We start from the raw sequence: 72,089 nt of genomic DNA, 5'->3' as shown, positions 1-72,089 counted from the left end.
TTGATGGTACACACTGTAGTAAAATTAAATTTATTTATGTATGTATGTATGTAAATATGTAGAATTTTTTAACATTTATTTTAACATTTAATGTTCTGTGAGAATCTAATAATTTACACTCGGGACCACTACATCTGAATCAGAAGTCACAGGACACAATTTTCAGAACCAAAAGGGAAAATCACAAACAAGCAGCATGTCAGTGAAGACCAGAAGTGTCTCAGAAATCGATTGCCACAAACAGATATGCAATATCTCCTGTAGTTCAAAATTTCAAAATTTTGTTGTTTGTTACAGGCTCGAGCAAACAGTAAAAGCTCAGTGTCATCTTCGATCAGGATGGATGGGAACACTGTTTCCTGTAGCAACGTCAGGTCACATGACCATCTTTCCATTGGAAAAACTTCTTGATTCAATTTGGCTGCTTTCAAGATGGCGGCCATGTTCTGGATGCAGCCTAAAAGATAGGCTCCCTCACCCATTACTTTTTGGGTTATTTAGCAATAATTATGTAATTTTCCCTTTCGTTTCTGAAATAGAATGGTGTCCTGTTATATATTCCGACACATTCTTTATTAACAGCAATAATAATTCCTTGAAGTGTCACAGTGTGGTTTAATATCTCTCTCTCTTTCTCTCGCTTTTTAGCCTGTGGGTTTTTAAAGTGTACTACAGATGAGATGTGTGTGGCGAGATCTGGAGTTTACGGTTGTGCCTGTGCAGCCAATTACCTAAAGCCCAATCCTGACACTTTTGGTATATGTTTCATTTAAAAAAATATATTTTTTAATGGTTTTCAGTGTTTTATCACAGCATCTAGAATATTCAGAGTATTTAGGATTATAGTTAAAAGTGCTTAAGGAATGTTAGTAAACTCACCCCCTCATTCCGAATCCCAGCTTAGCAGTGAGTAATGGTGAATGTCTGCCTGGTTTATGTCATGCTCTGCAGAGACCATTTGACTGACTGAACTGTTCAGGATGATCTTTGTTTTGAAACACTGTGTTTTAGTGTTGGATCCTAGTTGTTTGAACAGAACCCTGGGTCTGACTCCGCTGACTGTGTTTTCTCTCAGATGCTGTCGAGACATGTGGAGGAACTAATCTGTCGGTGTCTCTGTCCCGCTGCCAGCTGTTTGAGGCTGGGTTTTCTTCAGGGCGTCTCCACCTGAATGACCCCAGCTGCACGGGGCAGATACAGAATGGCCGACTGGTGTTCAGTTTTAAAGACAATGAATGTGGCACAATCTTGCAGGTAAAACAGAGACTCTGTAATTAGAGAGATATGGTAGTAGAAAAAAAGACTTGTCTGATTGTCCGAAACTATATCTGTATTTTTTAGACTAATGCCACTAACTTCATCTACAAGAACGCTGTTCAGATGTTCAATGGCCCATATCAACAGAGTATGATCAGTCGTGACAGATGGCTGAATGTTAGCTTCTCCTGTGTGTATTCGCTCATTCAGACGATTGACGCACCCACTCTCTTCCAGGCCACGAGCAGGTAAGTTAATCTTCATATTTTATTTCAAATATATTTGGTGAGACTTCAAAATAAGGGTACATTAATTAAAAGTAATTAAGAAAGTATTAAGTAATAAGACAGAAAAAAAATCACTAAACAAATAATTAAACTAAATAATAATTTAATGCTAGTTCTTGTTTCTTATTGTTACATAGAAATTAATTGTGACATTACCTAACCATTTAATGAGGCTTATTACTGTTTGAAGTATGGTGAATTAATGTATTTTTATGAATGAATGAAACTCACTCACTCATGACTAAGTAAAACGGTCTGTTCTCACATATTCACAGTTACGGACCACTGCACAAGGGTACTATTGTACTTTGCATCAGTGACACCATGTCCTTGTTAAACATTACTAATTCTATGTACTTTTTCTACAGTGTTGTCAGCAAGAACCTGCCTAGTGGACAGGGCACATACCAGATCAGTTTGACACCCTACGCTGATGCTTCATTCACCAATCCTTTAGTGGGCACTGTCACTCTTGGAGTAAACCAGCAGATCTATATATCTTTGAGCATAAGTGGAGTTGACGCTCAGCAATTCACCGCGGTCCTGGACAGTTGCTGGGCCACACCGAACGTACACTACTACTACTACTACTACAACACTCGCTGGGATCTGGTCACTAATGAGTAAGAGGAAAATCTTTACACAGTGTAAACACTAACCACATACTGTATCTGAGTTGGTTTCACAGGACTTATGAAACACAATAGTCAGATGATCCCATGTTGAATCTGATTAGATGATCCCATCTAATCTACTGTTTGAAGATTCATTACAAAGATGAAAAATGTGAGAGGGAAGTCTTTTCAAATGTATCCTCGTGAATTCCCAGGTCTGAGGTGTAAAAAATGTTGCAGTGTTCACATTTCTGACCACATTACCCTCACCACCCTCATCTTCCCTGATCTTTCACCAGGTGTCCTAACCCTCAGGACGGCACAGTGCAGGTTCTGCAGAATGGAGTCTCCTTATCTGACCACTTCTCTTTCAGGATGTTCACCTTCACTGGTCTTTCCAACTCATTCAGTCTGCACTGCCAGGTTCACCTGTGTCTGAGAAATGGAGGACAGTGTGCTCTGGTAAGTTCAGCTCAAAGTTATCTGAAAGAAAGACAACATTGACAAATGACATAGATTTTTTTTTTTAAATAATCAAAAGATTGTTACTGAGAACACACATTCCTGCACTGTTTAGCACACAAGTTCACTATATTAGAAAATAGCAGCTGAATTCTCTTGTAGTTCAGATGCTGTGTTATTATTGTGTTCACTTACTTTCTCTTAGAATATCAACAAAAACTGGTCATTTGACCAAAACTGTCAGACTTTCAGGAGAATGAGATCCGTGTTTCTGTGGTGTTTGACAGCAGAGTAGCTGATATATGAGAACCAATATTGAAATGTTACTGTTTTTACTTTCTCAGCCATGCACTGATAATGATGATGATGATGATGATGATAAAGGCTCAAGAAGACGACGCAGGTCTATGGACTTCCAAGACACCGCTGCCATCAGCATGAGCTTCTAAACTTCCTCTTCTGAAACTCGCATTTGTCAACATATGGCATTTTATGAGAATCTTTTATTCCTTTCTATACAAATAGTCCGTGATTACTTAATAATCTTCTGAAGAAAAATATACTTAATAATATCAGACATATTTTCTAAAATGGGGATATGATCATGGTACTGGTTCTGTTGAAAGAAATTTAATAAACATTTCTGAGTGTCACGCCTACATCTCAGGACTCAAATTCCCAGAATGCACCTGCCAGTCACATGACTACCTACCGGTCTCCCTCACCAGAGTTCTAATTACTCACACCTGTCTGTCTCCCTATATATACCTCACTCTGAGAACTGTTCCCTGCCGAGTATTGTTTTGGTTCTCCCATGCATACAACGCGTTCCCTTGTACTTTGTCTGACGGTCTCCTGTTGCCTACTTCCTGCCTGTGTTCCCGATTTACGTCTCCTGTCTTGTCCCTATTGGTATTGTCTGCATTCTCTGGTTTTCGAACTCTGCCTGTTTTTGACTACGGTTTTTGTCCATCCTCCGAGGTACTGTTTGCTCCTGTTTTTGAACTTTGCCTGCCTTGTGATTACCCTTTTGGATAACGACATTAAACAGACTGTTAACTGTGTTCCGCGACTGTCAGCTTTCTGTTATGTCCTGACAGAATACTCGGCCAACATGCAGACAGCGGACACAGATGCCGTCAGAACGGCTATCACTAGTCAGGGCCAGATGCTAGGTCAACACCAGCAAATGTTGGCTAGCGTGACTCAATCTGTTAATTCTCTCGCTCAACAACAACAGAGTCAGCAGCTCCAGCTGAAACAAGTGTTGGAGAGTGTTAACGCCCTTGTAGCGCGTATTCCTGCTCCTAGCCCTAATCCCAGTCCTCCTGTAGCGTCTGTCAGTTTGAACTCTCGTTATCCTGTCAGTAAACCGGAGATGTTTGAAGGCGATCCGGCCAAATGTAGCGGGTTTTTATTGCAATGTTCTATATTTTTTGAGAATTCTCCTCCCAGTAATGACCAGGCAAAAATCGCCTTTTTGGTCTCCCGTCTGTCTGGTAAAGCACTTGAGTGGGCCACCGCTATTTGGAACAGTATAGTCAGTAACACGTATCCCGAATTTGTCAATACTTTCCGGGAAGTGTTTGACCATGCTAATGAGGGACGTTCTTGTGGTGAGATCCTTCTCACTCTTAAGCAAGGAGCCCGAACAGCTGCCGATTATGCGTTAGAGTTTCGGACTATTGCTGCTGGTAGTGGCTGGAATGAACCTGCGCTCATTAATGTATTTCGTAATGGTCTAAATCCAGAAATACTCACGGAACTGGCTTGTCGAGATGACGGATTGACTTTAGATCAGTTAATTTCTTTATCCATCCGCCTGGACCAACTCCTACAAAAACGTCCTCGGCCACCGTGTAAGAGACAAGAAGTTGTAAAGCGTCAATCCGCTCCTGGTTTTCTTTTTCGCCCGGTACAAGGTCAAGCTCCCTGTCCTAATCCTCCTTCGGATCCTATGCAATGTGATACTATGCGACTTTCTCATGAAGAGCGCCTTCGTCGTCTCCACGGTGGACTATGCTTATACTGTGGAGGATCCGATCATATTCGTCGTGATTGTACACGCTTACCTCCACGAGTCCGGACTCAAAACCTGGAGAGGAATTTTCGTGCTAACTTGGTGAGTGTACCCACAAAAGGGTTAATATCAAAATCCTTTCTCATACCTGTCAAAGTGTACTGCCAAGGAACTTCTTTTGTCGTTTCAGCGCTAATAGATTCTGGAGCTGAAGGAAACTTCATTCAACAATCCCTCGTTACCCGGCTGGGAATTAAGACAAAACAGTTGTGCAAACAGATCCAAGTCCGAGCTTTTGATGGCCTTCCCGTTGGAGGAGATTTCATCTCACAAGAGACAGTTCCTGTTTGGTTCCAGACAAGTTTCCTGCATCACGAGTGGCTTTCGTTCTTGGTATTACCCAAGGCGGATTTTCAGATTATCTTAGGACTACCATGGTTAGAAATTCATAACCCAGCTATCTCATGGAGCCAACGCGAAATCACATCCTGGTCATCCTTATGCCACACAAACTGTTTAGCCCTTAAAAACATTTCTATCCATTCCACTTCAGTGGAGAGTCCAGATTCAACCATGTCAGTAGAAATTCCTCCCGTTTATTCCCAATACTTAGAAGTTTTCAGTAAAACAAAAGCTACTAAACTACCCCCGCATAGGCCATATGACTGTGCGATAGAACTTGTTGAGGGTGCTACCTTACCTAAATCACGTATTTATCCTTTGAATTTAGAAGAAGAAAGAGTCATGGAAGAGTACGTCAAAGAAGCTTTAACACAGGGGTTTATCATCCATCAAAGTCTCCAATATCTTCGGGTTTCTTCTTTGTCAAAAAGAAGGACGGTGGATTAAGACCATGTATAGACTATCGTGCTCTGAACGATATCACCAAGAAATTTGTATATCCTCTACCCCTTATTCCAGTTGCATTAGAGCAACTTAGAGGTGCTACCATCTTCTCCAAGTTGGACCTTCGTAGTGCATACAATCTAGTGCGAATTAAGGAGGGTGACGAGTGGAAAACTGCTTTTAGTACTACCAAGGGACATTATGAGTATTTGGTAATGAGCTATGGGTTGGCAAACGCTCCATCTGTGTTCCAGGAGTTTATCAATGACATTTTTAGGGACATGTTGGGAAAATTTGTAATTGCATACATTGATGACATTTTGATTTACTCTCCAGATGTTAAAACTCATGTAAAACAGGTCAGTCAAGTGCTTCAGCGGTTAAAGGAGAATAACCTTTTTGTCAAAGGAGAAAAATGTGAATTCCATCAACAAACCATTTCATTCTTGGGATATGTTATCAGTGTGTCGGGTATAGTCATGGACGACCAGAAGGTAGAGGCGGTCGTAAGCTGGCCAGTCCCAACTAACGTGAAGGAGCTTCAACGCTTTTTAGGGTTTGCGAATTTTTACAGACGGTTTATTAGAAATTTTAGTTCTATTGCAGCCCCACTTACTGCTTTACTAAAGGGTAGTCCTCATCGTTTGTGTTGGTCTGCTCAAGCCCAAGGTGCTTTTGAACGTCTCAAGACAGCCTTCACTACCGCTCCCATATTAAAACATCCTAACCCTGAACTCCCCTTTGTGGTGGAGGTAGACGCATCAGAGACGGGTGTAGGGGCGGTACTATCTCAACGTAGTGGGGAACTTCCTAAGTTACACCCCATTGCCTTTTTTTCGCATAAATTATCACCTGCTGAACGAAATTATGGTATCGGGGATAGAGAACTTTTAGCGGTAAAGTTGGCTTTAGAGGAATGGAGACACTGGCTAGAAGGTTCTCTACATCCTTTCACAGTCTTAACTGACCACAAGAATCTGGAATATATTCGTTCTGCAAAACGTATGAACTCTCGACAAGCTAGGTGGTCGCTGTTTTTCTCCCGGTTCCGGTTTACCATCACGTTTCAGCCAGGTAATCGTAACCTTAAAGCAGATGCGCTCTCTCGTTTTAATCAGAATGAATCAGAAGAGAAAGGTGAAGAATCAAATAAGTTTATACTACCTTCCTCCGTTTCGGTGGCAGCTATCAGATGGGAGTTAGATGAACTGATTGCACAGGAAAATCGGTCAAAAGGAGTATCTGAATCTTGTCCGGAAGGCAAAACTTATGTACCGCCAGAATTCCGTAATAGGCTGATTACATGGGCCCATTCGTCACTGTCATCTGGTCATCCCGGAGAGAGACGCACTACACAGCTCATTCTAGCACGTTATTGGTGGGGGTCAGTAAGAGCGGATGTACATGAATTTGTAGCATCTTGTTCAGTTTGTGCTCAGGCAAAAACACCTAAAACCCTTCCGGCAGGTAAATTAATGCCTCTACCCGTTCCAGAACGTCCCTGGTCGCATTTGGCGCTGGATTTTGTCACTGACCTACCTCTGTCGGAGGGATTTACTACAGTTCTCACAGTCATTGATCGGTTCTCTAGAGGAGTTAAGCTCATCCCATTTCCTTCATTACCCACGGCCCTGGATACTGCTAAAGCTTTATATACATATATATTCCGTCATTATGGAATCCCTGAAGACATTTTATCTGATAGAGGTCCTCAGTTTACGTCACATGTATGGAAAGCTTTCTTTGAACATTTAGGGGTAAATGTTAGCCTCACCTCTGGATATCATCCCCAGAGTAATGGCCAGTGTGAACGGGTTAATCAGGAGCTGGGAAAGTTTTTACGAATTTATTGTCATGAGAATCCACAAGACTGGTCCCAGTACTTGGTATGGGCAGAGATAGCCCAAAACTCCTTGGTTAACTCGACTACTGGTCTCACCCCATTTCAGTGTATATTAGGTTATCAACCTCCGTTGGCACCCTGGACTGCAGCTACATCTGGAATTCCATCAGTCGACGAGTGGATGAAACGCAGTGAGGAGGTGTGGGAGAAAACTAATCTTCACATCACGGAAGTCCTTTCCCGGTATAAGGAACAAGCTGATAGAAACAGATCAAATTCCCCGTTATTCCAGATTGGAGAAAGAGTATGGTTGGCTACAAAGGATATCAGGTTTGAGGGGAGGTGCAGGAAGCTCCTTCCTAAGTATATTGGTCCTTTTCGTATTTCTGATAAAATTAATGAGGTTACTTACAAGTTAGAATTACCTGCACAATACCGTATTGCTAACTCCTTTCATGTGTCTCTCCTCAAGCCTGTGATCTCTGGCCCTTTGAATGAGTTGCAGCCTGACGACGTTCCGCCCCCGGCATTGGACGTTGGGGACTCTTCCACATATGCTGTGCGAGAGGTACTAGATTCTCGTAGACGTGGAGGAACTCTCCAATATCTTATTGATTGGGAGGGGTACGGTCCTGAGGAGCGTTCATGGGTACCAGCAAAGGACATCTATGATCCGGGTCTCGTGTTGGCGTTTCACTCTCGTCATCCTGAGAAGCCGGCTCCCCGTCCCAGAGGTCGCCCGAGAGGATCGGTATCTAATCCCGCTCCGTCCCTTCCCAGGTCTCGATCCAGAGACCCACGTCAATCTCAGTCCTCCGCATGTGCAGAAGTCCATAGTTCTGGTGACTCTGTTCCGCTGGGTGGTCGTCGTCGTGGTCGTCCTCGTTCCAGGCCTCCTCCGGTGTCTTCGGGGGGGGGTACTGTCACGCCTACATCTCAGGACTCAAATTCCCAGAATGCACCTGCCAGTCACATGACTACCTACCGGTCTCCCTCACCAGAGTTCTAATTACTCACACCTGTCTGTCTCCCTATATATACCTCACTCTGAGAACTGTTCCCTGCCGAGTATTGTTTTGGTTCTCCCATGCATACAACGCGTTCCCTTGTACTTTGTCTGACGGTCTCCTGTTGCCTACTTCCTGCCTGTGTTCCCGATTTACGTCTCCTGTCTTGTCCCTATTGGTATTGTCTGCATTCTCTGGTTTTCGAACTCTGCCTGTTTTTGACTACGGTTTTTGTCCATCCTCCGAGGTACTGTTTGCTCCTGTTTTTGAACTTTGCCTGCCTTGTGATTACCCTTTTGGATAACGACATTAAACAGACTGTTAACTGTGTTCCGCGACTGTCAGCTTTCTGTTATGTCCTGACACTGAGCATTCAAAAATTTGTCAGTGTTATTACATTTAAAGAAATTATATTTGTAGTAGTATTCTGTTTATTTGACAGACACATTATATATTCAACACAAAAAACTGGTGGCACTGAACATGCTTTAGTCACCAGGGAGGCAAGTGTGAATTTAGTGTTTTTGATGCTTAAGGGTATGGTAGGAGTGTAAAGTTGGCTTGGAGGGGAGTGGGCCTCGAAGGCCCGACTTCTGTTGAGCCTTCTGGAGAAGTCATGGGCTTCAGCGAAACACTGACAAGGGGAGGTGCTTACCTGAAGACACCTGTGAAGAGCTAGAGATGCAGTCAGTGGTTTGAGTTCCACTGTGATGGGCCCAATGTGCTGCAGTGCTGAGCACAGAGTAGCAAAGACAGAGGCTCTATTCTCTCTATTATAGGTCAGTGAAGCATCACAATAATTTGGAAGCTGAAATTTTAAGGTACAAATATTTCAGTGTTCCTTTAAGCTCTACATGTCTACATATTTGCAGAACATAGTTTGAGCAATTTCTGCAATTCTGAAACACCGGTTTACAAACAGGGTTAGTTTTGTTTTCCTAACCTCGTCTGCTAGTCTCTTTTGTACTTGTTTCTGATTTTGGGATTTTGGAATATTGCTTCTGGTACTGAACTCGCTTCACGTATTGTGTTTAATAAACCTCCAACTGACTCTCACCTTCGGTGAGTGATTTGTGACATCTAAAGATCCGTAAAAAGCGTATATGAATGAAAAGTTGTTACTCATGGCTCAAATACTGCCAAATACTAAAATCATTATGTTAATTCATAACATTTCTAAAAAATGAAAGTGATTTACAGTCTCAAATTTGATTAACACTTGATAAAAACAAAGTCTGCCTTCGGTATTATTGGGTTTAGGCTGAGAAAGTTTTTCACTTGTTTTAGTGCGGTGACTGTGTTTGTCTCCTAGCAACAAGAGCTGTGTGTAGTGGGCAGATTTGTTCAGAGACGTTATGGTTTTATTCACATAAACCAAAAAGTAACAGCAGATTTGTTTTCATAATGTAGTGGAGTAAAAGGTAAGATATTTGACTTTGAAATGTAGTGGAGTTAAAGTAAAAAGTTGCCCAAAATGGGAATACTTCAGTAAAGTACTTAAGTACAGTAAAGGATTACATTTACTTCATTACTGTGCACCACTGATTTTGAGTAGTATTTGTAATGAATTTGGAATCGCAGTGAACCATAGGAAATGTCCTTATGATACCCAGGAAAAACAGCATACATTAACATACCCTTTATTCATTCTGTGCTTATTTTTTTTCTTATGTCTTACTTAACAGGTGTTTACTTAATAATTATTGGGCTGTGGTTTCAAGTGTTACTCAGGAAATTAATCTATTCCTCTTTTGGAATGTCCACACAACTCCTTACATTACCCAGGCTACATAAACTAAATTCTGTGTGATAGGGTTGTGTGTTTGAGTTCATATCATGTGACTCTCTGTGAAGTTTTTGGTGTGTTCTTTCTGTGTCTGTGTGGGTTTCCTCCTGATGCTCAAGAAGTCAGATTGACCGGGTAAATGTACCCTAAAGTAAATCCAAGTTCCTGCCACCACAGTGACAGCAACTTGGATTTACTTTAGGGTACATTTACTTAAGGGCTGTACTTAAGGGTACATTTATGTACCTTTAAACATACATTTACACTGTTTGTACCTTTAGTGATCAATAATGCACTTCTATCATACCTTTTTGGTCTGGCAGGGTATTTCCAGGATGTGTTCTTGCCTTGTGCCCAGTGATTCTGGGTAGATTCTGGACTCTTAACTGGACTGTTTGCAGACTTTGAATAACCGAATGAGTATTTTATAAATGTTTGGCTTATTGAATTTGAGTATTGAACAATATACAATTTTACTATTACATTTTAATATGGCATTAATCTGTCTCCACTGACTATTGTCCTGCAAAATTCTAATTGAAACAAAGGACAGTATATAAGCCAAGTTAAGACGTGAACATACACTCTCAGAAAAAAATGTACACTAGAGGTACAATATTGGTCACTAAAGGTACAAACTGAGTAAATGTATGACCTATGAACTATGAAATGTATGACCTATGAACTATGGTCAGGGGCTGGTCTTTAGATCTGCCAGGTTCTTCATACGTAAGTCGGATAATAGGCTTAACTTGTCTCTTCTCTGTAGCAGGACTCTCATCTTCACTTGAGTTGGCTTTCTCGCCTGAACTAGGCTGAGAGCATTCTTGGTCACTAGCATTGGCTGACTGAGTGGATGGACAAGAAAACGAGAACTTAAGGCAATGTCTTCATTTATAAGAAGTTCAATGCCTTCACCCTCTGAACCAGGATCTGTTTCCCGCTGCATTACAAGGCTATCATTGAGCTCTATGTCACTCACAACCACCTCATCTTGCACTGAAACATCATTCCTCCGCTCCTCACCATCCCGCACTACCTCAGAGCTGGGCGTAGCTTCTCTATCCTTGGCAGACAAGAGATCCATGTCAATGGTGTAATAGATCTCACAGCCCTCACTTTCGGAATCACTAGTGGAATAAAACGGTTCTTTGTCTTTTCCTGTCTTTTGAGACCCACATGGTTTTGGTCCACCTATCTCACTTTGCAAAGGCTCATCATCAGCAGTAGATGGTAACCTCACAAGCTGTCCTATAGGCAGGAGGTAATCTCGGTGAATGTTTTTTACACTTCCTAGGCTTTTCTCAGGTTTCACTTGGTAGACAGGAAGATTTGGCATCCTCCCAATCACAACGTATGGCACAGGATTCCATTGACTCTGCAGTTTGTGCTTCCCTTTCATTCCTAATTTTTTAAGTAAGACTCTGTCACCACAGTCAAGAGCCTGAAAACGAACCAGTTTGTCATATAGTTGTTGTTTTTTTTTGATGGCTTTTGTCAGCTGCTTCACCTGCCAGTTTGTAGGCATGTGAGGCCACTAGAATTTTAGCCACTGTGATTGACTTCTGATTTTTCGTGTGAAAAGCCTGTGAATAGCAGCTGAAAAGATCTGTTACTACCAAGATGCTAGTGAAACCCTTGGAATCAGCTTCTAATGAGAGGAAATCAATGCATACAAGGTCCATGGGACCACTGCTTGCGATCTGGTGGAGCGGTGCTGCTCGTGGACTACTGCTCTTACATACAATGCATTCTCCACAGTTTTTCATATACTGCTCAACTTCATGTGCCGTTTTTGGTCAATAAAACCTATTCCTTAGGAGGACCCCTAAGTGTCCTAAATCATCGTGAAGTGCTATCATCACTTTCGGCCTGTATATCTGTGGCAGCACAAGCTGGTGGGTCTCTACCCCAAAACGTCCCTTTTTTACCCAATACAGCAACCCATCTTTGGTGACCAATCTGTCTGCTTCACGTTTCATCAGTCCTAGCTCAAGAGTCTGTTCTAACAATTCGGAAGGCCAACTGCTATTGTTGAGGGCCTGTTTCACAGCTTTGATGACCTTGTCACTTTCCTGTGCGGCCTCAATGTCTTCTCTGCTCCACACTTCCATCTGATCTCCCTTCAAAGAAGTGGAGAAAACATAAGCATTTGGTATGGCTTCTGCAGGAGTGCACAACTGTTCAGCCAGCCTGAAAGGCATCTCTCGTGAGTCATGGGCACAAACTCCACTGCAGATGGCTTTTATTCCAGGAAGAGATATACTTTTCCATTCTATATTGCTACCATCTCCTAGGGTACATTGGGACAGCAGGTCAGCATCTGTGTGAACTTTTCCAGGATGAAATTCAATATCAAAATCATAGGTTGTCAAGGCCGCAAGCCACTTATGACACGCAGCGTTCAGCTTCGCTGTATTCAAAACATAAGTGAGAGGATTATTATCAGTCCTCACTGTGAACTGAGCACCATACAAATAATCGTGGAATTTATCCACTATCGCCCATTTCAAAGCTAAGAACTCTAATTGGTGAATGTGGTAATTCCTCTCAGCATTGCTTAAACCTCGGCTGGCAAAAGTACTGCCCAAAACCTCTAAGGCTGGCATCAACATGTAAAATGAAAGGCTTCTCTGGATAGGCAAAGTGCAAAACGAGGGCCTGGGTAAGACACTGTTTGATCCTCTGAAATGCCTTGGTGCAAGCTTCTGTCCATCTCTGCCCAAATGGCTCAGACTCCTTGAAATACTTGGTGTTCTCTTTGTTAGATTTTCTTTCTTTTTTAGAGCCTCAGGTCAGGTGAGTCAGAGGCTTAATAATGGAAGAATAACTGGAGATAAAACGGCGATAGTATCCGCAAAACCCCAAGAATTACCTTAAGGAAGGTGGTATGATGGGGCAGGGGCCAGTTGGTAACAGCCTCCACCTTTGAGGGATTTATGGCAATGCCCTCTGCCGACACGATATGACCCACATATTTGACACGGGGCTGACAGAACTGACAATTACCTATTGAGACCTTAAGTCCAGCCTCTTCCAGTCTATCCAGCACCCTGATCAGCCTTTCTTCGTGCTCTTCTAAAGTCCTTCCAAAGACAATAAGATCGTCAAGGTACACCAAGACCTGAAGCAGGTTCATGTCCCCAACCACCTTCTCCATAAGCCGCTGAAAAGTCGAGAAACCCCTGGGAAAAACCCCTTGAGCCATTCTCTCAAATTGATAAAACCCTAGCGAACAAATGAATGCGGTCTTTTCTTTGTCTCCTTCAGCTACGGCAATCTGGTAATAACCGCTCCGTAAATCAAGCACCGTAAACCACTTGCTACGTGTAAGGCAATCCAAAGCGTCGTCCACACATGGGGTGGTGTACTGGTCTGGCACCGTTCTGTTGTTCAAGGTACGGTAGTCTATGCACATACAGACACTTACATTCTTTTTCCGAGCAACAATTGGTGAGGCATATAGACTTCTGGATTCTTATGATTCCAGCTGCTAGGAGGTCCTGAATATGCCGTCGTACGTCTTCAATATCTACTGGTGCCAATTGTTGTGAACATTCCCTGAAAGGACGAGAGTCTTTTAATCTAATTTGATGCTCTACATGCACTCTGTTTCTGTCACGGGAAGAAAGGCCTCGCATGTGTACCACCTTGGTCAGTGATTTTTCTAATCGTCGCAAAACGTCTGACAATTTCTCACCTGATTTCTGTTGAAGACGTCGAAAAGAGAAATACAAAACTTCTGCTGATTCAGCAGACTCAAAAGCAATATTTAAGGTAAGTCTTGGGGCTGGCCTCCAGCTCACAGGACCTTACAGACTTTATTACTTCGAGTGCGGGCCCTTTAACGCTTTCCATAATTCTATGTTTTCTCTCATTCTCCGAGCAGTCACATTCCTCCACCATCACATATGCTTGCTCTAGCCAGGGTTCCAAAGGCTCTTCTCCTGCAGGAGTTGGGATTACCCCAGAAAATACCCTGAGATGGCGGTAATTGTGACCTTCGAGTGAGACTGACCTGTTCTGACTCAGGGGCTGAGAGGACTGTGAGCACAAACCTTGAAGATCATCTAAAGTCTTCCCTTCAGCCTTAAGCAGCCCATTCAGCTTCTTCAGAAACTCATCAGATTCAGTATGTGCTCCATCATTGATGATGACCATCCAGTGTTCAGATCCGTCGCCTGGTACCACCTCTGGGGGGACCAGCTTGGGATTTATCTCCTCCTTGCACTCACACAGAACCATCAAGCTTTGTGTTTTAGGATTGAACAATCTCCCTCTGACACGTACTTGGCCCCAACATCGGACGGTGTTCATTTGCTCCTCTATCTGTCCTATCGCACACTCCTGAGGGACCCCAACCATGAGAATGGCATGGTTCGCATCTAATCCTTCACCTATGCAGCAGTTCTTCAGGTGGTCTTGAAACTCAGAGTACATCAAGGGATCCATTCTTTTAAAGTGAGGCTTAAAATGTTAAGTAAGTACGTTTAATGTATTTACTGTTTAAAAAGATCAACTAATGAAATTTATATACAGATAATTTTTTTAATCCCAGCGGTGCCTCCATTTATGTAACGCTCTTACACCAGGTAATAATGAATTTCCTCGCATTGTTAAATTACCTGTTCGGTTACCTTGGGTTAACTTAGTTTATGTTAGATGGCTATTAATATGTTATCACTATTTATGAAACCATGCATAGTTTGGAACGTTTAAATATACTATGGCGGTGCCTCCAATTACTAAGCGGGCTGTATGTATACTAGTCCCCTTTCTCTGAATAACATACAAGACAAAACTCAACGATAATAGGATGCAAATGGTTTTGATTCAGTACACCCCAAACTAAGAGATACGGATCTGGAATGAAAACCAAATATGGATTTTACATAAAATATTTTGAATGCGTATATTTTATCAAATTTTAAATCACCTTTTATTTCTTAGAAAAAATCAAACAAATACATAAATTAAACTACCATGTCTCCATCTTCAACATAAACCCAATTCTCTGGTTATTATAGACACAAATAGTAAGAAATCCAAACTTTTAACATCAAACCAAGTGATGTGCCCACACACACACACACACCCTAAGCCAGCATTTAACTAGTTCTTGTTGCAGGCCCAAATCATTGCTAGTGTGCGTTGCGGCCCATAAAATATAACACACTGGCTTTTTCACTCTTACGAGCAACCAAATTTAACAGAAAGTTGTACCTCAACATGTACTGAACCTCACACTATCAGATGTTTTGTCTCTCTCGGTCTCTCCCTTCCTCTCCCTCTCAGCTGCAATGGCAGTTCGGTTCGGAGTAGTGGGGGTTGATAGCTTGGAGCGGCTAGGCTAACAGTTCAAGCTCCCATGAAGCCTGTGGAAGTTTGGTACGGGCTCCGTGAGCAAAACTACTAGATAGCTGGTTTTTGTGGAGTGTTGGGCAGGATACTGCTTGGTTTTACTGACCAAATGAGTCAGACGATCACTAGTCCCACTAGGCTATCCTGGGTTAGGTTAGCAATCACATAAATGAGAGTCGCTTATTCACACTCGCCAATAAAGTGCATGAGATAAAATATTACCGTCACTCCACTCCTTTTACAACAGCATATTTACAGTTTCGCGTGATATCAAGCTGACAACACAACTGCAAAAACTATAGTTGTTCAGTAGACCACCAAAAACAACAGATAGCTTTTTCCCGAACTCTCTCGTCTCCTCTCCCTCTTTTCTTGCCCCCGCCCCCACTTTCCTTGACCATCCACCAGAGAGTTCCAGACATGTGACTCAATAAAATGAAATAAAAACAGGAAAAATATACAACCAGAGACCAGACAGAACTTATCAAATATGTAAAACCACAGGAGACCTTCAAATAAACAAACTTATTAGTATTAACATTATTATTAATTCCAATTAGTTAGAAGGGTTACATGTACCTTTAAAGCAGGGGTGTCAAACTCAAATACACAATGGGCCAAAATTTAAAACTTGAATAAAATCGCGGGCTAACATTGAATAAATATTAAAAATTAGATTAAAAAAAGATTAAAAGATTAAAAACCTTTTAATATGGTCCATGCATGTTTTGCTTCAACATTAGATATCAAAATAAACTTTTTCAACAGGTTCATAAATGTATAAAATATATAACAATAATAAATCAATCAAGCATTCAACCATTCATGCCTTGAAGTAGCAAGAAAAATATGCATAAAGAAAAGGTAAAACGTATTGCTCAGTTTGATATACAGTGATCTAATCGCATGTGTCCAAGCAAGACATCTGGCATCTCTTCTTGGATGCAAGTTCATCAATGTCTGGGCTCAGGCTGTGAGCTGAGGAAATCCTCAGTATCGCGTGAAGGTGTTCATCAGTCAGACCTGTCCTGTCAGATGTTTTGGTCATCTCCATCAAGGAGAAAATCTGCTCACATAGATAAGTGCTACCGAACATGGAGAGCATCTGAGCAGCTTGGGTGCGGAGCTGAGGCATTGCATCAGGGATGAACTGCATCATTTTTTGACCTCAACGTGTCATTACACTGGAGGTCAATCAGCTCCATTTGGAGGTTCGTTGGTGCATTTTTCAAATCAACCGCGAAGGGATTACTGAGCAGTTCAAACCGACATTTCTGGACATCGAAGTCAGCAAATCGCCGGCTAAACTCAGCGCAGAGTACACTGAGTTTTTGAGCAAACTGTGCGCATGGAAACACGGCGGTAGAGATCTGCGTTTTTATGGTTTGGCAGCAGGGGAAATGGCCAAGGTTTCCTTGCAGCATTTGATTTTCCCACAGGCACAGTTTAGTTTTGAAAGCCCTGACTGCAGCGTACATATCTGTGATGATGCACCCCCGCCCCTGAAGCTGCAGGTTCAGTGCATTAAGATGGCTCGAGATGTCACACAGAAAGGCCAGCTCATAAAGAAACTTTTGGTCCCGGAGCGATGCTGTGTCCTTCCCTTTGCTTTCCAGAAACTGACATAGTTCCACAGGCAGCTCGAAACAACTGCTCGGTACTTTCAGCTCACATGTGTGATCAGCACTTTTTCACAAACTCTCCCTCATTAAAGGGCCAGGCTGATTTTGCAATCTCGGTTGCCACAATATAACTCGCCTTTACAGCAGCCTCACTTTGTGAAGTGGCTTTATTAAACGTATTTTGTTGTGTAACCAAACTTCTTTTCATCTCCTCTACTTCCTTGCTCCTTTCAGTTATGCTCATGTCTTTGTACTTGTCGTGGTGTTTCTTTTCAAAGTGTCCTCTAATGTTGTACTCCTTAGTTATAGCCACATTGGCTCCACATACAAGACACACCGGTCTGATATTTACATATGTAAATCTGTCCAAAAAGCTCCTATTTTCTGCCATTTTGGGAAGGGGTAGCTCAGAGATAGCTATAGCTTGAGATTGCTATGATGATTGTCACAGAGGAGAGCGTCTCTGGTCGTGGTTGCTACCTATGGTTGCTATGCATATATATATATATATATTTCCATCAATATGTTAAACTGTAAATCATCCATCAAAATTAAAAAATGCTGGAACGAAAAAATAAAAACAAAAGCTGTGGTTTTTAAATTTAATTAGATATTTAATTTGAGTTCATTGGAAATGCAGAAACATTATTACATGCCTTTATTACTTCAAGGCTTGACTAGTGTTGCACACTACTGTCAGGATGCACCTGAAGGAATGTAAGTAAACTTCAACTAGTTCAATATACTGCAGACAGGGTCTTCACTAAAACTAGAAAATTTGAGCATATCACTCCAGTTATATCATCACTTCCCAAAAACCTATGTTCGAATGTGCTGGTATTTAGTGAAAAACATATTGTGAACATTTATGAAGTTTCATTAGCACTCTGAACTGTGTAGACAGGGTGTTGCCTACACATTGGATTTTACAATTTTCTGATAATTGAATTAGGTTTTCTTCTGTTTTGCCATGAATCTGATGTGACACTATTTTTCTCAATTCTTGTGATTCACACATTGACTATTCATGAGGTGTGGAACATGAATGAAATAATGAAATTTCATCAAGGGTCGTGTTCTGACTCTCAGAGAGAGACTTGTCTTGTTGCTTATTGTTTTATACCATTCATTCATTCATTCATTCATTGTCCAGTTCAGGGTCATGGTGGATCTGGAGCCTACCCGTAGTCATTGGGTGCAAGGCAGGATCACACCCTATAGGGGGTGCCAGTCCTTCACAGGGCGACGCATTCACTCACAGATATAGATATTTTAAAGTCACTTATCCACCTAACAATGTGGGTTTTTGGAGCGTGGGAGGAAACAGGAGTACACGGAAGAACCCCACGCAGACACAGGGAGAACAGCCCAAACTCCTCACAGACAGTCACCCGGAGGAACCCCACGCAGACACAGAGAGAACACACCAAACTCCTCACAGATAGTCACCCGGAGAAACCCCACGCAGACACAGGGAGAACACACCAAACTCCTCACAGACAGTCACCTGGAGGAAACCCACGCAGACACAGGGAGAACACACCACACTCCTCACAGACAATCACCCGAAGGAACCCCACACAGACACAAGGAGAACACACCACACTCCTCACAGACAATCGCCCGGAGGAACCCCACACAGACACAGGGAGAACACACCACACTCCTCACACAGTCACCCGGAGGAAACCCACGCAGACACAGGGAGAACACACCAACTCCTTACAGACAGTCACCCGGAGTAAACCCATGCAGACACAGGGAGAACACACCAAACTCCTCACAGACAGTCACCTGGAGGAAACCCACGCAGACACAGGGAGAACACACCACACTCCTCACAGACAATCGCCCGAAGGAACCCCACACAGACACAGGGAGAACACACCACACTCCTCACAGACAATCGCCCGGAGGAACCCCACACAGACACAGGGAGAACACACCACACTCCTCACACAGTCACCCGGAGGAAACCCACGCAGACACAGGGAGAACACACCACACTCCTCACAGACAGTCACCCGGAGGAAACCCACAGAGACACAGGGAGAACACACCAACTCCTTACAGACAGTCACCCGGAGTAAACCCACGCAGACACAGGGAGAACACACCTCGCTCCTCACAGACATTCGCCCAAAGGAACCCCACACAGACACAGAGAGAACACACCACACTCCTCACACAGTCACCCGGAGGAAACCCACGCAGACACGGCGAGAACACACCACACTCCTCAGAGACAGTCACCTGGAGAAACCCACACAGACACAGGGAGAACACACCACACTCCTCACAGACAGTCACCCGGAGAAACCCCACACAGACACAGGGAGAACACAGCTAACTCCTCACCTGGAGTGGTCCTTGAACCCACAATCTGCACCACCATGCTGCCCTCACTTGAAGCAAGGCACTGAGTAAAATAAAGACTTGTGCCCCCTCCAGGGTGTGTTCCTGCTTTGCGCTCAGTGATTCCGGGTAGGCTCCAGACCCACTGTGACCCTGAACTAGATAAGGGTTACAAGCAATGAATGAATTAATAAATGTTTTCAGGAACACCCATGAATATTGCACCAGTGCAAACTATAATATTCTTACATTTTCAAAGGCATGGCTGTGGAAGATAAGGGTGTGGTGCTGAACTGGCATGTGTGCTGATCTCACCCCAACAGAGAATGTGAGGTGCAATTTGAAAAGAAAAATGCTGTTGTAGTACGTGCAGAATGTGGCCTGGCATTGTCTTTTTGTACAAGACGTTCAAGCAAACAACAGACTGTCTCATTTAAAGGAACACTAGGTAGTATTTTTACATTAAAATCACAGCTTCAGAAATCATTTTGTTGCTTGACCTAGCTGTAATATGGAGAATAGAGCTTATATCATTGCTACTCTGGGATCAGCACTGCAGAAATGGCACTGTGTCTGCCCTTGATTTCATTCTAGATCTATAATTGAATTACACTCTGCAACTGTAGGGGGATCCAGGGGCTAAAAGAAAATATTTAATTCGACCAGCCAAACGAAATGTGAAATGAAACTAAACTAGTGCCTGTGTTTCATGGTCTTGTGCCCATTCATGTGTCTCTCATTTTGAGTCATAGAGGTTTCTTTCTTTATTTGAAGCCAAGAAAAAATGCAGCTCAATATTTGAGGAAGTGATTTGTCTTTTAATGAAATAGAAATCATTTTTGCCCCTATGCAACAGGTTTGTCTTGATTAACCACTGTTATTCTCAAAGCAGATATAGACATATACATATGCCTGTAGGTAGCTGCTCTACACACAGCACAGTAATCTGTAATCTGGTAAGACTTTCAATTAACCTTCAAGTTCAGCTCATTGATGGGCATTTCAAAATCATCTAAATTTCCAGTTGTGGAAAAACATGAGAAGTCTATAGGAAATATTTGAATAAATCATGTCATACGTTTTATTTGTCATTAGTAGAACTTTATTTTTTTATTAAATATATATTTATATGTCATATATATTGAACATAAAATACAATAATAAAATAATGTTCAAATGCAAAACAAGAAAAGAAATACTACCAAAAATCTACTGTGAGATCTTTTCAATATTTTCAGTAAGTAATGCTGGTAGTGGAGTAAGACGATTAAAAAAATACATATTCCTAGATGGCATTGTCATTATTTCATTTGACAATAATTTATGAACAGTATTTCATGCAAAACATCATACAAAAACATATTCATGAATATTTAAAATCATCTGACATTTATAGATAAATTTGTGCAATGTGTCTTTGTTCTTAATATAAATGTTAGCACACCCTGGTGGCTGTATGAGGGATTAGACTTTTCACATAAAGTTTTTCATGAATGATGGTGGATGCATTTATGCTCAAAGGCATGACGGTAGCCTCTCTTCAGGTCTCCATTTTGCCGCCTGGTTAAAAAAAACTTCAGTGTGCACGACGGCCATGATCCACATTTGTTTGGGTGTGAGATGCAGTTTTAGCCACACAGATCTTCAAGATATCCGTGACATGTCCAATATAAACCAAGGGTGACTGATGACAGATGATTTGAACTTTTGATTTCCAGTGAACATTTCAGATATTTTGTACGTGCAGAAATATCTTTGACTGAAGCCATTCTGAAAACAAACAGCAGGTCCGTTTATTAGCATTAGCTCATGGTGGCTCCAGCGCTGGGCCATCTCTGACCACCAGAGGGAGACATTACTCCAGCCCCAGAGCTAATCAGGCTCAATGTCCCACACCTGGGTCCCAAACCCAAAAGACAAGAAACTCTGGATAGTTTCTTGCTGGATTTTTGTCTCTACAAAAGATACGGCCGGTAATATTGGTAAAAGGGTTAAGAGCTTTTCCTCTTTCTGTCCTCTTTTCGAGTTTCTAAACATTTCTTTCTGGGGTTTTTGTGCTCCTCTCTCTCTCTCATACACAGAAAAAAAGAGAAAAAAATCTTTTTTTTCCCACTGTGTTTTAACTACTGATGGCAAAATGAGGATTCAAGAACTGCACTGAAATTATGCATCTGAATTTTGCTGCTATTGAATTTAAGTCTCCAGATTTCCACTTTTGAATATTTTGCTTTGAAATTATGCATCTGAATATAATTGCTATTAAATAGAACTCGTGAATTTTCAAGAACACGTTTTTTCTTAATGTTTCTTTTTGTCAAAGTTGAATGAACATTTTTTCCTTAGAGTGAGAGATGGCACTTTTACTAAATAAACGATATTACTAAATTTAATTTTAGATGTTTATTACACATTTATACAGTATTTAATTCATACAGTCCCCTTGTGACCCTAAGACTCTGATAAAACCATTTCAATCACAAAAACAGTTAAACCACATGAGTAAAGGGATGTTTTCACTAAATCGTATTTAAGTTTTTCAGTGTTAGAGACAGATTAGCTCTTCATACAATGCTCTAGGTCACATGGGCATCTCTTAATGAGTGAGCTGAGATTGTTTGCAACCTTTTGATATAAAACATGTAGGCAATGTAATTATAATCCATGTGCTTTAAAGGTGAATTTGGTGAATTGTTCATGGGTGTAACTCACATACTCAGCTTTACTGCTCATCCCACAAATGCATGTTCCAATTGTGGCACCATTTAAGAGGAAAATGAACAAGCTTTCCAATGGTGTACGATTTATTGCCAGGAAGCATTGTTACAACAAAGAAATAATCTAACAAACACAACTTACTTTTTGTGCTATGTTGATTTATTATCCAGAAAATCTGTGCCTCCAGCTAAACTACTAGAGTGAAACAAAGAAAAGAAACGGGAGAAATTTCATACTTAAATTCAAGATTGATTCGGGTAAAAGCTTGGCTGTTTTAATCAAAACTGAAAGTATTTTTTACCCATATTTAACAGGTTCCTCTTGGTAAATACCTGCATACATTAGCTATTGTATCAGAGTGTATATAACCCAAAATTACGCTCTTCTCATCAGGTGGCCTGCAGACAGCTGCTCTACACACAGCACTGGTAACCTTTAATCTGGTAAGACATTCAATTAATCTGTTTTTCATTAAACTCAGTATATATATGTTTTTTTTACTTTTTGGATATATATCTTAGTGGAAAATAATGATCGGTTTTTGGAAAATATAAATTAATATATTTAAATTAAAAGAACTGCATTTTGAAACTTGTTTAAAGTTAATTAATCTAGAGAAAAACTTTATTTTCTTAAGATTGTTTAATACTTTTCATGAAATCATGAGCCTGATCCATAAAACCTTAAAATTTTAAAATGAGCAAACTGCACGTAATCTATGAGTAAAATGGATGTTTCTGTGTATAAACAGACTTTTTTTAAAAAAAGTGGGGGTTTTGGCAAATACCCTATTTTTACAAATTAGGAGGACATTTACATTTATTTTACAATTAACACACTATTAACCTCATTCACTCTTACTCTCTCTCACACACAAACACACATTCTTTTTGTTTTTGTAAAAATACTAAACAAAAATATTATATTTGTATATCTATATCTTTTGTATATTTACTTTTGAAAATTTGGATATTCTGATTCTATTTTGGAAAATGTTTGATCAAATTTAAAGTTTAATAAAATGTGTTATAATAAAGGATTTAATAAAATTTACAGTTGCCATTAAGTAAGAATTAAAAACAAATAAAAGTCGTTTATAATATGACAAGTGATTTAATCTTTAGAATATCTGTGTGTATTTCAAATATTTCATACATTTATCCATGTGCTGACCTTTACTAAATAGAGGGGTTAAAGGTCATGTGAAGTTATACATTCAGTTTTAGTATATTTCTATACTGCTTTTATTTTTTAATATCAGAGATGGTGCTGACAACCTTACAACACAATTGTTTTCTCTCTCTCTCTCTCTCTCTGCTACATAACTGCTGCCAAAATCACATCTCATTCTCAAGCAAATTATTCAGTAACATCCAAATGACCTGCTATTGTCATATTTTTTCAAGAATTAATATTTAAAAAATAAAGCCATAAAAAAATAAGCATGCTGTGTAGAGGATTACACCTATCAGTGCCACTGTAAAGCTGCTTATTTGTAATTATTTGATTATTTAATCTATTGCATAGGTGTACACCAGTGGTGGATACTGGTCTTTCAAGGAGGGGAGGCTCAATTTCGGCCTACATCATAAAATGTGTCAGTTTATTTATACGTAAATTCTACCCTCCGTTCCTTTTCAAGAAAATGATCTGTGACCCTGTCGTACCAACAAGGCGTCTTTTCCAGGGACTTGACTAGTGTCCTCTCAATGGCCAGCAGAGCTAGGCTGCTTAAACGGCCTTGGACCATGTGAAGTGTGTCTGCCTGTGAGTGCTTTGTTCAGCCTCAGACAGATCATCCAAATATCATGCAGAAGCTGAGCGTCCAGGCCAGCCCACTGCCCTATGGAACGCCGTTGGTCTCTAGACGTGTTGGATTCTCCGTGTTAACACGTAGCATATAATTTCGTGTTAACACGCTAAGATATTTACGTGTTAACGCGTTAAGTTTGTGTATTAAGTGAATCATGATTCTTTACTGCCACCTACTGGTGTATTGCGTTATTGCTGAAACAACATAAAGCCAAACTTGCCAAATAACGGAAACATGTGTGTGTGTATATATATATATATATATAAACCCCTCACTTCAACCACCACAGAATTTACTGCTGAAAAAAGCAGTTTTTTTCTCTCACATAGTGTAAGAGAATAGTGGCTTGTTTGATGTAAAACTATGAAAAGCTTTAGAGTATGTTATGAATTAAGTTATATAATAATATGCATGTTTATAAATTTTAAGGTATTAAACACCAGATTATTTTATTGTGAAAAATAAACTTCCAGTTGCTATGGGGATCAGCTTACTAGTATTGCTGTCTTCACACTGCTCACGTAGGGCTCAACGTAGCCATAGGTCAGCGCTTAGCTCACTATGTTATGAATAATTCAGATGAAACGTAGGGACTACGTTCACAAAGGATTTATGTTTCATGTCAGCTACAGTGTGTGATGTAAATCCTATCATGAATATGTAAATACTCCCGGATTTGAGGCCTCCCATTGGCGAAAACCTTAAAAAGCGTGTAAAGTGTACTTTTTGGTCACGTTATCGCAACAAAATTGTACGTGTTAACACGCATGTGTTCACACGTTTAGAGCCCAACGGCGTTCTATACTGCCCCATAGACCCCCAGAGACGCTGAGCGTCCGATGGGCAGGACAAAGCCCAGCATTTATCCAATGACTCGTCTCGTTTCGGTGCACTTCGCAATTGAACTCTGTGGACGCTTAGAGCACCGTGAAGGGAATGATTGAGAGGAAAGCCGCGTCTTTACCAGTGATAAGAAGCTGATTCTGAACAAAAGTTGAGCGTGTTGTAGTGCATATTTATTCAGTGACATGTACACACAACAGTATATATTTGATCACTTATTTTTTGACATTTTAGGGGAAGCTGAGCTTCCCTTGCAGTCTTAGAGCAATCGCAAACACCTATTTGCTGCAGACAATGTAGAATGAAGAAACATACGTGTGTTTCTTCATTCTACATTGTCTGCAGCAAAGCGTAGCCTACGAAATAAAAGTACAATACTTTTTATAAACAGATACAGGATGAAGATGACATATGAAAGCTGGAACTGTCGTTTTTCCGTTGTAGTAGTGTAATTTATGTGAATATTACTTACAAACATACATTACATGGATTGTGTTATGGACATGAGAAAATTGGGCAATATTAGGTTCTGACCAGCATCGGGGTCACAAATCCCTGAAGTGTCATATTATCACACCATGCCCCATTACATTAAATCTTGAGGTGCCCTCTTTTGGACAATATGATGTATTGCCTGATCTCAATTTCCTCGGTTGAGGCTCAATTCTGTCCACAAAAGCCCCGTTAGGTTTCGTTTAATTTATGTGGTAATTAATAAATAATGACAATAGCAGGTCAGCTGTATTTTACTGAATAATTTGCTTGAGAATGAGATGATTTTGGCCGCGGCTATGTGCCGAACAACAGGAGCCCACTGTCCCACCTCCAGCTGAATGTGCCTCGCTCTGATTTACTCCTTTCTCGACCTGACCAATTACTCCAGCTAGCATGGTAGATCTGGGCCGATTTTGGCTCAGGCTTGGCACTGTCGGCTGGCTGCAATCTCGGCGTGAATGCGGCACGTCGCGTCTGGCCACGTTCTGGCTGCACGTTGGCACTGTCGGCTGGCGAGGCGATTGCCATTGCAGTTTTCACACTACACTGATCAGAGCATTTTATTAAATACAGCGTATTAATCGTATGTGGCCCACATCTAAAAATAAAAGAAAATACTGGTAACTGTCTGGAAAACAATGTAATAAATTTTAAATAAATAGAATCATTATTTTAACTTGTTAAATGCCATACAGTTATAGGTAAGCTCTGTATTGTAATATTTTAGAATATTGATGTAATGACTGGGACACGAACGACAGAAATGATAATGATAAATAGGGTTAATACGGAGACAGTGCCGTGCTGAAGGGAGGAAATTGTTATTTAAGTTTTTGAAGACGACTGGACTGGAACTACAGCTTTAAAATGAATGAACTCTGAATGAGAAAACGGAAGGTGGCAGAAGCGAACCGCTGTAAAAACACAGAAGAAGAAGACGATGAAGATTCGCGCTCTTTTCTGTGACCGCGGCGCGCGAGCAGCTCTCACCGGCCTCTGGGAACAGCTTCATCCCGTAAGTATTTAAATTTAAGCATATATTTTTGGATACATAAATATTTTGGTATCACCCAAATGTAGTTAACATCGTTAATGTTATGTACGTTATTCTATAAACTGATATACGTTACATACGTAATATTGAACCTTTTTTTTTCAAATGACAAACTTTTTAGCTAACCTGTTTAACTCTAGCTAGCTTTTTTCCTCTGACATAGAAAACATTTAAATGACATGACAATCGCTCATACATGAGTTATTTTAATTTGAGTAATTATGTGGTTTGATGGCGTAATTTACAAGAAGATGTGAGCATTTTTTGTGGGTTTTATGTCACACAGAACCGCATACCTCAGTATAAGAAATAAAATGAGAAATAAAACTGCTTAAACACATTAAGGTACTAACTAAGTAGGTTAAAATACATTCTCAGTCTTTTGGTGTAATGTAATGTTTTAAATATATAATTCCACATACACTAATCCTTTGTTAGGGAGTAGCAGTGATTTTGGGCTAGTGATTAATGGGTTGAAGGAGGTTATATTGAAACGACAGAAGCCTATTTACTGAGAGAAAAAAATAAACAAAAGCATGTGAAGTGGTTTATTTTTGGAGCTGTGAAGTTAGTTACATTTTTCAAAATCAACTATGAACATGAACTAATTAATTTTTTATATAATTATGTAAAGATGGACTGCAGTAAGAAATCTAGTGGGGCAGTGAAAAATGCAGGTGGGCAGGGAGAAAAGCAGATAGGATGTTAATTTAAGTTATTTAGATGAGATCTTTAGCATCAGTTGTAACATAATCGTTTGTATAACCGTTTGTACTATAACCTGATAATCTTTTACATTTGAAGTTCTGTAGTTTATGAATTTGCATGCATAAGCAGTTTAAAGTTTTTCATTAAATATTTTTAAAGAAAATATATTGAAGAGAGTGGGTTCAATTCCCGCTCCAGGTGACTGTCTGTGAGGAGTTGGTGTGTTCTCCCCGTGTCCGCGTGGGTTTCCTCCGGGTGCTCCGGTTTCCTCTCACAGTCCAAAAACACATGTTGGTAGGTGGATTGGTGACTCAAACGTGTCCATGCGAGTGAATGTGTGTGTGTCTGTGTTGCCCCCTCCTGGGTGTATTCCCGCCTTGCGCCCAATGATTCCAGGTAGGCTCTGGACCCACCACGACCCTGAACTGGATAAGCGCTTACAGATAATGAATGAATGAATATTAAAGAGAACAGAACACGTACATAGTCTCTATATGTTTAATTATGGAACTGGAATTCAACAAGTAGTACAACTGAGGTGACTACACTTGAGCGTTCTTTCACTACACTGCACGTCCTGAAGATCCCTGTTGTCCAGGCTGCCAGAGATGAGGATACGGCTGATATTTCCATCATTGTTGAGGGCAGTGAGGTATTGACAAAGTTAGAGAACACAGCAGAGGCTTGTAAACTGTTGATCGAACTGATGTGTGCCATGAATAAGTGTCAAATGTGTACTTCCACACATTTGAGGAAACTCAAACTGTTTTAAAATACCTTTCTGCTATTTTTTTTATTTTCCAAACCTACTGGTGAATTATTTTTGTATTTTAAGCGATTTGGTATATGGCCTTAGCAAAGTATATTTTTAAAGAAAAGTCTGAATGTAAATGGCAGTTCTTAGGGTGTAAAACTAATTGTTTTTTTTGTTTTTTTTTAAAGAATATTTGAATGTTAACTGGATTTAGGAAATCATGACACTGCCGATTTCAAATTTCAATGCCACTTACAAATGTATTTTCTGTTTATCGATTTTTATATGCGGCACGTTGGCGCAGCAGGTAGTGGCCACAGCTCCAGGGGCCTGGAGGTTGTGGGTTCGATTCCCGCTTCGGGTGACTGTCTGTGAGGAGTTGTCTGCGTGGGTTTCCTCCAGGTGCTCCGGTTTCCTCCCACAGTCCAAAAACACATGGTAGGTGGATTGGCAACTCAAAAAGTGTCTGTAGGTGTGAGTGAATGTGTGTATCTGTGTTGCCCTGTGAAGGACTGGTGCCCCCTCCAGGGTGTATTCCTGCCTTGCGCCCAATGATTCCAGGTAGGATCTGGACCCACCGCGACCCTGAATTGGATAAGCAGTTACAGGTAATGAATGAATGATTTTTATGTACTATTTGTATACATTGCATTTGCTGTATGTTTACATTGTTTCAAGGTTGTTTGAAAAGCACACTTACTAATATTACATCAACCCTCAGTTATACATATTTATACATTTAATTAGGGAACATGATTATATTATATTTGTAGATTTTAAAATGTGTTTATTTCATAAAACCTGTTTCATCTCCAGGACCTTTATTATGTTTTTTGTTATATGACATTTCTATAATGAAATATTACAAACATGTATGTCTCCCTCTGGAGAGGAGAATGCAATGTACCTTTAAGGAACAAAACTGGACTTTAAACACTTGTACCTTTTTTCTTTTTTTCTGAGAGTGTAAGTTATTTAATAAAGCAGTAATTTCACCATGAACCTGATTGTACCCTTTTCTGAGGGAGGGGAGGGTGGTGTGTGTGTGTTGGGGGGAGGTGTATAGAAATAAACCATTACAACCGATAATGAGCCAGATCTGGGCCGAGTCTGGCACTAATGGCGTGCTTTTGGCTCAAAGTCGGCTGTGGTCCGGTTATTGCGATTTAGTTATGGCTTGCCAGATTGGGGCCGAGTCATTTGAGCCGCGGCTGAGCCACAACACTCGGCCCAGACTCGGGCCAAAACTATCGGCCCACTCTACGGCCGTACATCATGGCCGAAACAATGCCGACTCCGCGTGCCGGCATCGGGCCGAGTGTTTTTGTTCCGGCGTGCTTGATTCGGCCCGAGTGTGGGCCGATACAATTTTGCTAGCTGGGAATGTTTTAGTTATAAAAAAGTGGTTGTAATGTGTAAATAAGTAATGGACAGGAGAGATCAAAGAACTGCCCTAACGCATAGCCTGTGTCATGTCTGTTTGAAAAGGGTTGTTAAATTGAGGGAATGGATTATGGTGCAAATTTGTTCAGTCCATGTGCTCTTCTTGTGTGTTTCACTTTCCCTCGGTTGTGGACTGCCAATTTATCTCTTGTTAGTGTTGTATTTTAAGTGTGGATTTATTCCTGTACATGTTATATGTTTATATCTGTAATATTCTTAGATTATGTCGTGGACTTTGAAGTCGTGGGTCGAGGAGCTGTAGTTAATCAGCCATCTTCTACTCTGAATATAATTGATTCACTTACAGGGACTGGCCGCTAGGTGGTGTCTAGGTACTATTTATAACGATTAATGCTCTGATATTGTTGTAATGAATAATTAGCTTAGAAACACATCTGTCTCATTTTAGATTAACTGATACTGTATTATCTTTATTATTATATATATTGCCATATTCCCTGTATTGAAATTCAGTTTTCTCTGTTTTGTTTCCAACAGCAACACAGCAAGCATATATCGGTTCACTGGCATAAAAAGGCTGGCACCACTGACTATATACCACTGCTGGTCCACCATCAGACCACTCAGACTATTGTGCTGTACAGGATATAACAAATTTTTAACCTCCTAAAAAGAATTTAAATTCACAGAGACTTTTTTTCTGGTAAACAAACTAATACAAATATTACCAACAACTATGAGAGATATAATAATTATAATAAGCCTGATATAAAATGATTATGCTACAAATGTTGACACTGTGCTGGATTAAAATTATTTACTAATCTTATTTATAACAAAAGAATGTAATGAAGGGAAAAATGTAAATTGGACTGTGAATGGAAAAGTGCTAAAATGTGGCTAAAATTCAGTTTAATCACCAATGGTCCGCCCAGAAAACGTTGTGCAAAACACTAGTAGACCTCCAACTTTGCCCTCAGTGGGACAACAGTGGTCCGCCGTGTCCTTGTTATCAGGGCAGATACACTCATACCAGTAATATATACTCATACCTATATATTTGGAGAGAGATTAGTCTCAAAATACTTTACAAATGCGTAAATGTTAATTCACAAATTAAACACAAGTCACAAATTGGTTTCACTATTCACAAATGAATACATCCCAGTCTGTGTCTCACAGTCTGCAATTATTAACTGATATATAATTCTTTTATGCGAAAATAAATACATTTGTTTAAATTTACATTGCAAATATTTGTAAAGTCGAAGTCTCAAATTTAAAAATTAATTGTAAATTGTTGAATCTGTGAATCGAGTCACTCACGAGTTTTCCGTGATGTGCATTTGTTCATTTTCTCTCGCGGGTTTTTGGATTTTTAGACTTTCCTTTCGCATTTCGCCCGATCCAAATACAAATGCAGCCTGATCCACAAATGTGGCCAGCAGGCGAACAAGCCACCGCTAAGTGGCACTGTTGTTTTCCCCAGGGTTTCAGGACTGACATGTTGCTGTCAGGCCCGCAGCAAAACAACCCCCTGTAGGTGAGACTATGACTCCATTGACTGCCGCAGTAAATGATGGACCGATAACTCTGGCTGCGGTTTGGCTAAGTAAAAGTGATGACCAATGAGAAGCCAGTGGAGGATGCTGGTCTTTCAAGGAGGGGAAGCTCAATTTCGGCCTACATCATAAAATATGTCGGTTTATTTATATGTAAATTCTTCCCTCCGTTCCTTTTCAAGAAAATGATCTATGACCCTGAGGGATTCAGCCTCAGAGAGATCATGCAGAAGCTGAGCGTCCGGGCCAGCCGAGGCCAGCCCACTGCCCCATAGACCCCCAGAGACGATGATCGTCCGAGGGGCGGGACAAAGCCCAGCATTTATCCAATGACTCGTCTCGTTTCGCTGCTGTGTCTTTACCAGTGATAAGAAGCTGATTCTGAACAAAAGTTGAGCGTGTTGTAGTGCATATTTATTCAATGACATGTACACACAACAGTATATATTTCATCACTTATTTTTTACATTTTAGGGGAAGCTGAGCTTCCCTTGCAGTCTTAGAGCAATCACCACTGTGAGAAGCGCATATTCTGTTTAGGAGCCATGGGGTACGCCCTCCTGCTGAGGGTGTCTTTCGTTTTAACAGTCCAATCGCAAAAATATGAAACACATAGTGTCCCGTATCAGTCCAAGCTTTTAGTGTCCAAATACAGAATGTTTTTAATGTAATTAATTTGACAACGCCTTTAACGCCGTTAAATTTAGGGCACCTTCAAGTGTTCCACAGTGATGACCCGCTCCTAACTGTCTGTGAAGCTGAATTCAGAGGTTTGGGCGGCTTTTTTATTTTTTTCGAAATTCCACATTAAATATTGCGCAAATGCGTCTCCATTTAAGTTGTCCCCACACGTCCTAAAACAACAGTGACACCTAGGTGGCTTGTTCGCCTGCTGGCCACATTTGTGGATCAGGCTGCATTTGTATTTGGATCTTGTGAAATGCGAAAGGAAAGTCTCAAAATCCAAAAACCCGCGAGAGGAAATAAACAAATGCACATCACAGAAAACTCGTGAGTGACTCGATTCACAAACGCAGATTCTACAATTTACAAATATATTGTGACGAGCACCAGAAGAAGAAAGAGACTTCTTTAGCTTTTCTGCTGGTTTCCTGTGCCCACCTGGTGGTGTACCACAGAAACTGCACCTTTATTGACACAACCCAAAGCTTAACAACACAGGAAAATAGCCCAAGGTCATTAATTGCCATACTCATCTCGGTCATGGTGGCCACCCAAATTAACAATGCATAACTGACACCACAACCCATAAACAACAGTAAGAGCAGCACAACATCACTGATTAACTGAAACCATTAATAACTAGAACATCTAAGAATAAACAAAAACAAAAAAGTCCCATGAGTCTCTGCACCAGTGGCACCTCCCATTGGCTGCCACAATATTTTTAATTCAAGACTTCGACTTCACAAATATTTGCAATGTAAATCTAAACAAATGTATTTAATTTCACCTAAATGTATGATAACCGCGACCCTGAATTGGATAAGCAGTTACAGATAATGAATGAATGAATGAATGAATAAATGTATGGTATATCTATGAAACCCAAACACATGTATTTATTAATGTAACTGTATTTGTACCAATTGCAGACTGTGAGACACAGACTGGGATGTATTAATTTGTGAATAGTGAAACATATTTGTGACTTGTGTTTAATTTGTGGATTTACGCATTTGTAAATATTTTTTTTTCAGACTAATCTCTCTCCATATATATGTGAATATATCGCGAGTAGGTGTGAGACCAGGTTGATATTTTACAATGTCTTCGAACGTGGCTCAGCCGATCAGATTTTATGACAGGAAATATCCATTTTATAAGATGAATTTCCAGATTGTGGAAAATACATTTTATTCTGTTCTTATATACTGCCATTTTTATTTACATTGCCACATTAAATGTGCTGCTTCATTATAATAATATAAATAATATATTATAAATACATGGCCACTATAAATACACTGTCATGTTGTATATATGGCATATTAAGTAAGTATACTGCCATGTTAAATCAAGGACCACATTAAATACACTGCCACCGTAACACATCCAAATTTAATTGATTGCATATTGAATTTATTGCTGTTATAAATCGAAACTCAAATTTTCACATTATATTTTCAGCTTCCTTGGGTCCAGTGGTATCTTAAAATTAGTTAATAGCTATAGGTCCTTCCCGTAAACAAGGAACGTCCCTGGACGTTCAAAAAAGGTCTAAAAGTAGTCGGTTTGTCAAGGACATATTTAGACATCAGTGGACGTCCAAAATGAATGGAAAACAAGTCAGTTATTTCAGGACCTATTGATAACGTCGATGGACGTCTGAAATGCGTTGAAAACAAGTCCGTTATTTCGGAGAGAGAGAGAATGTGTGTGTGTTTGAGAGAGAGAGCCCCTCCCCTTCAGATAACGGTTACTCTGAGTTTGAATACGGCGCCAAAATAAGTTTCAGTGGATGACTTTTCAATGGTTTGTGGAAGCAGGCATTACTAAAACAGCGGAGGAGGCTCGTATATTCAGAGGTAAGTGATATTTAATCTTAATAAAACTTTAGTTTCACTCATTCTGGTAAAGTATAAGTATTTAAAGAGCTCTACAACAGCTATGCTAGTTTAGCATCTCAGTGAAGACAAGTGAAGGAGTAGAGGAGGATAATAGTTAACCCATTCTGTATAAAAATAATCAAAGTAATATTACATTATTAACAGTAATGTTTTTGATATTTATTTATGCATGCACACAAACAAACCTTAAAATCTGAACCTCCAGTCTCCAAACTTAAGATCATCTTGTTAGACTGCAATCTCCAGCATAGAAAGTCATTATGAATATTCGTGTGAATAATTCTGGTACACTTTAGTCACCACAGGGTACAACATGGTTTGTCACTGGGGTGGTATATATAAAGTTAATGTTAATGATACATTTTAGCCCCTTATGGTTCCAAGTGTATTAACTAGTACAAAAACATGACTACATAAAATAATACTGAAAGGTACTGCATTGTACCTAAAAGAGGTACAGCCCCAGTGGCAAGCTTTGTACACTCTGTACTTTGTACTTTGTTCAAATCTGTACTTCATTTTCTTAGAATGTAAATTTTTGTTTCATTTACATGTGTAATCGAATACAGAATATTACATTTTTTATATTTTCATTAAATACATATGTATATTTAAAATACATTTATACATGTAATTGTATGCCATATTTGAGTCACATATTTTGGGCTAATTACAAAAATTTGCCAATATGTTTATAAATATTTTGCTTTTACCTATGGGTGTAATGTTTTTTCCAACCGGGATTGTGAACTGACAATTAAATTGTAACTAATAGAAGTGTTACATAATGGAAACTGTTAAAGAAATAATGGTTAAACTATTAGGAATGATTTACATGATGGAAACTATTAGATGTAGACACCATTAAAATCCAGTCTGAACTATTAAATTCTTAATGGAACCTACTGTACTTTGAAAGTACATTTGTAATGTGACTCTGTTACTCGTCTTTTCAAAGTTTATGTTTGGGCGTCTTCCCCTCCAGGGTGTTTTCCCACCTTGCGCCCGATGATTCCAGGTAGGCTCTGGACCCTAAATTGGATAAGCGGTTATAGATAATGGATGGATGGATGTTTGGACATCTTTTCAACTTTAATTCAGTGTTTATTGAATGAGTTTTAGGTACGTGATTTCAACGTTGAAATAGCGGCTTTAAAAGGACGTCTTTAATGTGACTTTGTTAATCATCTTTTCAATGTCAGTGTTGAAACTTTCATTTTCAACCTTAAAAAAAAACACTGATTGAACGACATTTAGGTAGGTGATTTCAACGTTGAAATAACGGCTTTAAAAAGACATCTTTAATGTGACCTTTGGAGACTTAAGCACGGACACAACTTGATCATCAGTTTGTCACCAGTTCCTTCTATGGTCAGTTCACACTGTACCTAGGACAACCTAGTTCGTTCCCAGTCCAGTCTAGGAGGGCCTTATATACATCGGATAAGTGGAGAATGTGAGGAAAAAGATGAGTTTGAGGAGGGGTAAGGGGGATGATGAGGAGTTTCGTGTGTTCTCCCTGTGACAGTGTATAATAGTAAATGTAAAACAGAGGATATCATGTAAACCAACTCTTATACCAAGATGTAATGCATGTAAACCTCACCTCATTTTATGTGAATGCATATTTTGCATCATGCTAGTTTCAGCTTGAATGTTTTTTTTTTTTTTTTTTTTTTTTTTTTCCCCCACCCAATATCAGATGTTTATCTTCATGGGATCAGGCCACATTGGAAATGTTTTCATTTCAGAATCAGAATACCATGTCATACTTTGAGGCATTTATTTCATTGTAAAAGGCTTGGTATGTGCAAACATGTTGTTAAAGGGATTGTTTTTTAAAAAAATGAAACTATGAAAAAAAATTTCATTTGAAAAATAAAGAGGCAGTGAGTTCACACAGAGCCGTCAATTATGATATGTATGCACCTTGCCACATGAAACCATTTGCGCTGTTCTCTAAAGCAGTCACTGAGTTGTATAAAGTATTTTAGGGAACATCTTTACTCTTGCTGGCCTATATGTAAATTTATTTTATTTTTTTGCTTTAAAAAAAAAAAATACAATGAACTAAAATTGGCTTCTCAAATAATCAACTGTGAACATACATTTTCAGTAAATATGTATTTATTTTATCTTCTTATGAAATATAACAATATAAATAATAATAAAAATAATAATGTCACTGTCACACAGCTACAGGTTTCTGGGGTTGTGGGTTTGAACCCTGCCCTGGGTGACTGTCTGTGAAGAGTTTGGTTTGCTCTTCCCATGTCCGTGGGGGTTTCCTCCAAGTGATCTGGTTTCCTCCCACGGTCCAAAAACACATACAGGTGCTCTGTCTGTATCTGTAACCGCTTATCCAGTTCAGGGTCGCAGTGGGTCCAGAGCCTACCTGGAATCAAAGGATGACCATTGACACCTTACACAAGCAGGGCAAGACACAAAGGGTCATTGCTAAAGAGACTGGCTGTTAGTCTGCTAAAGAGACTCCAAACTCATTACTAGAGAGGCAAAGGGAAGGAAAAGATGTGGTATAAAAAAGTGTACAAGCAATAGGGATAACCACACCCTGGAGAGGACTGTGAAACAAAACCCATTCAAAAATGTGGGAGAGATTCACAAAGACTGTACTGTAGCTGGAGTCAGTGCTTCAAGAACCAACACCACACAGACGTATGCAAGACATGGGTTTCAGCTGTTGCATTCCTTGTCAAGCCACTCTTAATTAAGAGACCATCAGAAGTGTCTCACTTACAAAAAGGACTGGACTGCTGCTGAGTGGTCCAAAATTATGTTCTCTGATGAAAGTAAATTTTGCATTTCCTTTGGAAATCAAGGTCCCAGTGTCTGGAGGAAGAGAGGAGAGGCACATAATTCATGTTGCTTGAGGTCCAGTGTAAAGTTTCCACAGTCAGTGATGATTTGGGGTGCCATGTCATATAAATAATAAATCAACCTTTTCAGGATATTCTAATTTTATGACCAGCACCTTTATTGTTAGGTTTATCAAGTGTCTGTAGGTGTGAGTGAACCTTTAGCCCATGAGACAGCTTCATGCAGCCCATTAAGTCTTAAATATCATTAATACATTCATTATCTGTAAGTGCTTATCCAGTTCAGGGTCATGGAGGGCCCAGAGACGACCCAAAATCACTAGGCGATTGTGGCACTAGGCAAGGTGGCAACACACCCTGGACGTGGCACCAGTCCTTTACAGGGCGACACACACTTTTGTGCCGACAATATATCTACCAATGTGTGTTTTTGGACCGTGGGAAGAAACAGGAGCACCCGGAGGAAACCCATGCTGACACGGGGAGAATCTCCTCACAGACAGTCACCCAGATCTTGACTTGAACCCACAACATCCAAGTCCCTGGAGCTGTGTGACTGCTTCACTTCCTGCTGCACATTCTTAATTAGGGGTTCGAGCACGAAGTGCTTGAAACCCTATTGTGTTTGTTCTGAGTTTAATTTGTTATTATTATTATTAGGGGTCCAAGCACTGCAAGTGCTGGAGCCCTATTGTTTTTGTTCCGTTTTTTCCGCTTTTTTTTTTTTTTTTTTTCTTCTTCCTTTTCTCCGATGAAACGCGATGGGCAGCCCAAACCGTAGGTCCTACAGACTTGTCATTTGGTCAACTGGTAGTAAACCCTCCCGCTACTCAGGCGCAAAGAATCAACCCAATCAGCCTGATGGTGGCGCTATCTATATCTCCTACCCCGTGTGGCGTAGAGACAAAATTATTTTTTTCCCAGATTCCTCAGGTCAGACACTACAAAAAAGCCTCAAGAACCCATAAGCTCCGCCTACTTAGATTTTGAGCTAATTTGCATAATATGCAAAATCGCACAAATTTTTGAGCGCGAACTAGTCTCTGGAAATGTACCCAATATGGACATATGTGGTATCAGCAGAATCCTAAGAACCTGAACTTTAATAATTATCCAAAAAAAGTTGGAATTTCATCACTGCTTGGCTTCCAGACTCCGCCCAAATACAGGGGTAGAGCTCGCGTTCCAAAAATCAGACAAATACAGCTATAACTGGCAAACGCTTTCTCCAAATGCTACGATACTTCACATGCTTGATCCCTATAAGGGCTGGAAGACATGAGTACTTGGTTGTGCAACTGCAAGCCTAGGGGGCGCTATAACAACAAAAAATTTGTTACGCTTCACAGGATTGTCCCATTGACATGCCGCTTGGTATGCATGTAGTGTGTGATGAGCTGACTCAGATTATATGACGATGATGTCATATTCGAAAAAACGTGTCTGCCATCGGCCAATCAAATTTCAGCAGCTGTTTCATGACCTTAACAAGGTCCTATCATCATGACACTTGCATGGTATGTCCATGGCCCCACTTCCTGAGCACATAAAATGTTTCATAACGATAGCCACTAGGGGGCGCAATTAAATTTATCAACATGCAAATATGGAATATCTCAGCGAAATATAAACATATTAACAAGCAGTTTGCTTTATTTCATACTCTGCAAATTGCCTTACAACTTTGTAATTACAACTATTGTCAAAAAATGCATAGTTTATCCACAATAGTCAGGTATGTGAAAATGGAGCTTTTCGCACTCCTCCCTGGAAATTTGTCTTATCAATAAACAACTGGTATTTTTGAAGTCTGTATAGCCTGTAGGTAAATAATTATCAAAAAAATCTAGAACTTTTGACACGCTGTTGTGGCAGTTATTTAACAAATATGCATGGGCGGGCCTCGATGCACTCTTTGAGCTATAACTACAACAAACTTCACCCAAATCAAACACAACTTGGTACACATATGTACGTCATTACTCTGAAGTAGTATGCCAAATGTGACCACATTGCACAGAAAGGGGGCGCTACAATTAGACAGCAACTGGTTGCACAGGTTATTAATTGATTACACCGCCACCTAGAGATGCAGTACCAGCAAGATGAGATAGATATATTCTGAACATCATGGAAAAGGACCTTGTGCATTTTCATAACATATGCCTAAAGCATTTTTGAGTTACAGCTGTTTTTTATGTGATGTTTCAACGGCAAGCTGCACATCTCTATTTAAGCAGAGGCTGCAATCACACAGTAATAAAAGTTCCACATTTTTTTGATAATTACTAAAGTTCAGGTTCTTACGATTCTCATGATACCACATATGTCTATATTGGGTTTTGATCCAAGGACTAGTTCTTGATCAAATATATGTCCGTTATATCTCATTTATACCCACCCCTGCAGACTAGCTATGCAGATTCCCCCCTCAGCCCCTCCCTCTCCTTGTCACACACAGACTGTCACCTCTCCCCCTCCCCTCCCCCCTGCCAGTCAGAGAGGGCCAGAGGACAGAGACAATTGAAAACATATCTAAACAAATCAACAATAACATCATGATTGGTTTCTTATTTTTGTTTCAGTGTCCAAGTTTTCAGCTCCACTGTCCGAAGGAGCACTTTACAGAAAGGGGTGCACCTCTTGCTCTGCATACTTTCATTGCTCCCTTTCACATGTTCTTCAATGGTCAGGACACACACACAGCAGATATGCTGCAAATGTATGACCTACTGTCTCTGCCTTTTTTATCTATAATGTGGACCAACAGAGTATGTGTGTGTAACTGTGTAGGCAGTGAGTGGAAACAGGTTTTAAAATGATCCAGCAGCACTGTTCTGTCTGATCCACTCATGAGAGCACAATAAACACTGACATAGCATCACAATGTCAGTGTCACTACAATGCTGAGAATGTATGAGCAACTGTGTCTGAATTTATGTCTATAAGTTTGACCAATAACATATATGTATCTCAGTGTGGACAGTGAGTTGACACAGGTGTTAAAATGTCTAGCAGCACTGCTGTGTCTTATCCACTCATAAGAGCACTACACACACTGACCTATCACCACAATGTCAGTGTCACTGCAGTGCTGAGAATTATCCACCACCCATATTAAATATACTTTGTGGAGGTCCTGAACATTGGGTCAGAATCCAAGGTGAAATTCCAGAGTCAGTTCTGTGCTCTGTGCTGTCTCTGTAACCCAAGCCCCATGTTCACCTGCCTGCAGAACAGAAATTTACCCACTCATCTACTACCCCTTCTTCTTACAATCCAGAGCACCAAGGATCACATTTTAAAGCACTACAAAATCTATATTAAAGTGTGGCTCCTGTATCAGGAACTGTCATATGCTACGCTCCTGCTCTGCAAAGACTGCTCGCTTTCACCCTGCTCTTCAATGGTCTGGACACCCATACCTCCATACAGCAGGTATGACTCAGGTGTTGGCATTTTAAATCCCTCAGCATCACTGCTTGACAGAGAATAGTCCACAACCAAACACTGCCAGCAGAGAGTGTCTTCTGTCCACTGATAACAGACTCGAGTACAAGCCACTCCACATCATATCTGCTGTTTGGGGCTCCTGAACATTAGGGTGAGAAACCAGAGTGCAACTCCAGAGTGACTTCTGTGCTCTATACTGTGTCTGTCATCCGCTACTAATCCATCTCACGCTACACTTCCAAAGAGATGCCAGAACAGCATGGAACACCTTACAAACACTACACAAACTTCCCCAAAAGCCCCTACTATCTCAGGACAGCTCATATGAATAAAACACCTTACAAACACTACACAAACTTCCCCAAAAGCCCCTACTATCTCAGGATAGCTCATATGAATAAAACATCTTACAAACACTACACAAACTTCCCCAAAAGCCCCTACTATCTCAGGACAGCTCATATTAATAAAACACCTTACAAATACTACACAAACTTCCCCAAAAGCCCCTACTATCTCAGGACAGCTCATATGCTAGCACATTGTTCTCCTACCAGCGAATACCAGCTTGGACCCCGGGAATTGTCGCTTGCGGCTATATTTATTATTCTTTTTCTTTTTCTGCCATAAAACGAATCGCACAGCCCAAACCGTAAGGCCTAGAGACTTGAGACTTGGTCAATAGGTAGTAGTCGGTCTCGCTACTCAGGCGCAAAATATCAGCCCAATTGGCCTCAAGGTGGCGCTACAGCGAAGGAAAACGCTTTCATTAAAAGATTTTCCACCCCGTGTGGCCTAGAGACGAAATCTTTTTTTTCCCTGATTCCTTGGGTCCTGAAGATTCAAAAAGGTACATACAACCACTAAGCTTCGCCTACTTAGATTTTTTGCTATTTTGCATAATTTGCAAAACCTACTTTTGTGTACTCCTCCGTGGAGTTTTGTACAATTTTCTTGAGCTTGGTGTCAAAATGTTCGCAGGAGTCTGTAGCTTAATAATTATCAATAAAAATTTTAAATTTCTATTCAAGATGGCCGCCATATGCAAATGAACCTTATCGGCTTATTTTATGTTTTACTTAAAAATCTATAACAAATTCATGCTTTACTCAAATACGTTTACATTTCATATTCCACTTCCAGACATGATTCTGAGGTAGCTTGTCAAAGGAGAAGCCAATATTCATATAGGGGGCGCTGTAAATGCTTCAAGTTTATATCTCAGCATCCGTAAGGCGGATCGGACCGCCGCTTGGCATGCTGCTTTTATGGGCAAGGATCTAGAGGGAACATTAAGGAAAACTCGATTCGAGCAAAATTGTGATTGTCATCGACCAATCAGATGTCAGCAGCTGTTTGACAACCTTAACAAGGTCCAATCATCATGGGATTTGACTGGTATGTCCCTGGGAGGGCTCCCTAAGAGCAGAAAAATTGTCATAACGATAGCCACTAGGGAGCGCTATATCAAGAAAATATTATATATCTCTGTGAAAATTAAGAATATTGACACGCAGTTTGCTTCATTTTATACTCTGCAGAGGGCCTAACAACTTTGTCATTGCAAATGTTGTCAAAAAATGCTTCGTTTTTTCTCAATTTCAATTTGTTCAAAATTGAATCTTTTCAAACTAGTCCGTGGAATTTTGCGATATCCCCAAACAGTTGACCTTGTTGGAATCTGCAGAGTCTGTAGGTAAATAATTATGAAAAAAAGTTCAACATTTGGCCAAACTTTTGTTGTAATAAAACAAGTAATTGAAGCGTGTGGAGCTTTAAACATTCTTTTAGCTATAATTCAAACAAATTAAGTCTAATCAAGACCAACCATGACAGACGTATGTATGGTCCTACCTTGAAGACGTATATGCAATATGATCAAAATTTACCAAAAGGGGGAGCTACAATTGGACAAAAACTGATTAAATTGGCTTTTTTATGTTATAGCGCCATCTAGGAATGCAGTTTCACACCAACTTAATTATGACATCTGCTCCTCAGTCTGATCAAGCATGTGAAGTTTTAAAATTTTTGGGGAAAGCATTTTTGAGTTATAGGTGTATATTAGTGTACACATATAGCATATATTTGACTTGTAGAATACATGCTAGATCTCTCTTATTGTGGGGGGCCTGTAAGCTACATAGTAATAAAAGTGCAACCATTTTTTCATTCATTCATTCATTCATTATCTGTAACCGCTTATCCAGTTCAGGGTCGCGGTGGGTCCAGAGCCTACCTGAAATCATTGGGCGCAAGGCAACAATTTTTTGATCAGTATTAAAGTTTGGATCCTTAGGATTCAGCTAATACCACATATGTCCATGTTAGGTAAATATCCACATAGGAGTACGCGCGCAAATGTTTCTATATGGGCATTCATGGCAGGGCTAAATATATGTGAAAGTAGTTATTTCTCACCAGCAGATGGCAGTCTAAGACTATACATTGTGCTGTTGAACTACAGTGGCTCTGAGACATTATGCAATGTGGAGCAAAGACCATAAGGCTCAGAAACACCTCCCTTGGCAGCAACATCCAGCAGGTGTGAAATGACTCAGCCAAGGAAAATGACACTCTTTGGCCAGATGGTGGCGCTATAGCAAAGGGAAAAGCATTGCGGTCTATATCTCCTACACCATAAGGCCTATAGATGAAAAAAAATGTTCCCTTATTCCTTGGCTTTAGACAAACTAATTTGCTATTGGATCATTTAGCTCAGCCCACTTAGATTTTGAGCTAATTTGCATAATTTGCAAAATATACTTTTGTCAATAAGACTTTGAATTTTTGACCAATTCCCTTGAGCTTGGTGCCAAAACTTTCATGAGTCTGACCCTAGGTAATTATAGAACGAATGTTGACATTTTGATTCAAGATGGCCGCCATATGCAAATGAACCTCTTCAGCTTATCACAGGTTTTACTTGAACATCTCTAACTCCTTCATACTTTACTCAAATGGGTTCAATTTCAGATTCTACTTATAGAAATGCTTTTAAAGGTAGCATGTCTGCGATGTAGGCCTATTGCTTCCAAACAGGCCTGTTAAGCGAGAACCCCGTTAATTGCCGCTTGCGGCTATATTTTATTTTATTTCTGTTCTAGTCCTGTGTCAAGCACATTTCTCTCCAATAATCTAGTGATTTAAAAGTAAACAAATAAGTAACGTTTTCCAATGCAGAATGGTAAGAATGTGAACAGATGCAAGAGGTGGTAAGAGGTGTATCGGTGCATTCTGGGAAGTCTATGGTTATTTCTGCAAGGCAATTCCAGTCCTCATTCGATACATTCTGCTACAACAACCTGCCTGCGGTCCTGATCAGGCCTTAGATAATGATCAACAATGATCAAATTTCTGACAGGGAAGTCTTAGGAGCTCATGGTCAATGTTTCCGATAAAGTGGCCAGTGAGTACAGGCTTGAAGTAGATGTAAACTGGTAGCTCAGTAAATGCTGTGCTGTGATTTATAATTCTTTTGCTCACCTCAACACAAAATACTGCTTTTTACAGGAAAGAATATAAACCACACGCTGCATCTTTTACTTTGGCTTTCTTTGACTATTTATATACTTAAAGCAGACATTTGATGTTAAATGTTATCTGACATGACACAGATGTACAAGGAATATAATATTATAATTTATAAATGCATATTTTGGGTGGCTTGGTGGTTAGCATGTTCGCCTCCCAGCACTGGGATCTTGGGTTCAAGTCCCATCTGGGTGGAGTTTCCATGTTCTCCCCGTATCTGCGTGGGTTTCCTCCGGGGTCTCCGGTTTCCTTCCACAGTCCAAAAAAACATGGAGGGGTAGGTGAATTGGCTTCTGTCTAATAACTGTCCTGGTTTGTGAGTTAATGAGTGTGTGTGTGTGCCCAGATATGGATTGGCGCTCTGTCCTGGGTGAAATCCTAGTGCCCGATGCAGTCCTCCAGGTGGACGGTCGTTTCTGGTTGAGAGTACGCTGTGCGCGTTTGGCTGCCGCTTCTCACCAGTGTGTGTGTGAATTGAGTGTTCTGAGCAGTGTAGATTGTAAAGCGTCCTTGGGTATCTAGAAAGGCGCTATATAAGTGTAACAATATAAAAATATTTTAGGAGAGGAGAAATAATATTTTTTTTCTACAGCAACTTACATCAATACAACTCTACATGTTTTATGCAAATTCTTTAAAGGTCATGAAATAAGAATGGGTTAACAAGTGCAATTAAAACCATAATAAATGAAAAAACTTATAATTGTTTTATTTTTTCTATAATTATTAAGTACACAACCACATCAAGGAAAGATTTTTAAATGTGTGACTTTTGTTGACATTTTGCATATGTCTTCATATAATATATAATTAAAAATCTCTCGAGGAAGTATATATTTTCATTTAGCAATTCATTCAAGAAAATGTGTAATTTGACCAGTGAAACTGTATCTTTAATGAAACTAAACGAGAACCTGTGTGCCTCCAGCTAAACTTCTAGAGTGAAACAAAGAAGATAAACAGGAGAAATTTCATACTTAAATTCAAGCTTGATTCGGGTAGAAGCTTGGCTGTTTTAATCAAAACTGAAAGTATTTTTTATCCATGTTTAACAGGTTCCTCTTGGTAAATACCTGCATACATTTGCTATTGTATCAGAGTGTATATAACCCAAAATGATGCCCTTCTCATCAGGTGGCCTGTAGATAGCTGCTCTACACACAGCACTGGTAATCTTTAATCTGGTAAGACATTCAATTAATCTGTTTTTCATTAAACTCAATAAAAAATAAATGGACTTAATTTGTAGATATATCTTAGTGAAAAATAAAGATGGTCTGTGGAAAATATCAATAAATAAGTTTAAATTCAAACCCTCATTTAGAAAAGTACTATTTTGTTAGGATTTTTTAACATTTTTCATGAATTGACTTGCATCATCCATAAATTCTTCATAAACTCAAGCAAACTACACGTAATCTATGAGTAATATGGATGTTATCGAAAACAAATTCAAATTCATCAACACTGCGTATGAACAGACTTTTTTAGAAAGTGAGTTTTTTGGCAAGTACCAATAAGTGGGATATTCAGTTTTTGGGTGCATTGGTTTAATCCTTTCCACATCTCTCCTTGTGGCAGTCCCATATTATTTGAGGTTCCATCTAATACAGTTCAGCCATATTCAATATCTGGAAACAAACTTTGTTTTTCACACTAGCTCACAACACATATAATTTTTAGAAACGTTTTATACTTTAACCATAATTCTGTTTGTGAATTTATTGTAATTATCATTATGCTTATTTAATAAACACACGTTGGTAGGTGGATTGGCGACTCAAAAGTGTCCGTAGGTGTGAGTGTGTAAGCCCTGTAAAGGAATGGCGCCCCCTCCAGAGTGTGTTCCCGCATTTCGCCCCATGATTCCAGGTAGGCTCTGGACCCACCGCAACCCTGAATTGGATAAGCGCTTACAGATAATGAATGAATGAATGAATTATGCTTATTTAGAAGATTGATCATTTTAAACCTTAAAAAATCATCTTACATTAATATTTGAGTCAAATGCCCATTAGTTAATGGATGTCTGAATATCAGGCTGCATTAGGAAGACCACTACTTGCTGAGTGAAATTTTCTCTGATTATTTAAATGTATTCTTTTAATACTTAGTTCAAACCTTTTAATGAATGTGTAGCTACTATTAATTTAAGTGGAATCCTGCCAGATAACACCTTCAGCATGTTTCTGTCATTACACACACTTTACACACTTTCACGAGCAGGTGAACATTTCAATGAATCTGAATGCTCATAGTTGTTGTAAGTCTCTCTCTCTTTCTCTCTCTCTCTTTCTCTCTCTCTCTCTCTCTCTCTCTTTCTTCTTTTTCCTGTGTTGTAGGTTGTCTTTTCAGAATGAATTTTCCACTTCCGCTGTGTTTGGTCGTTCTGCTCTGTTTGAGTGAGTCAATGTGCTGACCTTTATTAAATAGAGTGGTTAAAGGTCATGTGAAGTTATACATTCAGTTTTAGTATATTTCTATAATGATTTTCTTTTTTAATATCGGAGATGGTGCAGAAGTGACTCAAAAGAATACAACACATTGTTCTCTCTCTCTCTCTCTCTCTCTCTCTCTCTCTCTCTCTCTCCATCCCTCCCTCTCTCTCTCTCTCAGATGGAGTGGAAAAGACACAAGGACAAGGTCAGCTAGCTAACATTCTACTTTCCTTCAGTTAAATCATTGTGAGCTTTTCATTTAAAGAATGTACTGAGAATGTCCTCTGTTAGAAAACGCCACACTGAAGAAAGAGAAAACCTTGAGAGAAATTTTAAAGAATAAATCATTCTCTGATTCTCATTCTCTGAGGTCTCTGAAGTTGTGTGTTTGATCATAAATTTTAACAATTTTCTTCCAGCGCTGCCTGCGCCACTCCTTCAGTTTGGGCCTGGTGTCGTTCACTCTGCTGTTACTGGGGATGGAAATTATCGACAGATCCCACTTCAGCAGAATTTCTCCTACTTTGAAAGACAGTACACTCAACTCTATGTAAGTGACTGAGCAGAATGTTGTTCCAGGTTTATTTGGATAAATAATAAGAGCAAAACAGTAAATATTGAGCTATTTTTTATATGTTGACTTTATTCCTGTTTCAGAATAAAATATTTTAAAATGAAGATTTTACTGTTGACATTCAGCCCCAGTCAGTTACTTTATAAAGTGCTGTAATTTTGTTTTGACTGTTTTTTAATGCCAATTCATAAGTCAAAAGTCTATAAATCTCATTTCAAATTAACCTGGGATGTGAGGACAATGGCAACTCAAGGCTGAGTAGGGTAGAATTCGATAAATATACCACACACTTCCTTGTTGTTTGTGGGTCCCGGGGTCACAGCCTCATAAATGAGACACAGTCATAGTGTTGAAGGTAAACTCTGAATTCTTCCTCAGCTCAGTGTGGATGGTTTCCTGTCTTTTACACCCCTCACATTCGATGGCTACATCCCAATTTCAAACACAGACCTCATTGCTCCACTGTGGACTGACCTCGACATGTACACCAGAGGAGACATCTCCTATGAGCAAGCCGCAAACGGTCCTCTTCTGCAGACAGTTACAGACCAAATGGACTTTGTTTACACTGGATTCACTGCTTCCTGGGTCTTTGTCAGCACTTGGTTGAACATGGAATTTGAACCTGACACAGGGGTAAGTGTCAATCACAGCCACAGCCATATCATTTCAGTTACTGCTTGAAAGCTGAACTATTTTTGATGATCTCTCTCTCTCTCTCTTTTTAAGGCCGTGACATTCCAAGTGGTCTTGGCCTCTGATAATGAAGGCCACACTTGTGTCATGATGAATTATGGGGTCATTCCTAATGATCAAGAGCTCTGGTTGGTGAGTGGAGGAGATTCTTATTTCTTTTAATTTTCTTTTTAATTTTCATAACATTTCAAGCTATAGCAGCACAGTTCAATAGTATTTATTATGTACTGATTTACTAGGTTAATTTTTATATTTTTCTAGGCTGGCTTACTGACACAGGACACCAATCAAAATTTCACCATTTACGTCCCCAGCATCACTAACCTTCCATCGAGCTCCAATGTTGGAATACCTGGTCGATGGATTTTCCAAGTTGCCGGTTCACCTCTGGGTACATTTACATTCACACTGTCTCCAAACTGATTTTATGATTAAAGGCTCCACACCATTGATATGGATACTAAGGGTGTTTAATCAGTGCATCCAGAAAACTAAGAGTCCTTTACCATTTACTTTAAAATCAGTTTAAATCCCAGCTAATTTTGTTCACTGGACCAGGATTTATGGGTGGCTCCTTACATTCAACTGCTCTGTTTGTAATCACTCAACAAAATTAATGAACTATTTATATTATCATATTTCTTCCAGCTCCAACCATACTGTTTCCTGTTCTGTCTTCTGCTGATCACCTTGATCTTCATTATGATGGATATTTCCAACAGATCCAGCTCAGCCAACCATTTAACTACTTTGGTAGATCTTACTCACAATTATATGTAAGTAAAACAATGACTTATTTTCAGTGTAAGATGTATTCTGTGTCAGTAACTTTCAGCACAGTTCAAAGCCCCATTCAAGGCTAAGGTAAAAGTAATCAAGAGGAGTATTTAGTAAAGGCAAATTAGATTATCTTTATTGGATTTGATCCTCTGAAGGGTTCTTGGCCCTAAAATTGAACATGACCAAATTTAAGCCTCTAAAACATCACACACACAAATAACCAAGGACTGGTTTAGCCAACACAGCTGATTTTTTAAATGTAAAGTTAAATATGCCAATTTCATTATACCTCCAAATAATATTATGGAATACAGAGACACCTGAGAAGAAGGAGGGAAGATCAAAAACATCAAGGAGTTTCTCTATGATAACTACACTAAATTCTAAAAGCAGGCTATAAATTATCCCAGAAATAAACTCTGAGCTAAAAAGACCAAACTCTGAGCTAAGAAATAAAACCATGTGACTTTACTTTCTCCTTGGAGGTGATGATGGAATGATGTGAGATGAGGACCTCCCAGACGCACAGATCATGGGGCTTTCTAGAGCCATTGGCTTGGTCGTGTTGCAGCAGCGGTCATCCGTTATTCCTCTTCTTCCCAAGGCTTTGGTCAGATACATAACCATAGTGTGGTGACCACTTTGAGTGTGGTGCCTCATCCAGCAGCTGAGCTTAACCTTGTATTGAACCGTATAATTATTTCATTACAAAATACATCCTTCATTTTCAAGAAAACCTACAACAAAACCCAGGAATATAATGGACTATTCCCATGTATGTGAATACAGATGCAATAAATATAACCTGCTCATTTTACAGTAGGTAAGATCTTTCCCGAAACGTGAGCATGCATTCAGAAAAAATGACTGAAATGTCTATTCAGACAGAATAAAAACCAACGAGATACTCTGGTAATGACTACTTATCACTTATCCTGTCCAAATAGAGCTTTATCCTGTGACATGAGCAATTTTTAAAGGAATATACAAAATACAGAAATGCACCTGACTTTCTTTCATGCAGTAATTAGAAATTTATTGGCAATTATTTGTATTTTATTCAGATGAACATGGATGGCTTCCTGTCTTTTCATTTTAATGAGAATGTCTGGTATAATGGCTACTTCAGATATTACCAATATCTAAGGGCAGACATGATCTCTGGACTCTGGACTGACATAGAAATTTACACCAGAGGAAACATTACCTTCCAGCAAGCTACAAGTGGCCCCCTTCTGCAACAGGCTACAACTGTAATTAAACAGAGCTTCAATTTGACCAGCTTCTCTGCCACCTGGGTGTTCGTGGGCACTTGGCAGAATGTGGAATTTGAACCTGACACAGGGGTAAGTGCCAGTCCTTATAACTGAGCTGCTGCCTCAAGACCAACATCTGACATCTTTGTTCTTTTAAGGCGGTCACTTTCCAAGTGGTCTTGATCTCTGGTGCAGACAGTAGCTCTTACGCCCTGCTGCAGTATGTCACCATTCCTACTGATCTTGAATACTGGGTGGTAAGAGGAGCATGATCCTGTATATATATAATTTAAGTTTTTTTCACAATGTTTAAAGAACTCCACATATCCAAAAACTTTAAAGAGTTTATTCTCTTTTAGTAGCATTTGCTCTATTAATTATTTTATTTAAATGATTGTTTTTAGGCCGGTTATCAGACAGCAGACAACAGCAATCAGTTCCAACTCCCAGTCTCCAATATTACTAGCCTTCCTACAACCACCAATGTTGGAGTTCCTGGTCGCTGGGCTTTTAAAGTTAACGGTACAGAATCTAGGGCACCTCTTTGGGGTCTTTGCTGTTGTTGTGTGTATTTTTTATTTCTAAAGTAAAGATACAGTGACATTTTATTCGCTGTCTAAATATTCTTGTTTATACAACCTTTTATTGCAATGATAGTTACAAACCGGATTCCCAAAAGTTGGGACACTAAACAAATTGTGAATAAAAACTGAATGCAATGATGTGGAGGTGCCAACATCTAATATTTTATTCAGAATAGAACACAAATCACAGATCAAAATTTTAAACTGAGGGAATGTATCATTTTAAGGGAAAAATATGTTGTTTCAAAATCTCATGGCGTCAACAAATCCCAAAAAAGTTGGGACAATGTCATTTTTTACCACTGTGTGGCATCCCCCCTTCTTCTTACAACACTCAACATACGTCTGGGGACAGAGGAGACCAGTTTCTCAAGTTTAGAAATAGGAATGCTCTCCCATTCATGTCTAATACAGGCCTCTAACTGTTCAGTCGTCTTGGGCCTTCTTTGTCGCACCTTCCTCTTTATGATGCACCAAATGTTCTCTATAGGTGAAAGATCTGGACTGCAGGCTGGCCATTTCAGTCCCGGATCCTTCTCCTACGTAGCCATGATGTTGTGATTGCTGCAGAATGTGGTCTGGCATTATCTTGTTGAAAAATGCAGGGTCTTCCCTGAAAGAGATACGTCTAGATGGGAGCATATGTTGTTCTAGAACCTGAACATATTTCTCTGCATTAATGGTGCCTTTCCAGACATGCAAGCTGCCCATGCCACAAGCACTCATGCAACCCCATACCATCAGTGATGCGGGCTTCTGAACGGAGCGCTGATAACATCTTGGGTTATTCTTGTCCTCTCTTGTCCGGATGACATGGCGTCCCAGTTCCATAAAGAACTTCAAATCTTGACTCATCTGACCACAGAACAGTCTACCATTTTGCCACACTCCATTTTAAAAGACCCCTGGCCCAGTGCAAACGTCTGAGCTTGTGGAGCTTGCTTAGAAATGGCTTCCTCTTTGCACTGTAGAGTTTCAGCTGGCAAAGGCGGATGGCACAGTGGATTGTGTTCACTGACAATGCTTTCTGGAAATATTCCTGAGCCCATTCTGTTATTTCCTTGACAGTGGCATTCCTGTTTGAGGTGCAGAGATGTTTAAGGGCCCAGAGATCACGAGCATCCAGTAGAGTTTTACGGCCTTGACCCTTACGCACAGCAATTGTTCCAGATTCTCTGAATCTTTTGATGATGTTATGCACGGTTGATGACGATAACTTAAAAGTCTTTGCTATTTTACGCTGGGTAACACCATTCTGGTATTGCTGCACTATCTTTCTGCTCAACAATGGTGGGATTGGTGATCCTCTTACCATCTTGGCTTCAGAGAGACACTGAAACTCTGAGAAGCTCTTTTTATACCCAATCATGTTTTCAATTGACCTAATTAGTGTTAATTGGTCTTCCAGCTGTTCATTATATGCTCCATTTCCTTTTTCCAGCCATTTATTGCTACTTGTCCCAACTTTTTTGGGATTTGTTGACATTGTGAAATTTTGAATCAACATATTTTTCCTTTAAAATGTTACATTTACTCAAATTAAACTTCTGATCTGTCATCTCTGTTCTATTACGAATAAAATATTGACCTTTGCCATCTCCACATCATTGCATTCAGTTTTTATTCACAATTTGTTTAGTGTCCCAACTTTTGGAATCCGGTTTGTACTAATGTTTACTAAAGCACAGAACACAATGCCTCACCATCCCCGTGATTAGAGTGTAACACTAGTGCTAAAAACTGATGGCATGCTGTTGGGTGTTTTCCAGAACCGTTTGGGCTATTCTTTCCTGTGCTACCTACGTCTGTCCAGAACGCTCTTACTGGAGATGGGTCTTATGTTCAGATCCAGCTTCAGCAGCCCTTCTCCTACGCTTCAAGACAATACTCAACGCTATATGTAAGTAGAAAAAAGGCAGATGTAAAAAAAAAAAAAACATATTAAAAACGACATCATCTTATTGTAAATGTCTGACAGACAATTACTTTGATATAGTATATTACAATGATGTGGTTGTTCTGCTATGACTAATTAACTGACTAAATAACTAAATAAATAAATGGTTCTGGAATACACTGGGGAACAATTTTGTATTGAAGTAATTTAATAATTATTTTTATTTATTATTTTTTCTTTATTTAAAAAGATGTTTTAGATATTTAGAGATCAATCTAATAAACACCAGCAAACAATCATTTTGTTTTGCACAGCATATTTGCAAGTGTTAAATAAATACAATTAGTGTTAAATGATCACAGAGGGATCACAGACCTTATTACCCTCAGTGTTCATTTAAAATTAGGTTCAGGGTTTTAATTCTGTTCCCTTGATCCAGACCAAACAGGAACACGATACATTGTTAAATTTTAGTTCTGATTTGGTTTAATTTCACACTGATCCTTTTACAATTGTGGCATACGTATGATTATATTTTGTCTGATGCCTTTTAATATCTGATTTTTGGTCATGGTTCGCTTGTTTGGTACACATCAGAGTTCAAAGGGTGCATTCACACTTACTCTAATGAACCCCACTAATTATACAATTGCACCATGGTTTGTTTTAATCCAATCAAAGCTGACAATCTAATCACAAATTAAAAGTGAAATTGCTGTGTGAACAGTTTGGTGTAGTCTAATAGGTATTTTGGCTTTACAAAAAAATAAAAATAAATAAAAGATGACCATATCATGATTACAGATCGCCTCAAAAAGACGAGTGGTTGCACTTTCTGAGAATTCATACAGAGATATATCAAATCAAATCAAATGTATTTATATAGCGCCTTTTACAACTGACGTTGTCACAAAGCAGCTTCACATAGTTAGTATCAGAACAGAACATTTAAATCAAAGCCCAATGCGAGCAAGCCGAAGGCGACAATGGCAAGGAAAAACCCCCTCGAGGCTGGAGGAAGAAACCTTGGGAGGAACCCCAAGACTCACAAAGGGGACCCATCCTCCTCTGATCAAACTATAGGTTGAATTTTAAATTATCACCAATAAAGTGTTTTAATGATACAGTACAATAATAGTAATAATAATAATAATGATAATAATGATAATAATAATAATAATAATAATAATAATGATAATAATGATAATGATAATAATAATAATAATAATAATAATAATAATAATAATAGTGACATCAATCTTGGGGCATAATAATAGTGCATCAGATTGGAAGAATCAGTCAGTGTTGGTAATCTGAGTCCATTTCTACTTCAGTGTAGTTGATCATGGTGAGTGGTCAGAGGCTGGCAGGTCTGGTCTGGTCTGAGCCGCGGGAGAATCCAGCAAACAATCTTCCATCAGTGGGCCAGCACTTTCTCAGAAAACAGTAAAGGGAAGCAGTTAGTTTGGTTGAGTGCATCAAAGAAAGGAGCATGTGAATATTTTCATTAGTGTAGTGACGTATCTGACTGTAACAGACTGAGAGGAGGGAAACCAGAAGGAGCTCAGGCAAAGACATCCTTCCGCTCCAAACAAGAGAAATTGTGAGCACAAAACGCTGAAGTCTTATGAATTCTGGGTAATCTTGGTGGTTCATAGTGCATGATGAGGTCTCACAGATATTCAGGGGCGAGACCATGTAGGGATTTATAGGTTAGTAAAATATTTTTTTAATCAATATGGAATTGAACTGGAAGCCAGTGAAGGGCCGATAAGACTGGGCTGATATGATCAAATTTTCTAGTTTTAGTGAGGACCCTGGCTGCAGCATTTTGAATTAGCTGGAGTTTAATAAAGTTTCCGCTGGAGCATCCTGATAAAAGTGCACTGCAATAATCAAATTTGATGAAATAAAAGCGTGAACTAATTTTTCAGTATCTGGGAGGGATAAGGAATTTCTTAACTTAGCGAGGTTCCGAAGATGTAGGAAAGCTGTTTTTGTAATGTTACCTATATGCTGATCAAATGATAGATCTGAATCAATTATAACACCCAGTTTTTTACCTGATGAGCTCGGGAGAACAGGGAAGTCAAAATTATGTATTAAGTCTGATACATTATTTATAGCAGGTGTTGGACCTAGAAGGAGAACCTCGGTTTTGTCGCTGTTTAGCAGAAGGAAATTGTATGACATCCACTGCTTCACTTCTTTAACACAGTCCTCCATATATATTTTTATTTCTCCCTCAGCTCTATATGGATGGTTTTGTGTCTTTTCAAGCCATCCCTGAATATGATGGCTACTATCCATACATCAGTGCAGACATCATTGCTGCACTGTGGACTGACATTGACATTTACACAAGAAACAACATCTCCTATGAGCAAGCCACAAGCGGACCACTTATAAATCAGGCTTCATCTGCAATTAAGCAGCTCTTTCCTGGGACGAACTTGACCGCAGGCTGGGTCTTCGTTGCCACTTGGAGTAATGTGGCGTTTGAGCCTGATGTGGGGGTAAGTGCACATCAATACAGTTCATTCTCTAAATCCAAATGTTCAGTGTGTGACATCTTTCTCCTTCTTGAAGGGGGTGACTTTCCAGATTGTCTTGATCTCAGATGGAGACAATGACGTGTCTTACGTCCTGTTCAACTATGGTGACATTCCGGATGACCCTCAAACCTGGAAGGTGAGAGAAATCAATAGAATACTTTATTAAATTCTGAGATGAGAGACAGTTTCAGTAGTATTTAATACTTTGATTGTGTTCGTAAAAATGATTCTTTCTAGGCTGGTTATTTCACTGCAGACAACACTCAACAATACACCTTTTCAGTCCCTAGTACCACCAATCTTCGTACAAGCACTAATGTCGGCAAGCCTGGTCGATGGGCCTTCCGTGTTGATGGTAAAAATCACAAATTTATTTACAGTTATTTATTAACTTCTGTAAATGTTCAGCTCCTTTCACTAAGTTTAAATTTGATAGTCTAATGACACGTGAAAGTCTCATTTTTACACATATGGGCACTTCAAGACACATTGAGATACATTGTTTATTAATGATGACTCATTATTTGTGATGTAAATCTCTCTCTCTCTCTCTCTCTCTCTCTCTCTCTCTCTCTCAGATGGAGTGGAAAAGACACAAGGACAAGGTCAGCTAGCTAACATTCTACTTTCCTTCAGTTAAATCATTGTGAGCTCTTTATTTACAGAATGTACTGAGAATGTCCTCTGTTAGAAAACGCCACACTGAAGAAAGAGAAAACCTTGAGAGAAATTTTAAAGAATAAATCATTCTCTGATTCTCATTCTCTGAGGTCTCTGAAGTTGTGTGTTTGATCATAAATTTTAACAATTTTCTTCCAGCGCTGCCTGCGCCACTCCTTCAGTTTGGGCCTGGTGTCGTTCACTCTGCTGTTACTGGGGATGGAAATTATCAACAGATCCCACTTCAGCAGAATTTCTCCTACTTTGAAAGACAGTACACTCAACTCTATGTAAGTGACTGAGCAGAATGTTGTTCCAGGTTTATTTGGATAAATAATAAGAGCAAAACAGTAAATATTGAGCTATTTTTTATATGTTGACTTTATTCCTGTTTCAGAATAAAATATTTTAAAATGAAGATTTTACTGTTGACATTCAGCCCCAGTCAGTTACTTTATAAAGTGCTGTAATTTTGTTTTGACTGTTTTTTAATGCCAATTCATAAGTCAAAAGTCTATAAATCTCATTTCAAATTAACCTGGGATGTGAGGACAATGGGAACTCAAGGCTGAGTAGGGTAGAATTCGATAAATATACCACACACTTCCTTGTTGTTTGTGGGTCTCTGGGTCACAGCCTCATAAATGAGACACAGTCATAGTGTTGAAGGTAAACTCTGAATTCTTCCTCAGCTCAGCGTGGATGGTTTCCTGTCTTTTACACCCCTCACATTCGATGGCTACAGCCCAATTTCAAACACAGACATCATTGCTCCACTGTGGACTGACCTCGACATGTACACCAGAGGAGACATCTCCTATGAGCAAGCCGCAAACGGTCCTCTTCTGCAGACAGTTACAGACCAAATGGACTTTGTTTACACTGGATTCACTGCTTCCTGGGTCTTTGTCAGCACTTGGTTGAACATGGAATTTGAACCTGACACAGGGGTAAGTGTCAATCACAGCCACAGCCATATCATTTCAGTTACTGCTTGAAAGCTGAACTATTTTTGATGATCTCTCTTTCTCTCTCTCTCTCTCTCTTTTTAAGGCTGTGACTTTCCAAGTGGTCTTGGCCTCTGATAGTGAAGGCCACACTTGTGTCATGATGAATTATGGGGTCATTCCTAATGATCCAGAGCCCTGGTTGGTGAGTGGAGGAGATTCTTATTTCTTTATATATATATTTATATTTTCATAACATTTCAAGATATAGCGCACAGTACAATAGTATTTTTACTGTGTACTGATTTACTATGTTAATTTTCTTTAAATTATGTTGCTCTAGGCTGGCTTACAGACACAGGACACCAATCAAAATTTCACCATTCACGTCTCCAGCATCACTAACCTTCCTTTGAGCTCCAATGTTGGAATACCTGGTCGATGGATTTTCCAAGTTGCCGGTTCACCTCTGGGTACATTTACTTTCACACTGTCTCCAAACTGATTTTATGATTAAAGGCTATTGACATGGATACTAAGGGTGTTTAATCATTTTGATTTGACATTCACTGGAACAGGATTTTTTTATGGATGGCTCTTTACATACAACTGGTCTGTTTGTAAGAATCACTCAACAAAATTAATGACATATTTTTATTATCAAATTTCTTCCAGCTCCAACCATACTGTTTCCTGTTCTGTCTTCTGCTGGTCACTTTGTTATTTATGAGGGAAATTTCCAACAGATCCAGCTCAGCCAACCATTTAACTACTTTGGTAGATCTTACTCACAATTATATGTAAGTAAAACAAAGAATAATTTTGAGTGTAAGATGTATACTGTGACAGTAACTTTCAGCACAGTTCAAAGCACCATTCAAGGCTAAGGTAAGAGTAATCAAGAGGAGCATTTAGTAAAGGCAAATCCGTGATTATTTGTCTTTTTTTCAGATGAGCATGGATGGCTTCCTGTCTTTTGATTTTAATGAGAATGTCTGGTATAATGGCTACTACAGATATTACCAATATTCAAGCGCAGACATGATCTCTGGACTCTGGACTGACATAGAAATTTACACCAGAGGAAACATTACCTTCCAGCAAGCTACAAGTGGCCCCCTTCTCCAACAGGCTACAACTGTAATTAAACAGAGCTTCAATTTGACCAGCTTCTCTGCCACCTGGGTGTTCGTGGGCACTTGGCTGAATGTGGAATTTCAACCTGACACAGGGGTAAGTGCCAGTCCTTATAACTGAGCTGCTGCCTCCAGACCAACATCTGACATCTTTGTTCTCTTTAAGGCGGTCACTTTCCAAGTGGTCTTGATCTCTGATGCACACAATACCTCTTACGCCCTGCTGCAGTATGTCACCATTCCTACTGATCTTGAATACTGGACGGTAAGAGACGCATGATCCTGAATACATATAATTTAAGTTTTTTTCACAATGTTCCAAGAACTCCACATATCTAAAACTCTAAAGAGTTTATTCTCTTTTAGTAGCATTTGCTCTATTAATTATTTTATTTAAATGATTGTTTTTAGGCCGGTTATCAGACAGCAGACAACAGCAATCAGTTCCAACTCCCAGTCTCCAATATTACTAGCCTTCCTACAACCACCAATGTTGGAGTTCCTGGTCGCTGGGCTTTTAAAGTTAACGGTACAGAATCTAGGGCACCTCTTTGTTGTTGTTATTGTTGTTGTTGTTGTGTGTGTGTGTTTGTTCTTAAAATTTAAAGAAATATATCTAAATGTTTTTGTTTATACTAATATTTACTAAAGCACAGAACACAATGCCTCACCATCCCCATGATTAGAGTGTAACACTAGTGCTAAAAAACTGATGGCATGCTGCTGGGTGTTTTCCAGAACCGTTTGGGCTATTCTTTCCTGTGCTACCTACGGCTGTCCAGAACGCTCTTACTGGAGACGGGTCTTATGTTCAGATCCAGCTTCAGCAGCCCTTCTCCTACGCTTCAAGACAATACTCAACACTATATGTAAGTAGAAAAAAGGCAGATGTAAAAAAATAAATATTAAAAACCACATCATCTTATTGTAAATGTCTGACAGACAATAACTTTGATATAGTATATTACAATAACATGGTTGTTCTGCTATGACTAACTAACTAAATAAATAAATGCTTCTGGAATTCAACTGGGAAAAACTTTTGTACTGAAGTAATTTAATAATTAAATAATAAATAATTAAATTACCTATTTCTTTCTTTATTTAAAAAGATACATATTTAGAGATCAATCTAATTAACACCAGCAAACAATCATTTTGCTTCGCACAGCATATTTGCAAGTGTTAAATAAATACAATTAGTGTTAAATGATCACAGAGGGATCACAGACCTTATTACCCTCAGTGTTCATTTAAAATTAGGTTCAGGGTTTTAATTCTGTTCCCTTGATCCAGACCAAACAAGAACACGATACATTGTTAAATTTTAGTTCTGATTTGGTTTAATTTCACACTGATCCTTTTACAATTATGGCGTAGGTGTGGTTATATTTTGTCTGATTCCTTATAATATCTGATATTTGGTCGTAGTTCGCTTGTTTGGTACACATCAGACTTGGAAGGGTGCTTTCACACTTACTCTAACGAACCACACTAATTATACAATTGCACCACGGTTTGTTTAAATCAAATCATATCTGACAATATAAATACAAATTAAAAGTGAAATTGCTGTGTGAATTCCATAAATACTGGTTGTTAAATTAGACATTTGCAGTTTATGATGTCAAAGACAAGTGGTTGCACTTTCTGAGAATTCATACAGTCCTTAAAGGAACTGAGATAGGGTGACCAGACGTCCTCTTTTAACCGGACATGTCCTCTTTTTTAGACCTAAAAAAATGTCCAGACGGAATTTCACAAACGTCCGGGATTTTATTTTTCTAGAGCTTACAAAGAATTTCGAGAAGCATTTCATTCACAAACTAGTCCCGCCCTCCCCTACTCAATTTGGTTCACTTGAGTGAGAAGGGGGAGTGGTGAAGAAGCCTAAAATCTTCTGATTGCACGATCTCACTGTAGAGCTACCGTTATTGGTCGATAACCTTCTCTGTAAACATTTAATTGGTCAGTTTGCACATCAGTAGTCCTTGTTTACGTCAGGCAAAGCTCATGTACCTACCCTCATTTCGAGCAGCTATGCCGACACTTAAATGTTAGTTCTCGGATTAATTAAAAAAGAAATTCCCTTGTTTTCTGTAGCAAATAAAGGTGTAAAGGACCTAAAAGCATACTTAGGTGCAGCTAAGCATCCAACGGCAGCAAGGGGCATGACCTCATCAACCCGAGACGTGTCCTCTTTTTCACCATCTCAGATCTGGTCACCCTAAACTGAGATTTTTATTTTTTTTTATTTTTATGTCTACTTCAGCTCTATATGGATGGTTTCGTGTCTTTTCAAACCATCCCTGAATATGATGGCTACTATCCATACATCAGTGCAGACATCATTGCTGCACTGTGGACTGACATTGACATTTACACAAGAAACAACATTTCCTATGAGCAAGCCACAAGCGGACCTCTTATAAATCAGGCTTCATCTGCAATTAAGCAGCTCTTTCCTGGGACAAACTTCACTGCAGGCTGGGTGTTCGTTGCCACTTGGAGTAATGTGGAGTTTGAGCCTGATGTGGGGGTAAGTGCACATCCACACAGTTCATTCTCTAAATCCAAATGTTCAGTGTGTGACATATATTTTCTTCTTGAAGGGGGTGACTTTCCAAATTGTCTTGATCTCGGATGGAGACAGTGACGTGTCTTACGTCCTGTTCAACTATGGTGACATGCCGAATGATCCTGAAGCCTGGAAGGTGAGAGAAATCAATAAAATATTTCATTACATTCTGAGATGAGAGACAATTTCAGTAGCATTTAATACTTCGATTGTTTGTATAAAAATAATTGTTTCTAGGCTGGTTATTTCACTGTGGACAACACCAAACAATACAACATTTCAGTCCCCAGTACCACCAACCTTCGTACAAGCACTAATGTCGGCAAGCCTGGTCGATGGGCCTTCCGTGTTGATGGTAAAAATCACAAATTTATTACAGTGTTTGATATCTTAATGTCATGTGAAAGTCTAATTTTTACACATATGGGCACTACAAGACACATTGAGACACATCCTTTATTAATGATGACTCATTGTTTGTGATGTAAATCTCTCTCTCTCTCTCTCTCTCTCTCTAGCCTGTGTGTTTTTGAACTGCTCCACCAATGAGGTGTGTCTGGTGAGATCTGGAGTTTACGGCTGTGCCTGTGCAGACAATAACCCAAGGCCCAATCCTGACACTTTTGGTAAATGTTTCTTTTAAAATCTCATTTTTAAATTGTTTTACATGTTTTATCAAAGGCAATATTTGACACTGCTGACTGTGTTTTGTCTCAGATGCTGTCGAGACGTGTGGAGGAACTAATCTGTCAGTGTCTCTGTCCCGCTGCCAGCTGTTTGAGGAAGGGTTTTCTTCACAGCTTCTCCACCTGAACGATCCTAGATGCCAAGGACAGATACAGAACGACCGACTGGTGTTCAGTTTTAACGACAATGAATGTGGCACAATCTTGCAGGTAAAACAGAGGCTCTGTAATTAGAGAGATATGGTAGTAGAAAAAATACTTTCTGAATTTCTGATTGTCTGAAACTATATCTGTGTTTTTTAGACTAATGCAACTAACTTCATCTACAAGAACGCCGTTCAGATGTTCAATGGCCCATATCAGCAGAGTCTGATCAGTCGTGACAGATGGCTGAATGTTAGTATCTCCTGTGTGTATCCGCTCATTCAGACGATTGATGCGCCCACTCTCTTCCAGGCCACGAGCAGGTAATGATAAGTAATTAAGAGAATATTAAGCAATCAGACAGAAAAAACATCACTAAATAAGTAAAGTACATAATAATTTGCTAATACATATATACATACATAGTACATATACTAATATAAAATAATAAAAGAATGATGCTTTAAGCTAGTTCTTGTTTCTTACTGTTACATAGAAATTAATTGTGACATTACGTAACCCTTTAGTGAGGCTTATTACTGTTTGAAGTATGGTGAATTAATGTACCTTTATGAATGAATGAAACTCACTCACTCACGGCTCAGTAAAACGGTCTGTTCTCACATATTCACAGTTACGGACCACTACACGAGGGTACTATTGTACTTTGCATCAGTGACACTGTGTCCTTGTTAAACATTATTAATTCTATGTATTTTTTCTACAGTGTTGTCAGCAAGAACCTGCCTAGTGGACAGGGCACATACCAGATCAGTTTGACACCCTACGCTGATGCTTTATTCACCAGTCCTTTAGTGGGCAGTGTCACTCTTGGAGTAAACCAGCAGATCTATATATCTTTGAGCATAAGTGGAGTTGATGCTCAGCAGTTCACCGCGGTCCTGGACAGTTGCTGGGCCACACCGAATGTACAGTACAACTACTACTACTACAACGCTCGCTGGGATCTGGTCACTAATGAGTAAGAGGAAAATCTTTACACAGTGTAATCACTAACCACATACTGTATCTGAGTTGGTTTCACAGGACTTACGAAACACAATAGTCAGATGATCCCATGTTTAATCTGATTAGATGATCCCATCTAATCTACTGTTTGAAGATTCATTACAAAGATGAAAAATGTGAGAGGGAAGTCACTTCAAATGTATCCTTGTGAATTCCCAGGTCTGAGGTGTAAAAAATGTTGCAGTGTTCACATTTCTGACCACATTGCCCCCACCACGCTCATCTTCCCTGATCTTTCACCAGGTGTCCTAACCCTCAGGATGGCACAGTGCAGGTTCTGCAGAATGGAGTCTCCTTATCTGACCACTTCTCCTTCAGGATGTTCACCTTCACTGGTCTTTCCAACTCATTCAGTCTGCACTGCCAGGTTCACCTGTGTCTGAGAAATGGAGGACAGTGTGCTCTGGTAAGTTCAGCTCAAAGTTATCTGAAAGAAAGACAACATTGTTTTCTGTTTTGCTTTCTTTTGTTTAAATAATGAACATTTTGTTACTGAAAACACACATTCCTGCACTGTTTAGCACAAAAGTTCACTATATTAGAAAATAGCAGCTGAATTCTCTTGTAGTTCAGATGCTGTGTAATTATTGTGTTCACTTACTTTCTCTTAGAATATCAACAAAAACTGGTCATTTGACCAAAACTGTCAGACTTTCAGGAGAACGAGATCCGTGTTTCTGTGGTGTTTGACAGCAGAGTAGCTGATGTATGAGAACCGATATTAAAATGTTACTATTTTTACTTTCTCAGCCATGCACTGATGATGATGATGATGATGATGATAAACACTCAAAGAGGAGACGACGCAGGTCTATGGACTTCTACGACACCACTGCCATCAGCATGAGCTTCTAACCTTCTTTTTCTGAAACTCGCATTTGTCAACATATGGCATTTTATGAGACTCTTTTATTCCTTTCTATACAAATAGTCCGTGATTATGTAAGAGTATTAGACATATTTTCTAAACTGGGGATATGATCATGGTACTGGTTCTGTTGAAAAAAATTAAATAAACATTTCTGAGCATTCAAAATTTGTCTGTGTTATTACTTTTATAGAAATTATATTTATAGTAGTATTCTGTTTATTTGACAGTCACATTATATATTCAACACAAAAACTGGTGGCACTGAGCATGCCTTAGTCACCAGGGAGGCCAGTGTGAATTTAGGGTTGTTGATGCTTAAGGGTAAGGTAGGAGTATAAAGTTGGCTTGGAGGGGAGTGGGTCTGGAAGGCCCTACTTCTGTTGAGACTTCTGGAGATGTCATGGGCTTCAGCGAAACACTGACAAGGGGAGGTGCTTACCTGATGACCCCTGTGAAGAGCTATAGAGATGCAGTCAGTGGTTTGAGTTCCACTGTGATGGGCTCAGTGAGCTGCAGTGCTGAGCACAGAGTAGCAAAGACAGGCTCTATTCTCTCTATTATAGGTCAGTGAAGCACCAAAATGGTTTTGAAGCTGAAATTTTAAGGTACAAATATTTCAGTGTTCTTTTAAGCTCTCTGTTTTGTCTACATATTTGCAGAACATAGTTTGAGCAATTTCTGCAATTCTGAAACACCGGTTTACAAACAGGGTTAGTTTTGTTTTCCTAACTTCTTGTCTGCTAGTCTCTTTTGTACATGTTTCTCTTTCTGTACCAAATATGGGGTTTTGGAATACTTCATACTTCACACCTCGCTTCACGTATTGTGTTTAATAAACCTCTAAACTGACTCTCACCCTCAGTGAGTGATTTGTGACATCTACAGATCCGTAAAAAGCATAAATGAATGAATAGTTGTTACTCATGGCTCAAATACAGCCAAATACTAAAATTAATTAATTCATTCATTATCTGTAACCGCTTATCCAATTCAGGGTCACGGTGGATTCCTACCTGGAATCATTGGGCGCAAGGCAGGAATACACCCTGGAGGGGGCACCAGTCCTTCAGAGGGCAACACAGACACACATTCACACACTTTTGAGTCGCCAATCCACCTACTAACGTGTGTTTTTGGATTGTGGGAGGAAACCGGAGTACCCGGAGGAAACCCACGCGGACACAGGGAGAACACACCAACTCCTCACAGACAGTCACCTGGAGTGGGATTCAATCCCACAACCTCCAGGTCCTGGAGCTGTGTGACTGCGACACTACCTGCTGCGCCACTGTGCCGCCCCAAAAAGACCTCATCAATATCAGATGACCCATTCAGACAAGCCCCTAATTCTACCATGCACTCCAGGCCAGAGAGCGGCCTCTCAAATACTAAAATCATTATGTTAATTCATAACATTTCTAAGAACTAAAAGTGATTTACAGTCTCAAATTTGCTCTACACTTAATATAAACAAAGTCTGCCTTCGGTATTATTGGTTTTAGGCAGAGAAAGGTTTTCACTTGTTTTAGCGCGTCTATTAGCAATGGTGTGTCGCGCGGAGAGCTGTGTGAAGTGAGCAGATTTGTTCAGAGACGTTATGGTTTTATTCACATAAACCAAAAAGTAATGTCAAATTTGTTTTCATAATGTCGTGGAATAAAAGGTAAGATATTTGACTTTGAAATGTACTGGAGTAAAAAGTCACCAAAAATGGAAATACTTCAGTAAAGTACGTAAGTACAGTAACAGATTACATTGACTTTGTTACTGTGCACCACTATTTTCAATTTTCAATATTGTGAAGAATACGCTGAAAAAGACCTCTACGCCGACACCAATCTTTCGTTGCAAAACAAACAGGTATATTACAATGTAAAAACAGCATCTTAACAATCCCCTAGAGACAGCTAGAAAACAAGCTTCGGCAAGTATCTTTGTTGACTTAGGACCAGGATAACCCCTTTTTCTAAACAGGAAGGACTAAATCAAATGATTAAGGGACCAGAGAGTGACTGATAGCAAATAAAACAAAATGAAAACATCCTCAACAAATCAACCTTGTCCATCTGGCTATATTTTAGTCTCAAATTACTATCCACTAAAACACATAGAAACCAACTATATATGATCAACTGACACCACATTTCTTTCAAAACATCTTGAGTGACATTGTCACATAACTGCATCCCTTACCATACAACCATTCGAATGGTATGTTTTAAATCTTAGAATTTTCTACTGACAAACTTTCAGAATTTAATTTAATTTAATTTAATTTCCAATATTCAAATTTTAGTAGTACTTTTGTAATCATTAGTTGGCTAATAATTATAAGTTAACAGTACTGCACAAAGATATAGACACCAGATATTACAGGATTTAACCCTTTTATCCGAGCAATAAATGTTAATTTGCTAAACCCAAATAAACACCCAAGAAACTCTAAAGACTCTCAACAAACATCCAGTCCACTGGCCAAATTCATGACCCCAAACAATATGACTCTTCTTTTGTCAAACTTTTGCAATCAAGGAGCATTCAAACTGCTGTACAAACTTACTCACACCCATTATGTTATATATCACTTACAATTCCACACAAGCATCATACCCACTGAGAAGCAACCTTTCAATCTTCTTAGTGCCCAAACTTTTGCACAACACTGCACATTATATATTTTTACTTATACTCCTTTTTTGCGTCTTTCACAATTTTCAGCTTAGACCCAAACAGGCTCAGGTGAATGTTCTCTTATGTTCTTAAATACCACCCCCAAGAGTACCTCTATGCACATTTTTTCTTTTAATCTGCCCCAATATTTAACTCATTGTCTTACATTCCGCATGTAAATCCAATTAATGTGGCTTTTATTACTACGTCACAAATCAAAGTCCTGCCATCTCTCTCTTCTTCTTTCTTTTTTTTTTCTTTTCTTAAGCGTGAAACCTAGGCCTTATGCAATTGTCATGCAGGGTCACCACATGCAAGCATTAGATATTGAGGCTTCAACGAGTGTAAGGAACTTAGACCCATGACCAATAAAAGCCAACATATGGAGATTTCAATTTTACTCCTTTTTTCCAATACTAATTTTACTTTGTAATTCCCATTGATAAGCAGTTTCTAGGTATTCAGATGTATCCATTTAAAGAACACTCAGAAATACTTTTGATAGTTGCGATTCTCTTTCACACACATTTTCACAACACTCAGCTTTATAACTCCGTTCCCTTTTATTTTCTTAATATCAAATTAAGAATTTTTGTTGCCAAAATTTTCTTACGTCTTACAGGTATTTACTTAATAATTATTGGACTTTCAAGTGTTACTCAGGAAATTAAGCTATTCCTAATTTGGAATGTCAACATTACCTTACTCAGGCTACATAAACTAAATTCTATGTGATATTTATGCTTGGGATGTATTTAGTTTTTCAAATTAAATATTATGTATCCAAATGCAAAAATATCATATCAGAAGCCCACCTGAAATGACTAACTACAATCTCAGAGAAAAAGATACAGTTGAGGCAAATTAACTCATCGTTGTTGAGTTTTGTGCACACGACTTCAATTGGCTGAAATTTTCTGTGGAACTTTGCTCACATTTGGTATTTGTGGACAGTGGAAATGCTGTCTGTCCTAGACATGTATTACAGTTTTGTTCCAGTATTTGTGGAAAGAATAGAGGCCAGTGTGTCCCACAGATGGAGATGGTCGATATGCAAAGGACTGGAAAAGGCCTCATACGGACTCAAAACGGAAGTAAATATAGACAATACTTCACATTTTAAAAAGTCACCGAAAGCCAAATTAAAAATAAAATGAAAAAAAGCTTTGTTAAAAATTAAGTTTATTAGTATTTGCTGCAGAATATTTAAGTTGTGGGGTTTGTGGGGGGAAAATAGGGTGAATAAAAATATATGTATATATACTAACCAGTATCTTCTAAATTTGACAGTGACTTTTAAAATGTATAAAGTTGTTAATTATTCCAAAATGATCTATTTTTTATTTTGTCATACAGCTCCAGGGTCCTGCAGGGTGGTGTGTTTGAGCCCCATCTCATGTGACTCTGGTGTGTTTTCCCTGTGTCTGTGTGGGTTTCCTCCTGGTGTTCAGGTAGTCGGATTAACCAGGCAAATCCAAATTGCTGTCACTGTGGTGGTAATCTTAAGGGTACATTTCTGTGTCTTTAAACATACATTTACACTGTTTGTACTTTTAGTGATCAATAATGTACTTCTACCATCCCTTTTTTTTCTGGCAGGGTATTTCCAGGATGTGTTCTTGCCATGTGTCCAGTGATTCTGGGTAGACTCTGGACTCTTAACTGGACTGTTTGCAGACTTTGAGTAACAGAATGAGTATTTTATCAATTTTTGGCTTATTGAACTTTAGTATTGATAATATAACGAGAAAGCTCAACTATGTGCTGAATTCCTGTTTGGTTGCCCCTTACTCCCAAACTTGTTCATGGGAAAGTCAACATTGTTACTATTTCATTTTAATATGGCATTAATCTGTCTCCATTGACTATGGTCCTGCAAATTTCTAATTGAATCAAAGGACAGTAAATAAGCCAACTTAAGATGTGAACATACACTCTCAGAAAAAGATACAGTAGAGGTACAATATTGGTCACTAAAGGTACAAACTGTGTAAATGTACCTTTAAAGATACAACAGTGTTTAAAAGTCTAGTTTTGTTCCTTAAATGTACATTACATTATCTTCTCCAGAAGGGGAGATTTTCTGACAGTGTAGATGCTGAGAATCCTATTTGCTATCATATTACTAAATTTGAAAGCATTCACTGTGCAGTAAAACAGGTTCATCTTCTGTGTTTTCTGCATATTTCAGGTGTTTATCTGCACAAGAATGAACATAAACTGGAAACACCTTCATGTCAGAGTCAGAATACCATGTCTTCTGTTGAGGTATTTTGGTTTCTTGATTTAAAAGATTTGGTTTCTATTGTAGTTTCACGTACAGTACAGTGACTGGTTTCTTACTTAAAATAAAACTGAAAAAAAAAAAATCAACTTGAACGCACCCTGTTCTCATTCTTTTGGTGTGAACAAAGTCAAAAAGAAATAAAAGTATAAAGTGAGAAAGTAAACTTTGTGCCAAATACCTTCATGATTTTTTTATTCCCCAACTATCTTCCACAACAAAAATCCACAACATTTGCCTGTAAAAATAGATATTAAGAATTTTCTTTAATCTCCTCATTAAAAAAATATATATTTTTTATCATGAGGGGAGCAGCACACACTGAAAATGACTTCAAGGCAGAATCAGAATACCATGTTGTTTGTATTGACTGATTTAAAGAGCTCGGTTTCTGTAGTATTTACACGTACATTGCATAAGTGACTTGTTTATTAATTAAAAAAAAAAATTGAGCACATCTGATCAAATCATGTTTTGACTCTTTTTGAGTCAGAGGTAAAAAATAAATAAACAAATAAAAATCAGACCCACAATAAGAACTGATGAATAATTAATTAAAAACCAGATATGTGCATTTTAAAATATCTGAAAAGGTTTTTACATTTTTTTCTCCACAATGTTTTAGAGTCTGGAGCTACTCATTTGAATGTGTGCACTTTATAGAGAATGTATGGTAATATGGAAGCAAATCTGTTTCTTGAGACTTTAAAATATTACCACCTTTGAATTTGTAGCACTGATTTTTTTTGCACTGAAATTATGCATCTCAATTGTATTGCTTTTGAATTTAAGTCTTCAGATTTCCACCTCATTGAACCCACAATCTCCTGGTTCCTGCTGCACCACTGTGCTGTCCTCACTTGATGCAAGGCACTGAGTAAAATAAAAAGACTTGTGCCCCCTCCAGGGTGTGTCTCTGCTTTGCGCTCAGGGATTCCGGGTAGGCTCCAGACCCACCTCGACCCTGAACTAGATAAGGGTTACAAGCAATGAATTAATTAATTTTTATAAAATAAATAAAATTTATGTTTTCCAGGAACACACATGAATATTGCACCAGTGCAAACTATATTATTCTTACATTTTCAAAGGCATGGCTGTGGAAGATAAGGGTGTGGTGCTGAACTGGCATATGTGCTGATCTCACCCCAACAGAGAATGTGTGGTGCAATTTGAAAAGAAAAATGCTGTTGTAGTACGTGCAGAATGTGGCCTGGCATTGTCTTTTAGTACAAGACGTTCAAGCAAACAACAGACTGTCTCATTTAAAGGAACACTAGGTAGTATTTTTACATTAAAATCACAGTGTGTTGCTTGACCTAGCTGTAATATGGAGAATAGAGCCTCTATCATTGCTACTCTGGGATCAGCACTGCAGAAATGGCACTGTGTCTGCCCTTGATTTCATTCTAGATCTATAATTGAATTACACTCTGCAACTGTAGGGGGATCCATTGATGGGCATTTCAAAATCATCTAAATTTCCAGTTGTGGAAAAACATGAGAAGTCTATAGGAAATATTTGAATAAATCATGTCATACGTTTTATTTGTCATTAGTAGAACTTTATTTGTATTAAATATATATTTATATGTCATATATATTGAACATAAAATACACCTGTTCAAATGCAAAACGAGAAAAGAAATACTACAGTTGTATTGTTTTTTTTTCCTTGATCTGAATTGTACTATTTCTTCTGTAACATTTGAACTGTTTTAGAGATCACACATTCCCTGTTTTAAACACCTTTGATAAGAACAGCTGTTAACTTTACGACAGTGCACCAGGAACTCAGATGATGTTTATGGCCTAGGTTGTTTATGGCTTGTTCATGACCGTGATGTGTTACGACAGTTCCTGGTGCTTATAGATCCTGTTTTAGGTAAAGATCAATCCATGTGTGAAGTTGTATAATGGGTATAAAGATGTGTGCATCTTACAAACCATTAGATCAGTCTGAGATTCAACCTGTGACCAGATCATTCTGAGATCAGTCTGAGGATCAACCAGAGCACTCAATAAACAGCATTATATCCAGACTGGTCTCCTCTCTTCACTTTGAAACCACCAGAAGACAAGTTTACAACAATTGGTGTTTCTGCCCGGTTCTGATGGTTTCAGATGGTTTCTGAAATCTCCTGGTGGCTCTTCATGACGGTTTTGACTGCTCACCAAGAAGACAACTGAAATTGTGATGCAGATTATCCCAGAAGCAGAATCAACTCCCTAAATCCAGATGGGGTGGTTATTCTCCCTCTGACGACAACAAACTACATGCAAGCGATGAGCCTACTAGAACCTTATGAGTCCATTTATGGAGAAAAAGAGCTGTTAAATGAAGAGAGTCTATGTTTTGTCTTTGTATTGTTTTTGGCTTCTTAGTACTAGTCTAAGAAGTGAGGCAGGGTGTTTTCCTGGCCTTAGCACACAGTCGTTCCTAATTAGGTTTATTAGGATTTAGTGGGATTTGAATGTGATCAAATCCCGTTTCCGGTCTTTTGCTATGCGCAGGTATTTTTCCTAATTGTGTTTCATTAGGACAACAGGTGTAGGAATAATTTGCCTAAGGTCTGTTGTGATACTGCAATATTCTTAAGTGTGTTTCCTTAAGACAGAAGACACGGTGGGGCAGAGTGTTTCTCATGCCCATAGAGGTGTGCTTAAACTATCCCTAGTTGAAAGATACAAGGGTGAACTAGAGTTCCTGGTCACTCTAGTTAAAACTAAAACACAACAAACTTTTAATTAAACAAAACAGAACCATACAAAACAGACTACAAAACGAAACAACGACAAAGGAAATGAAATGATAACATGAATTGACGACATGGAAAACAATGCCATTAGTGCACAGAACACATGTGAACACACTCAACGCACTCTCAATGCACTACAAGTTAAAGTAGATAAACTTGTAAAAGAGAAAAGGGACCTTCAGGAATTAGCTGCAAAAAAGGTGGAGAAGCTGTATCCATCTCTTACAAAATTTCAAAGTCTAGAAGAGAAGTCTTCCAGCTCAGATTCTAGTGACAGCACTGATGAAGAAAGTTATGATCAAACAATGTTAGAAGCTGCTCCAGTTGTAGTAAAACAAGTAAAATCTAGAGAGGGGGAGGATAAAATTTCAGTTAAACACAACCCTCTAAATTCAGAACAGATAGATCGCCTGTCTAAAGAATTTAAGCACCCTAAAGAAATGGGCATTGGTCCTTTCTTAACACAAATGACACGTAAAATCAAACTGTATTCTCTCCATCCATTAGACATCATATCTGTGTGCTCGCAAATACTCCTGCCAGTTGAGATTGAAGTCATGGAGGAATATTATGAGACACAGATAGATAAGTTGAAATCTAGAAAAGCAGTGCAGGACTGTAATATGGGGTTGCTTACAGTACTTAGAAACAGTTTAGGGTCTACTGTTTGTTGGCGAAAAGTTGTGGAATGTCATCAGGGGAAAAATGAGCCTGTGAGTCAGTACACACAGAGGTTTGCCGAGGTGTTTTTGCTCCATGGGGGAAGTTCAGAGTTTGTATCACTAGCAGACGTTCTGAATTCTTGGGTGTCAGTGGCCCAGTGGGCTGATGGCTTACCTCAGGAAATGAGGACGGTTTTGCCACGGTTGAAGCCCAACTGGCACACTAGTACACTAACTGAGTTGTCTGAGTGTTTAACAGCATACGCGAGAGATGCCCATGTTAAACTACATGTTGCCTCTGTTTTGCAAACTGTTCCCCAGCTGACAAGTAGTCAGGTCCTCCAGAATAAACATAACAACGTGTGTCACTTTTGTGGGAAAAAGGGACATTTGAAACGAGATTGTAAAAAGAGAAAATGGCATAAATATAAATACAAGTCCAGTCCAGAGAAATCACAGTCTCAGTCAGATAGTGCCCTTACCCCAGAGGTGGCAGGTTATCTGTTAAAACTCATACACAGTCTACTCAGCTGGCTGCCCCCACTTGGATTTCTGCTCTTTCAAAAGAGTTCGAACATTTAAATTAGAGATGTCAGCTGTGAGAGCGTATTTGGAGCCAATTCTCCAAAACAATGATAACAGATTGTATGTGAGAACTACTGTGAATGAAAATGAATGTGATTTTCTGATTGACACAGGAGCACAAGCTACTTTACTGCCCACTGCAGTGGTTACAGTTAATAACTGCTGGACAAAGGTCCATTCTTCCTGGCCGTGCTTGTGCAGTGTGTACTATCCCAGTACCAACCACCATCAAAGGGCTTAGGTCATTCTTGGGCTTGTGCAGTTATTGTTGTCCATGGATTGAAAATTATGCTCAAATTACTCAGCCATTATATGATATTTTGAAGGGAAGCTCCAAAGAAACAGATAGTGTACAGGTTTCCAACATGGCTGAAATAGCAATTAAAGAGCTTAAGGATGCTCTGACATCTGCCCCAGCATTAGGTTTTATTCAACCTGATCTGCCCTTCACATTGTATGTTCATGAAAATGATGGTTTTATGACAGCTTGCCTCATGCAAGATCATGGTGGTCAGTTACGGCCTGTAAAGTACTGTTCAGTTAAATTGGATATAAATGCAACTGGGTTTGGTCCATGTTTGCGTGCCGTGCAAGCAACATATTTAGCCATTACTATGTGTACTCCAGTGGTTTTATCACAGTCACTCACAGTGCGTTGTCCACATGCTGTTAAATCTCTATTGTCTTCGGCTCATGTAATTACAGTTACTACTCAGAGATGGGGCAACTGGCTCTCTGCACTCACAGCTCCTAACATTTCCCTGCAAAGGGCACAGATCACTAATCCCTCGTCATTAATGATGACTGCATTGTCTGATACTTGTAATGAGGGTGAAGATGATCATGACTGTGTTGTTTTGTCACACAGTCCACATATGAATATTTCTGAAATTCCATTGGAAAATCCTGATTTGATTTTGTTTACTGATGGTTCAGCACAGATTCTGAATGGCTGTAAACATGTTGGATGGGCTGTCTGCTCGCCACATGCAGTAATAGCTCAGGGTCGTCTTCCTGATCATTTTTCTGCCCAAGCTGCTGAATTGGTGGCCTTAGCTAATGCTTGTATGCTAGC

General features: G+C 39.3%; 1 protein-coding gene and 1 pseudogene across 1 annotated transcript; one reads left to right on the top strand and one right to left on the bottom strand.

Moving 5' to 3' along the window:
* Positions 1 to 16,381: 16,381 nt before the first annotated feature.
* On the bottom strand, positions 16,382 to 25,854 carry LOC136691399 (general transcription factor II-I repeat domain-containing protein 2-like; annotated as a pseudogene).
* Positions 25,855 to 44,359: 18,505 nt separating this feature from the next.
* Positions 44,360 to 62,204, top strand: LOC136692438 (uncharacterized). Its single transcript, XM_066665845.1, has 34 exons — positions 44,360 to 44,407; positions 45,566 to 45,625; positions 45,840 to 45,866; positions 46,081 to 46,211; positions 46,614 to 46,871; positions 46,965 to 47,063; positions 47,193 to 47,322; positions 47,580 to 47,707; positions 48,776 to 49,057; positions 49,126 to 49,224; positions 49,372 to 49,489; positions 51,321 to 51,451; positions 53,698 to 53,964; positions 54,038 to 54,139; positions 54,241 to 54,358; positions 54,582 to 54,608; positions 54,823 to 54,953; positions 55,356 to 55,613; positions 55,717 to 55,815; positions 55,954 to 56,083; positions 56,286 to 56,410; positions 56,562 to 56,843; positions 56,913 to 57,011; positions 57,158 to 57,275; positions 57,485 to 57,615; positions 59,019 to 59,285; positions 59,359 to 59,460; positions 59,562 to 59,679; positions 59,843 to 59,950; positions 60,042 to 60,220; positions 60,314 to 60,477; positions 60,882 to 61,136; positions 61,427 to 61,589; positions 61,934 to 62,204. Exons 2-34 carry the CDS (start codon positions 45,580 to 45,582, stop codon positions 62,036 to 62,038), a joined length of 4,797 nt encoding a protein of 1,598 aa, XP_066521942.1. The 5' UTR covers positions 44,360 to 44,407; positions 45,566 to 45,579; the 3' UTR covers positions 62,039 to 62,204.
* Positions 62,205 to 72,089: the final 9,885 nt, after the last annotated feature.

This window comes from Hoplias malabaricus, chromosome 3 (assembly GCF_029633855.1).
Source record: "Hoplias malabaricus isolate fHopMal1 chromosome 3, fHopMal1.hap1, whole genome shotgun sequence".
In the NCBI taxonomy this organism is placed as follows: Eukaryota; Metazoa; Chordata; class Actinopteri; order Characiformes; family Erythrinidae; genus Hoplias; species Hoplias malabaricus.
The sequence above is the reverse complement of the archived record's forward strand: the minus strand, read 5'-3'. Positions and strand labels throughout refer to the sequence as shown.

Bases quoted from the DNA above. Each gene is read 5' to 3' on its own strand.
- LOC136692438 (XM_066665845.1), top strand. From the start codon at position 45,580: ATGAATTTTCCACTTCCGCTGTGTTTGGTCGTTCTGCTCTGTTTGA. The intron at 56,084-56,285 runs GTACATTTACTT...AATTTCTTCCAG, and splicing joins AGTTGCCGGTTCACCTCTGG to CTCCAACCATACTGTTTCCT. The intron at 59,286-59,358 runs GTAAGTGCACAT...TTCTTCTTGAAG, and splicing joins AGTTTGAGCCTGATGTGGGG to GGGGTGACTTTCCAAATTGT.